This window comes from Talpa occidentalis, unplaced genomic scaffold, assembly GCF_014898055.3.
Source record: "Talpa occidentalis isolate TD23 unplaced genomic scaffold, MPIMG_talOcc4v2.1 talOcc4.13, whole genome shotgun sequence".
Taxonomy (NCBI): Eukaryota; Metazoa; Chordata; class Mammalia; order Eulipotyphla; family Talpidae; genus Talpa; species Talpa occidentalis.
Window position 1 is genome coordinate 9,141,617 of NW_023601322.1, and position 72,089 is coordinate 9,213,705.

Consider the following 72,089-nt stretch of genomic DNA (forward strand, 5'->3'; position numbering starts at 1 on the left):
GCCCAGCGAAGAAGATGTGAGTAGACACCGCCCCAAGGGCCGGCCAACAAGCCAGGTGGAAAGCGGCTCCCCAAGGTGAGTCATCAGGGCATCGCACATGCACACAACCTGAGGGCCCGCGGCACACCCCGGAAAGGCTACAACCGGAAACAGTGAGCGCCCCGAATGCTGGCGAGGGTGTGGGGCAACCACCTCCCCACATGCAAAATGGCACAGCCACTTCAGGACACAGTTTCTTACAAAACTAAACGTACTCTTACCTGACACCCCGACAACGGGCTCCTTGGAGCTCACCCAAATAAGCTGAAAACTTAGGTCCATAAAAACTATCTGAACATGGACACTTACAGCTTCAAGACTCCCCAAACCTGGAAGCCACCAAAATGCCCTTCAGCAGGGAAGGGACAAACGACTGTAGCTCAGACAGCCGAGCGCTGTCATGCAGAGCCAAGAAGCAATGAGTCACCGGCCGCAGGCAGACAGACATACACACAGACACCTCACACTGGCGCACTAAGCATAAAAGCCGTTCGGTTCCAACCCTCGGACAACCTGAAAACGGCAAAGCTGTGGAGATAATAATTAAACCCCCATGATGGGTGTTTGCTGAGGACAGGCCGGAGGGGAGGAGGTGGGGGGAGCTCGGAGGACTTTCAGGGCCATGAAGCTCCTCTGGGTGACAGGGTAACACAGGTCCCTGGCAATGAAGTATCGATACTGGCTGATGAATTATAAAAAAGATACAAAATGCACCTATAGGTTGATGGCAATTCTGAGAAATCTAGGAACACAAGCAAAACAACACAGCAGAACCCAGCACAGAGAAGCAGGCCTCCTCCTGACGGGTCCTCAGAGGAAGGCAGGTTTGGGAACCACCCTGAAAGGGGCTGGGACGCCTGGCCCCACAGGCGGGCGCAGGTCAGGGACAAGCTCCGAGGCCCTCAGAACTCAAACCAGGCCGTGCAGACAGCGCGTTGTTGCTCAGCCTCCAAGACAGCTCAGCACCCAGGTGAGGCTCACAGGCCGTCAGAAGCGCTGAGATCTCATTTATTTGTAAGTAGTAGAAACTTCTGGTGAGCCTGTGCTCCTACAGGGAGCTTGTGCTCCTACAGGGACCAGACTACCCTCTTCTCCTCGTTCCTTTCACAGTGAAAGGCAACTTTCAGCCACTCACCTCTCTGCAGTCCCCTAAATCCAAAGCTCAAGGCCCACCAGCTCTGCAGGCGCTTCTGTCCCTGGCTTCTTTGATGTGCGTTACCAGCTCTTCAGTGTCTTGTGGACGAGGTGTGGGTCTCCTGGGCAAGTCCTTTCTCCCTGAACGCAAGGCCATGCCCGGGAGCTGGCCCAGAAGCAAGAGCGCAGATGGCGAAGGCCCAAGAGCGGGAGGCCGCAGGTCAGGGGGCTGGCGCATGCGCCAAGAGGGTCAGGCTTGTGGAACAAGCCAAGAGGCTTGTTGAAGGGTGATGGACAGGGGACAGGAGCACCCCGAAGAGAGGTAAAGCCGCTCCTGGAAAGCTCCCTTTGGCCACCGCTTTTTGGGTAGGCCCACATTAGGGCCTGCTCTCAGCCAGCGCAGGAAGCCCCGAGGAAGCTGCTTCACCATGGAAGGCAGAAAGCACAAGCGCGTCCATGTAGGGGTTTGTGGCCTCTGCTTGGCCGGGAGGGAGGGAGGGTTGCCCACCAGTCTCTCCCCGGAACTGCTCCCGACAGCCTGGATTTATCACGCCTGCCTTTTCTGCCCGTGACCTTAGGTTTGATGTGCGCTTAGATGGGTGACTGGGCCAAAACCTTTTCCACGTAAATGAAGGGCTCGTGATTCACTTTGGGACTCTTGGGCTCCGGGAAGGTTCCACAGGAAGGCTCCGCGTTTGCAGAGCCGGGGCAACTTGTAGCTAAAACTAGGCAGAGCCGTGACATCAACGTCAAATCTTCACAAGGCAACCCTCAAGTCTCGCCCAGCCCCCTAACCCTGCCCTGCGCCCAGGCCGGCATCACTGGGGAAATGCTCCCAACCTGCCTTCTGGCTGCACCGCAGGGAAGCTCTCTGGCAGGCGGCAGCTCCAGACCCTCCTCCCTCTCCTCTGGCCCAGACTCCCCCTATTTCATCCAGAAAAGAGGCCCTCGGGTGCCTTGGCCCTGTGACCTCCCGAGCTGTGGCCTCGGCTCCTCCAGCTTCTTGCCTCTAGCATCTGGGTCTTCCCGTCACCAGTGACCTCCGGCAGCCACCCCGCGGTCGTTTGTTCGTGTCTTTATCTGCCCTGCACGTGGCAATAGTGACCATCTCACACTTTTAAAAGCCGAAGGCACGCTGTAGTGCCATTTCACTCTTAAGCCCTCGTCCCCGCCCTAAGACAGCCTGTCCCTCTCCCCAGGATCTCTGCATGCCATTGTCTGCCCTCTTCGCTGGCTCTTCCTCCTCGCCCTCAGCACTTTCAGCTGGCTGGGGGCGCGGAGGGAGTGGCGGAACTGTTATTTGAGCCCCCCCCCCCCACCGAGTCTGCTGCGGTAACCCAGAGGCCGCACCTCGAGCAGCTCTGCTGGCCACGTGCCACACACCTCAAACCTGGCACAAAGAACTCAGGTTCTTCCTCTTTCGTCATTTCCTTCTCCCCCCTGCTCCTGCTCCCACCCCCCGCCCCCACAGTGAAGGGTGGGCCTGCGACCACTGGGTCCATCCTGTGTCCTGCTGCCCACCCACGCCCCTGCCAGTGCCCCCCTGCTTCCTGCCCCTCCCCTTGCTCTGAAGCGCGTCTCCGAGGATGCGTTTCCCTTGCTGCCTCTCAGGGCTTCCCTACGGACAGCGCACTGTCTCCCTCTCCCGTGGTCCAGGGAAGATACCGGGTCTCTTGAGAACCCTTCCCTGTTCTGGGGCGGCAGCATTCGCCTCTCGGCTCACCCTGGTCCCAGGGCTGCTTGCCACGCGGTGCCAGTGATGTTCTGGGGTCTCCCAGCCGACAGGAGCCGGCCCTGCCCGCGCCAGGAGCTACTTCATTAGAGCACGAGCAGGGGCGAGTGCGGATCCCTACATGCAGGCACCGCGACGGCCACGGTGGGGCCCAGCTGCGGAGCCCAGCTGCGGAGCTTTTCCTGCAGCACGCGGCAGGAGTGCAGGCTCAGCGGCCCCGGGGTCTCTGCTGCACCCACGGAGCTCTGGGGCTGGGGACGAAAGCAGCCGTGACAATACATAAACGGTCGGGAGTGGTGGTTTGCCAGTAAACTTTATTTGTAGACACTGAAATTTGGATTCCATATAATTTTCATGTGTCATGAAAAGTTCTTTTGTTTTTCAGCCATTTAAAGATCTAGAAACCGCGCTCAGCCTGTGGACCATAATATCATTGGTTGGCCCTCGGTGTGTGGCCTACCCGCCAGCTGTGCCTAACCCACTGTCCCTCGGCACAAGACTATGTTTGTTTGTTTTCTTTCATTAAAATGCCCCAACAAATGAAAACTACAAATACAAGGGCAGAGGAGGGACGGCAGGGGCCGGCCGGAGCTCTGTGCTGCCACCTACTGGCAGCCCCGGGAGCCGCGAGGGTCAGGCTTGTTCTTCCCCAGGGTGGCAAAACTGCCCGGGACACCTGGGCACAGATGGGTGGCCTTGGTAATCCTGCCCGCCCCTGGGAAGGCCTTCAAACCGTAAGAACTGTGGAGACCTGATGAGCCATTTAACGTGAAAAAGCAAGCTTCTCAGTCACAGGGTCTTGACATCACTCAGTTCTATTTCAACCACCCTTCATTAACCACCAAGCACCCAGCTGTCAGGTAAGAAAATAAAGGTCCAGGGGGCAAGGTGTTCAAGGTGACAGTTTAAGGCAGACACTGCCCAAGAGTCCCCCTCCAGACCCTGCACAGGGTGGTCCGTAAAACCACTCGGCCAGGCCTGCGAGAGACCTGAAATGGGCACTAAGGAGAACTGGTAGCCTCGGGTGAGTTAGGAGCTGTGGGTGCGGGTCCCAGTCCCACTGCTTAATTGCCCTTGGACATTTAGCTTTTGCACCCAAATTCCCCAGGTGTAAGGTGGGATAGGGAGCCTACCCCATAGGGGGTTGCAGGCTGCAGAGACCTAGCCTTGCGGTGTGGCCACCACCAGGACGTTGCCACACATTGAGTGCTTTCTGCATTTTGCCAGATTTAATCCCCGTAACCAGGAAGCTGACGTGACACTCCCCCCACCTTCTGTGAACAAGCTGAGAAAGGGCATGTGTGCCGTGGGTGGTGCTGGGAACAAGACCATTTGATGAAGGTGTCAACGCACAGTTGAATGTCACAATCGCGACCTGACCCTGGCACGGTAGCAGGAATGAGCACCGGTGACTCCCAGGTAGCTGGCTTGGTCCTCAGCATTTGGGGGGCTCTTGGGGGTGGGCGTGGCGACTGCTCCTGCGTGAAGGTGACTTTGCCACCGTCATTCTTGGCCTCTGCTGTTTCGGTGGTGGCGGCTCGCAGAGGGAGTGCCTGGCACAGTCCAGACGCCAGTGTCAGAGCTTTTAAAATGCCAGCAGTATTTCCTTTCTGCCTTTCCTGCTACTTCATTTAAATCCTGAAATTTCAAAGCTGATGGAATACGTTCACCTTACGCTCAATTTATCAAGACACCGGGACAAGGAAAACCTTTGCAAAACCAAACTCTGTTCCAACGGGGGATATTCGTGTGTGTTTAAACCCTCCTATACAGAGAGCGCTGCTGCTTTCTGAGTTGAACTCAAGACAGGCAGATGCTTTAAAACCCAGATCTGAAAGTCCTGAGTTTCCCCATCCCCGGAGACTCCCTCACCCGGTGTTTTGGTCGGCAGAGACACAGGCACAGAAAGGGCATGGCGACGGCCAGGACGGGGCCAGCCCTCGCAGGAACACAGAGCCGGTGGCTGAAATGTCCTTGGGTCCCCGCGATGCCGGGCGGGAGGCGGGGTGGGAGAGCAGCATTCGCTTGAAGCTGGAGCCTGGTTGGCATCACTGGCATGTCTGGGGCACTCCAGCCCTCTAAACCCTGAGCTCCTACTCTGCAGATTACGGAGGAAGAGCCCACAGCCTTCACAGCTGTACTCACCGACGAGCAGAGGAAAGCGCAAAGGACACGGTAAAGTACTATCGATGCATCGGAGACGTTTGTAACAGACCAGGTGGCCGTGGCCGAAAGAGGAGACTTCGAATGACTCTTGTGGTCCGCTGCCTGCAAGGTCTGAGGCACAGGCTCACAGTCGCAAATGTTTTCTGTCTTACAGTCCATTTTCTCTGAATGGGGTCAGCGGGAAAGACCTCTGCTTGCGTGCATTGTCCGCATCGCCCACCAGGTGGCGCCGCTTCCCAAGTAGCAATTTCTTTTGGTGGGAGGCAGGCTGAGACCTTTTCCAGAGGATCAAGTTGGAGCTGCAAGAGCAAAGAGAACAATAAAGAACCACCCGGCCCCCACCTCGCCCTCACCCCGTCCCCCAGGTTTCAAGTAGCAAATCTCAGGATTAAGAGCTCTGGTGATCAAGGTCTGCAGTTTCTGCAGAAGACGGGTGAGTGCAGGAAGGAGGGTCTCTGCTCCCCCCACCTGTGATGTGCCCATTTTGCAGAGCAGAAGCAGCCTAAAACCCCCAGAGGTCCCCAAGACAGACAGACATCTGCGGACACAGAGTTCAGGCCGTGTATACCTTTGCTCCAATCTAGAGGGCTCATGTTTCTCATGTAAGAATCTACTTCTCGCGATATGGTGGGTATTTCTGCATACATGGGCACGAGCTGTGACTCATGAGCGGATGCACTGAGGACTCCGAACCAGCCAGCCAACGTGCCCGCCGCGAGTCTTGCCCGGGAGAGGATGGGGCTGCGCTCTGCTCGAGCTCACGCCTGCCTCTCCACCTCTGGAGCCCAGTTCCGTGCGCTCTGGTGCCTGCTGGGGGCTCCCCGCCCCCAACCCCCGCAGTGGTTTCTGGTAGGGTGGGGAGCAGTCTCTCTTCTTTAGGGCTCTGGGACTGAACTATGGCCACAGCTTGCCTCTGTTTGGTTTCACTGCCTTAACCTTAGAATGCTTTTGTAACCAGTGTGTAGAATTGAAAAAAGGTGTCTTCCAAGCTCAAATGGATGATGCTCCTAGTACTAGATGCTACCTGTTAAAGAGAGAAAAAGATTATATCACACTGTGCTTTATTTCACCTTTTTGGGAATCTTCTCAGAAAAAAACTGGTTTTTAGCGTTTACATAAAATATTAAACGTGGATTTGCTCTGAAAAGAGTTTTGGGTTTGGTACCGCCTCTTTGGGATCACACAGCCCAGCCCCAGCTCGGGCAGCCCCGGCCCCCAGCGGCTGGTAAGCTGTCCAGCTAGACCGGTCCCTGGAGCACACGGCTCTTCTACCAGGACAGAGCTGAAATAATTTCCTTTAACACAGTGAACACATTTTCTGGGTTCCTCACCCCCAAAGACCCTCTCACTCTTAGACCTTATCCTCATCCCTATTTTCCTGTCTCTTTAGAACAATGTTCATCAAAATGGAATCCGTGGGATCTTTGAGAGCCCTCTAGGTGCATCTCACCACCAACTTTCCATGGAATTCATTCCACCCCAAGAGCGGGGACTCCAGCTCCCGTTCGAGGGGAAACGCAGCTCAGGCGCCATCCCCTCTTTGGCCTGGCCTCTGCCAACCTTCGTGGGGCGTCCAGGCCGTCCCCCCGACTGGTCTCTGAACCCCAGGCTTTCCCCCTTCAACCATCTAACGGTTTCCTCCCAAACTGTTGTCGACATGTTTCCTCTATTTCAAACTCGGTGAGCTTCTAAGTTTTTCATTCAGTCAACTCCGCAATCTCCGGCCTCCTCTGTAGAGCCACACATCTCAAAAATCCTTTAGAAAATGTTCCCTGCACGAGACCTGCCCGCGTCTCCCGCACCACCGTCCTGTGCCCGGCCCTGCCCTGCGCAGGCACCTCCTCGCTGCGCCGGCCCGGCGCCAGGCCTTGCAGCACGGCTCTCTGCGGCCTGCTCCAACCCCCCAGCGGCACTGTTCTACCGCTCCCAGAGGTGACGGGATGGGGGGTAGGTACTCAGGTAACTGCTGACAGGAGTGACAGCTGCTTGGACAAGGATAGGGCCCCGCCTGCACCACGGGAGAGCAGCCCATCCTACACTGTGCTCCGCGTGCACAGGCGCGTGTCTGCTGGCTGAAAAAGGGGGGGGGGGAACGGACGTGCTGTCAACCCCCGGGGACTCTGCGATCACTTCAAGCCCACTGCCCATGTGGGGACCCACGGGCCACTTATTAGAAGGCGGCTCTCCTCACTCACTCATGGCCTGGCCTGTGACCCCGAGCCGGGAGGTGGGGGCACCCGGAAGGCCTGGGCCCAGAAACACCAGCCGTCACCGGAGGACATGGAAGGCGCGTGAGTACTTGGTGAGCACCTCCCGGTAATCTTATAAACGACTGTTTAAGAAATTAACTTGAGCCTGGATTTCAGAAGACAGAGCCAAGGCACTCAAAGATACTCGACACTGTTAGTGAGAGCTGCCTGGAAAACACAAATCCCGCTTATTGCCGGCGTGAATCAGGCCCCCGCGCTGTCGGCGAGGAGGGCCACGACCGGAGCCGGGCGCGGGTGCGAGGACGCTGTCATCCCCGGCCCGGGGCCTCGCCCAGGCGCGCCGGGGGCGCAGACACGCAGCCTCGTCCCTTAGCGGCCGTCTGGGCGCAAAGTGAAAAACGCTGATGCTAAGAAGCTTTGGGATTCACCGCCCGCATGACACGGACAAACGGGTCAATTCATAAAAACTATTTTAAAAATAATTAAAAAAAACCCCACAAGGTGTGATGTCCTGTCTATCATCTTTCAGAACTTGCAAAAAAGCACAATTCTTAAGCTGTTTTTCATTTTTTTATTGCTGTTAATTCAAGGAAAAAAGGTTGCATAAAATCCAATCTGTTCTAGAAATATAAGTGGCCTTTCCAGTACATAACATTTCAAATATCAAAGTATATGGTAAACATACAAATAAGAAGAAGGTAACACACCTCCTATGTACAGTACAGTATTTTAAATCATAAAATAAGCTCCATAAAGTACAACTGGCAAGTGATTCACAATGCGGTCCGTATGTGGCTTATCAAAACTGTCACTTGAACAACTCAATCGCAGCTTAACAATTAATTTAATAATGTGGTCCAAAAATACCCAGATCAAATAAAATATATTTAATCAAAATAATTTCCTTTACTCCAACTTTTTTTTTCTTTTTAAATTAAAGCTTTCATCTTCTACCCCTTCACGCCCACCCTTCCCGTCCCCTGAACTCCCGCCCCTGAAATAAAGTTTCAAAATGTACATCGGTGCTATAAATACAAATACTACCTAGGAAGCATTAAATGAAGCTTCTTTTTGCTCTTCAAGTTTTGCCTTTCTCCTAGCAATCTGGCAGGCTTCTGAGCCAAGACCAACTCTGTGTCGCTCTGCTGCACCCCAATGTTACCCCCCAACCACCACCTGCCCTTTCTGCTCTGCTGAGGGTGGCAAACGAAGCCAGCCCGGCCCCCCAGCCTGTGACTACCCTGTGGCAGTTGCTCGTTGCTGTTGGACGCAGCAGTCCAAAAGAATACACCTACTCTTCCAGATAACCTCAGTGCACTTTAGGAAATTAAAAATTACCTGGAAGCAATTTAGTACATAGATTGGCTTTTAAAAAACTTTTTTTTTTTTAAACAGCAGCATTAAACTTAGTGACATGACACTGACATGATTAACACCATCTTAACACACTCAGAATTCAGTCTTTCACATTATACTCAAGCATAGTGGTAAACTGTTACAAAAGTGACTTTGCTAGGAGAGACAGGTTAGGGAACAAATACCTGACTTTTCTGTAGAAACTAAGAGCTTCTGTTCAGATTGCAATAAGCCATACACATTTTAAACGCAACAGAACACTGTAACAGTTGGTGCAGGGAAGGAAGAAGCCAGCTCCAGGAGTCTCCGGGGACACAGTGGAGGACCAGAGTAATTAGAGAGATCGGCTGGGGACGGGCATCACTCACACACACACACACACACACACACACACACACACACACACGAGAACAGCACTCACACAGTTTGTTCACTTTATGTCTCTCTGAAGCAACAGGCTAAAAATGTAAAAAGTAAAAAGGTGGGGGCTTGTTTGTTTCTGAGAAAAGCTCTTTGTCCACCTTAGCTAGTGCATTTGTTCAGTTTCATATGGTTTTGCTCATCCCTCATTCATTTACCTTAACTTCTGCTTGGACAAGTGCTGCGTCTGTATTCAGGGGAGGCCGTGCACCACCCGTGCACGCGCTGCTTTGGGGATCTGTTTTCTCCCGCAAGATTCAGGTGAATCACTTTACCCTCAATTCATGTGCGGGGGCGGCTTCCACCAGGGGGACACGGGTACTGCCCCCACCCCCGCCCGCAGGAAGAGGGAGGGCAGCGGTAGAAAAGTACAGTTTAGGGTGAAAGTGAGAAAAAGCTGCAGAAGAAGCGAAGTGTCCTTTTTTCAAAACCATATGACTGTCACCAGTGTTGTAAGAAAAGGTCAAATACACAGTTTTAAAGATTCAGTAAACATTGCACACAGCGAGTATTCAGTGTAAAAAAAAGCACACATCCACATTTTCCTTTTGATAGTCTGGAGGTTTAAATTACACGTATCATACAGAGAAGCCTGTTGTTGAACCAGGAGACCAGCGGCTCAAGAGCAACGCATTCTTTTTTGTCTTAGACATCAGCACATGAGAAATGAAACATCCCGACTGCATAGAAATCTGGGAAACGTAGAGACAAAAGAAACACAAAATACCTTTCCTTGCCTCCCCCCACACCCCTCCATGACTGCCCACACTGCCGTGTGTCGAGTAGGCAGGCTTTACTCGTTTCAGTCTGCAGAATCCAACGGATCGCTAGGAGGGGGGAGGGGAGGCGCGTATCTCAGTCTGTAAGTGCCTAAAACGGGAAAGACAGAATGCTAAGTCACTGCTCACAAAGCCACGCGCCGCAGACCACTACAGACAGCACACGGGCATGCGCTCCAGAGGCCGCTTCCTCCGCGCTACTTCGATTCCGAACGGTCAGTACAATTACTTTTGAGAAGGAACACGAAGTTTGTGCTTTAAGTTCAACCTAAAGCTATCAAATTCCATCTTCCTTTAAAAATGCCAAATTGAGAGTCCCAAATCAAGACCTTCTCCCTGGGTGAGCTTTGGCAACAGGACAAAAGCCAAATGCAAGGAACGGTAGGTCTGAGGTGTCTACACTGAGGTTGGTGTCTCGCTCATACTTATTTAAGAGCATTTTCTTATTTCAACCTACTTATTTATAATATTAAACTTAGGTCAAATTCCTTTACTCCCAAACCAGTGCTTAAATATCTCGTTCCTGTAAAACGCAAGGGCATTTTTAAAAACCATCTGCTGGGAAGGAGAAGGGTTGCCGGGGCGCCCGCGGGCGGCCGGCTGCTTGTGGCGTAAGTACACTGAGGAATAACTAAAACCTCACATCAGGTGACTGGGTTGCCTCCTCGTTTTTCATTATTTCAAATTTATGCTTACTCTTATCAAACAGGGTTGTAGCTTTAAAAGAAAAAAAAAGTGCCTCAAGCCAGAAATTTGACACTAGGCAATGCAAATTCCCACTGCATCTCTTAAGAGGCGCCTTGACAGTTTATTCTGAACTGGAACTGGATTCCTCTGCACTCCCTCGTCCTGCGCGGCCTGTGTCTACCCTACACGCTTTGCCGTCTGCTCTGTACGACTTGTCCCCGCACGCACAACATCCGACACGACCACACGGCAGCGCGCTGCTCCGACAGCACCCCCGTGAGCAGCGGGGGAGGAGAAACGGACCCTCAGAAACAGGTGCGCTGGGAGCCCTCGGGATTACCTTGCTGACTGGCCTCCATGGACGACTGCTTGCACTCCTGCGCGTAGTGCCCGCTCACACCACAGTTGTAACACGACACATTCCCGTTCTTCTTGGGCCCCGAGCCGCTCGCGTTGGCAACTACGCCGGGTGCCGGGTAGACCGGGTAGAACCTGCCAAACGCTGCCACCTGCTGCACGCCATAGCTGGCCTGGCTCCCCAGGACGTGGTCGTGCACCAGCCCGTTTGCATATGGGGTCTGAGGCAGAAAAAAAGGAAGCTGGCTTCCATTGCTCTGATGTGCTTGGTTGAGGTAGCTGCCATTGCAGACGGACGGCAGAGTGAAGAAGGACGGGACTCGGTACATGGGTCCGGGCACGGGGTTAGGGTAGTAGTAGCTGTTGAGCTGAAGGCTGCTATTGGTCCCGCAGCTGCACCTTCGCCCGCAAGAACCGCAAGGACCCGAGCCCATCTGCTGCGGCGGCAGCATCGCCCCGTTAGCGTTCGTGTTCCCCACCGCGCTGATGTATGAGGTGCTGTCGCTCTGCGCTGTGCTGTGCGTCAAGGCGGGGCTGGGGCTGGGGGCCGGGCCCGGGGTGTGTGTCGGGACAGCGGGAGGCACCGGGGACTGGGCTTGACTGATGCCCGCGCCCGCCGACGGGGTGGACGTGGCCGCCGTGCTCAGCACGCTGGAGTTCTGGCTGGGCAGCACGCCGGCGGCCAGCGGAGAGCCGGGCAGGGTGTAGGAGGCTGGTGGCTGTGCGGCGGAGAGGCCGGCTGCTGGAACGACTACCTTCACACTGGTAGGCTGAGGGACGGTCCCCGCGCTTCCCTCAATTGGAGGCACCATTTGATTGAGTCCTACTACTTGGGACGCAGGTTTTGTGATGGGGTCCGTGGTGGCAACAGGAGATCCTGGAAAACTACCCGGGCTATGGACAGGAAGAAAGGCAGTGCTTGGTGACCCGACACTCAGACCCCCGGCCGGCGGCTGTGGGATGCTGACTGTACAACTCTCCGAAGGTCCCTGCGGCGGAGGCAGCTTCAGCCTCTGAATTGTGAGGTGCAAAGCAGGAGCGCTGCCATGCGGCAGGAACGTTGATGGGATAGGTAAAGGGGAAGCCAGTAATTCAAGGTGCTTTTCTGATTCTCCAGTGGAAGCTGCTGACCCCAGCATTCCCCCAGGGGCTGAACTTGTGGACTCTCTAATTGCAGAAATAGCAACAGGACTTGGAACCAGCATCCCTACTGTCTTGCCTTCGGCAGACTTGGGTGGAGGAACGACGACTTCAGACTTCTGGGCGCTGCTGTGCATGACACAGTGCAGAGTGGGCATAAAAGAAATGTGCGGGTACTTGGGTGAGTTTAAGGGGTCTTCCAAGACGCTGCCGTCATCGTCGTTTCCTAGCGAAGCGATCGGAACAGGTGGCTTGACAGTGAGCGTCTGGGTGACAGAGCTGTAACCTGTAAATCTGGTGGTTACTGGATTCCCAGAATCCTCAGAATTGCTGTCTGTGTCTAAGGAAAACAAATATAAATAGATGTTAACAAAAGTGTAGCCCTCCTCCTCTCTTGCTAGAAGTAAGTTTTAAGCACACCTAAAAGGAACTCTGACGTTTGGGGCGGGAATAAAAGTGTTCCTCTGTTGTGTTGCCTGACTGCCAAGCTGAACTTCTTTCAATTTTTTACTTTCTATGGGTCACTTATATACATTATCTTTAAAATATGGACATTCTGCAAAAGGCAAGACTATGGAGACAATCAAAAGATGAGTGGTTCCCAAGGGGTGGTGGAGAGATGAACAGGCAGCGCACAGAGGGTATTCTGGGTAGTGACAATGTTCTGTATGATGCTATAATGACAGATACATGTTCTTATAATTTGGCCAAACCCGCTGAGGTAAAACACCAAGAGTGCACCCTTAATTAGACCATGGACTTTGGGGGATTATGACATGTCATCCTTAATAAAAAAAATGTATCATACTAGTGAGGCTTTGTATGTGGAAGCAGGGGCTTTACGGGGAATGCTTTTTTTTTTTTTAACCTTCCTTTCAGTTTTATTATAAACCTAAAATGCTTTACTAAATAAAGCCTATAACAACAACAAAAATATATGGAGAGATAAGCAACAAAACAAAAGGTTAACTGGAGACTGAATGAAGCACAGTGTAAAACAGAGTTATTTAATGTCACCTTATTACCAAGGATTAAATGTTAACCTAATCAATTTTAGGCAATTCATGTGATTTTATATTGTGCACAGCCAAATCCATGGTCTTTATATATAGATCCTACATAAATGAAACAATTTAAAGGAGCTCAATCAAGACTATATTTAACCCAAATATCTAGAGGTAGGGAATAGAAGAGTTTTATTTTAGAATGGAATAAACATTTTTTCTTTCATATTTCAGTGGGGGAAGAGAAAATTCAAAGCTACTATTAACAGTCACAAAACAAATGCGCTAGAACACGTGCAGCAGGGCAAAGCAAGAGCCTGGCCGCGTCTCCAAGGGCAAACAGCAACCCGGCAGATGCACAACAGTCCCGCTTTCATACGTGGTACTGCATCACTCTGAAGCTAACCCACAGAAATAACTTCAATCTACTGAAGCTAAACCATTAAGTCATATATACTGTCATATATGAATGTACACTTTAATGAAAGGAAAGAACTTCAATCTACACTTCTCATGGACTTCCTGACTTTGGTACAGGAGACAAAGGATAAAATCTAATTCACAAGGTTACAATGCCTTAAACCCAGACACTACAATAATGTGTACACAAGACCATTCAACTAATTGCAGTGCCTCTTTTAACATCCTTCTGTTCAAAAATATAATCTAACTGGCATTATGTATTTAAAATGTCGTATTATGTTCACATGTTAATCGGTTTTGAAACAGAACACTGAAGACGAAACATACTAGTCTTCCTTGAGAAGACCAGAATGTACTTAGTGACAGAATGGCAAGCAGTATTCGTCCAACTATTCTCTATATTACAAAAAAGAGAGGGAGTATAAACTCCTTCTCATAATTGGGGTGTTTCCTGCTAAACTTTACAAAATGCAAAATATCCAAAACTTACTTACTTAAGACATTACATCTCTCTCTGTACCATCATAGGAGTGTGGCTGAACATTTAAGGCAAAAAGAAACTAACATTTCTCAGATGATGAGTTAAGTTTCTACATGAATTGGGTTTTGTTTAAATCTTCTTAAATCATGGCAACTGAATCCATAATTTTAAATTAAGGGATGCTAAAAGTTTTCTGAGCACTGTAAGGTCTCACCTAGTTAAAGGAGATAGGTCTCATCCTTCTTTTGTACTGACTTTAAAAAGTGCAGAGTCTTAACAAGAAGAACAAAGTCTCAAGCTTTTAAAGCAAGCTTTCATGCCCTCAGAATTCTAAAGCTGATCAAAGCTCTGCATCACTGTGGAACTCCCCCTGACATTTAAGGTGTCAGCCTTAAATGATTATTCATTTAGGGATGGCTCATTTAGTCATCTGATAACTGAGCTAGTTCTTCCACACAGGCCACCGACTCAGCCCATCTGATGCCAGGAGTGGGATCTTGGGCAGACAGATGTGCTCTAACAATTCTGACCATGGTCCACACAGCACTGTCAGCTAAAGAGTCACAGGACTATCTGTACACCCTACAGAACCAAGCATGTGAAATCAAACATACTGAAAGTGTGTATTCTGGGCAAGGCATAAAAACCCTCTCATCACCCAACCTTCTCAACAGCTGTGTTACTTTCACTTTTTTTCCTTTCCTGAGGAAACTGCAGATCAGAATGCAGCGTTGCCTCAGGTTAGACTTGGTGGTACAGTCACTGCAGGCTACATTTGGTGTGACTTCAGAATAACTTCAAAGAAAGGGCTGGCATCAACTGTCTCTGAAGTAGAAGCACCATGGCTCGGAGACACCACCTCAGTATCATGGAGCTGGGGCTCAGGAAGAACCACACAAATGCCACGGTCTTGGGATTTTTACAGATCTGTAGGTGGCCCTGGAGAAACCATCCGATGCTGGCCACAAGCGTGGGAACACCGCATAACCAAGACGCTGCAAATCAGACGTCGTTGTCAAGTGTAAAGAACAACATCCTCATTCAACATACTCATTTCTGAGATCTTGCTTCCAGAATGGCAGAATAACGACGTCTGATACTCTACCCCACCATAAAAGCAGTATGATTCCTGGCAAAAATTGTCAAAATCAACTTTCTGAGAATTCTGGAAATTAACTAAAGGCTTGTAGCAATCTGAGTGTGTATTCAAGACAAACAGTTTAATCTATTTTAGAATAACCAGTCCGGCAGCATTTTATTTTGTCTTTATTGCCATCTCATCTCACTTTCTCCAGCTCTGAAGTAGCCTGGTAAGGTTACAGACCTGCAACTATGACAGCTATGAAAACCGGCAGCCTAGCGGCCACTGGGACCCACACACATTTTGAGAAAGAGAAATGAAGCCCCATCCTCAGAGAAATGTCACTACCCCCAACTGACCAGCAGCTCCAGCTCAGTGTTGACAGCCTCTCCCCCACAGGCCATCTGTTACAAACAGCCAGCAGCAATTGTTGAGCTAATAAGAGGTTTACCAAAAAACTTGAAAGGAAAAACTGGAGAAAAAGAAGTCCACAGGGAGCTTTGAGAAGCTTTGCTATATTTGTGGGAATTCAGAAGGTGAGGAGCACGTCTAGGACTGTACCTATGTATACCCAGAAAAAGGCCTGTGAAGGTTCCCCACTCTCACTTACAGGCTGACGCTACTTCTCTGAGCAAGGAGGAACTGAACACATAATACATGCTGACAACAAAAGGCAAAAAGGTAGACGTCAATCCTGCCCTATTAGTAATCTCAGTCAATTTAAATGGATCACACACTAATCAAATGGCAGATAGACTGAAAGAACAAAAAAAAACCCAAACTATATGCTATCTATAAGATACACACTGAAATTCAAAGACACAAACAGATTTAAAGTAAATGGACAGAAAAAGAGGTATGTAGCAAACAATACCAAAAGAGAGTTAGAGCAGCTGTTATGTTACCAGACAAAACAGACTTTAAGATAAAAATTGTCACTAGAGACAAAGAACATTTTATGATGATAAAAGGGCCAATCCATTAGGAAGAAAAAAAATTGTAATTATATGTGCATTGGACAACATACACATTTTAAATTTTCTAGACTAATCTACATTTTATTGTGACTTGGTCCTCCATTTAATTTCATATTAAGTGAAAGAAGTTTAAAAAAAAAATCAACATTCTAGGAAATGCTAAGGTAATGGTCTGTTAAGACACCCTTTATAGTGAAATTAAATTTAGAATCAATAACGACATTTATAGGAACATAAAACTATTTATCTTTGACCTTGATTTTAAGACAACACACATTTCCCTCCACCATCCCCTATACCCACCCCCAAAGAGCAAACCTCTGTCTTTTTCTTCTTCACTTTCAAAACTTTCTCTTCCATCATGTCGTGGGCTAGACGGAGAACTATAACTCTCTGAAGATGTGTCTCCACATGTGTCAAGTCCCGATCCATTGTCCAAATGCACATCTAAAATTAACAGTTCTATTTTTTAAAATTCATGGTAAGTAGTTAAATTAATTTCTGAATCGAACCATTAGAAATTAGTTACAGCTTTTTCAGTTCTACAACCATCTAAAAAGTTGGTCTTTGATTCTAGGTGAAAAATCATCATTAAATCACAATTTTAGCTGAAAATAATTTAAAAATTCATTCTCAAAACAAAGGCAAAGGAACAAGTCAATCTAATTGACTTTAAAAAATCAGAATTAAGGTTTTTTTGTAGGATCAGTCGAATAATATCATATTGAACCACTTTCTAAGTATAAAACTCCTCAGAGCTTATTTGAAAATTTATTCTTTAAAAAGAAGAAGGGCTGCTGAAATGCCCCTTCTGTTAAAATTACTATGCCTAAGTATTTAGGAGGAAAATTCTTCCCATTTAGTAGCATGAGTAGCCCCTTTAGTTGTGCTGAGAAGCCAAGCTAGCAAATGTCACAATCACTGAGCTGTATGTGTTTTAAACACAGAGGAGAAATTATTGATAAACCAAAATAGTGGACATTCTTACAATGGTCCAAAATTAGGAAATGTCCTTTTCATTCTGCAAACCCAGTTGCCAGCATAGCTTCTGCCTTACAGCAAGGCATTTATCACATGTTCAGTGTCTAAATCCCTGTATAAGGGATTTCAGAAGAATTTTAAGAACTATGAACAAGTGAGTCATTTCTATAGCAAGCTGGTAGAACCAATAAAAGGTAATATTACTATTAATCATTTGGGAAAAGTGTGTTAGCGAAATGACATGGTTTGTATACGAGCAAGTTATCTGACTAACTTGTCTTAAGTGGAGGAGTAAATCTGTAAGTGTTACCATTGCTAAAGATGACCCAGCCTAGCTCGCCCAGCCCGGCACAGCCCTCCTACAGTGAATGAATGCTGAAGAATAAACTCATTAAGAATGCAGATGCTGCTTATTCCTTTTGGGCAATAAAACTTTAAACTGCCAAATGAAAACTGCATATAATCTCAAGACTATACGAAGAGTGGCAGAGGAGTTATGAAAGCAAGCATTAATTTTACGGACTAGAAATACTTGTAAACAACAATTATTTCTTGTTAGCAGCCATACCTTGACTAAGGAAGGATGCAGCTCGCCACGAGACAGCCTAATGAGCCACACTGGTCAAACAACTTGGTTTTAAATTGTACTTATAAAAATTAAACTGTGACCCTGTGACATACAGAAATTCTGCATGTAAATATTTTAACCAGAATATTGCAAAATGAACCACTGAAGAATTAAGTGAGGAAAGATGGGCTGAAAGGGAAGCACTGGGGCAGGGTGAGCAGACGTGTTCTCTAAAAGTTAGACAGTGAAACTACAGTGAAGTCTTGGAAATGTCAATGTAACTTTCATTATGTTAAACAAAAACAGGCAGTTACTTCTCAAAGTAGCAGAATTTGTAAAATGATTTTCTTTAGATTATATATACAGTTAATAAATATTAAAGTCACCAACTGTCATATTACTTTGCAGTTTTCAGAGAACCAAATGCTCTAAATCTAAAGCTACACCAAAGATAACTTCCTCTTTTTGAAGATCCAGAAGTTCCTTCAGAAGTGAGAGCTTTTGGGTTCTGTTATCAGAATCCATGCAATGCTCCAGAGTAAGCAGTGTGGAAGGCCAGGATGAAACAACCAGGCCAAAGGATATTCCATAAAGACCTTCTTTTAAATGTATTAAAACCTTTAAAGATATACACTATTTTGTTACCCACAAAGGGTAAAAAAGCCCATGCAAGTGATTCAGAAAACTTCTGTTAGCCACTATTCTAGCAATAAAAAAGTGGGCTATTAGTAATAATGAACAATAAGAAGTTAGTTAGACGTAAGAATCTCTTAGATACCTCTGATGACAGAACTGTGATGGGTTACTGAAGGAAGCGGAAGAAATTTAAATGACTGTAAAGAGATCGAGAGGCCAACAACCTCATGCCCCTTCACCTTCTTGGTGCCACTTCACCTTCTTGGTGCCACATCAGTCAGCAGAGGAGTGGGGTGGAAGAAACACGGGGAGGCCCTGGCACAGGCAGGGTCCTTGAGGACGTGGATGGGGCGACGCACACAGCTCTTAAGAACAGATTTAAAGCTTGATGTTTTGAAAGCAAATCCACTGCAAACAACACAGATGAGGAAAAGTCCTAGCTCCTTTTTTTTGGAGGATACAACCTGGAGGAAGGCAGGTTTTCTTTTTTTTTTTGTACCTTTGGGATTTTGAACTACATAAATAATAATTACCTAAAATAGAAGATAGAAGTGAAGTTTTAAAATGAAAAATAGATAGCATCTTCAACCAAAATGAGGAAAAGATCTCGACAACTTACACATCAGCAGGACCCAGAGTGTTTTCAATTTCAATACAGCATCTCTGTGATATGATATGCACACGGATTGTTCCATAAAGAAAAAAATCAAATATATCTTGTGTTCAGGTAATGCTTAAAGGAACTTCCCATTTGATACTTTAATATTGCAAAGGGATATTAATAAACAGGTTTTTTTCTAAGCTGGAGTCAACAAATATCTGACCTACATTTGACATCAGTGAGACAAGCTGTATGACGTGTGTTTTATTAGTTATATTCCATAAATGTAAATGTGCATGAATCAGTGACATATTGATCTGATAAGGTTTATCTTAATTTTACAACATTTCAGAATTAAGAGATCAAAGAATCAGAACTTGAGATGGTATTAAAAAGTTAATGAACTACACAGTGTATGTTTTTTCCTAACTTTAGAGAGTAAAGGAACTAAATCACTGAACACCTACATGTCTGGTACTAGCGAAATGCTTTTTGTATGTTATCACATGCAATTCATAATTCTGGCGGGGGTGGGGGTGGGGGAAGTAGCATTCCTGTTCTACAAAGGAGCACACTAAGGCGACTTGAGAGACCATACATCTAAGCAATGGGGACAGCACAAGGGTCAAACCCACATCGTCTGAGATCAAAGACCTTGGGCTGCTTCTATGAAAATATGAAAGTGAAGTCTGGTGAGCAGTAGCTCCCAAGTTATGTGAGAGAAAAGAGAGTGAGCTCGTCAGGGTGATATGTTTGACAGAATTTCAAAAGGAGAATGACCCTGATTTGGTATGTACTTTAGGAGGCAGAAGGTAGAAAATGGAGGAGAAAGGAACAAAGACAGGAGACCAGGCAAAACCTATTTTCAAGAATGTCGACCTTTTGCCTTCCTCATTTATTAGCTTTGCTGCCATTTGTTTTCAGCTGCCATTGCCACAGGAAACCTTGAGGACAGTTAAGTATTTCAATGTACTCACAAATGATACGGGCTTTTTTCCATGTCATCTTCCCCCCTCTAAAGAGAACTCAGCTGATTCAATGAGTTGGCCAGGTGATTTTGGAGTCAAAATAAAACTGTATTTCTTTTGCCAACATTCAATCTCTCTAAACCATTATCTAGTTCAAAAATACACTCCATTAAAAAATACATTCTGGTAATTTGGGTTGCGCACAATGGAATGTGTGAACATTTGAATACAATTTAAATTTAAAAAATCCTTATTTGTGGGACCAGTCTAGTCCACACAGGTGATGGGTGTACACATGGACAAATAAGCTCCAGGTGGGCTTTTGTTCTTCTGCATCTCTACTGTGCAGAGTAAAGGTTGCTATAACATGGAAAAGTTATCAATGAACCAATAGTTAACACATTTCACCTAAAAAAAAAAAAACCAAAACTGAACATAAGGTGGGTGAATGGAAAGCACTCTCTAGTACAACAAAAGCCAGAGGGTCGAAGTTCTCTTAAATCAAATCCCCGTCAAGTTCACAGAAAGTCATTAAAAATTGAAAGAGTGTGAAAAACGCCTTTACACAAGAACATGTACAGGCTTCCCATGAGGTGGGAAAGCTCTTCCACGGCCTCTGGATCAGGAAGAGGCTGGCTAAGGAAACAAGTGGGGAGAGAACTGTCCCCAGGAGAGGGGGCAGGTGTGCGAGCCCCAGGGCCTAGGACAGGCTCATCTCCTCAGAGTGCGGTCTCCCACACGACCACTAATACGCAGAAGCGTCTTGTTCAGAAACTGCTGTGCATGTCAAGCAAGCAAGCATCAGGATTGAAACAGTGGCTCAGAACCCACCCTGAGAGGTGGCACACAAGGGTACTTAGGAGAGGGGTACTTGAAAGAAAGACTTCCGTACCTTTCACAGAGCCGTCATGGATGTGCGGAGGAGTGGACAGTCTAATGCCATTTATTCTACTACTCAGTCTGTGGTCTGTTTTCTTAATTTTCTCCCTAAACCAAAAGTATACATGTCACCAATATTTTAATAAAGGTCTCTAGAAAAATACATTAAGTACAGAATTATTAAAATTCCCCTCAAAAGTTTTTTATAAATAAAAAAATCAGTTAAGTTATAATCTATTGCCAATATTCACCCCTTAGTGTATGGTTCTGAGAGTTTTGTCACTGCAAACTGAATATTTGACAGTTCAACTTCTGTCATCAATATATGTTTATTTTCAACTGAGAAAAATAAAGCCCAAGGGTAAAAAAAAAAAAAAAGAGGAAAACTATTTTCACCAAATAACCTAAACATACCCATAATCATATGTCTTTTCTGAACCATTTCTGTTCCTGGTTAACATTAACTTGCACTTACTTTTCTATTTGTGGCTTTCCTTTCTTCTTATTTATTGAAGATAAGCTTCGTTTTTCAATTGAATGCTAGTGGAAAGAATAAAAAGACATTACATAGACTAAAGCTAAACCAAATTTATATCTAGCTACTCCCTTATTCTGAAAATCAAACATTAAGACAATACATTCCCAGATGTACATTCTAATACACTTTTATTTTCAGCCTATTTTTTGAAGTAACCTACCTGAACCTTTAAAATTTACATGTTTTCTGACAAACATTTACTAGTAACCATGAGAAAAAGATCTATTTTATATTTGGCTTTATTGTTTATTTATTTTTACAATTAAATTTATTTTCTTACAGTGTTGTTAAATTTTTGGATAGTATTTGCTCTAACATGACTATCAGCTCAAGATGAGATAGGCACTGAAGTTGAAGGAAAAAGTATAATCCCTTGAATGAACAAAGAAAGTAGGTCATTATATAACTATGACTTAAGGTAACACACATTTTCTCAAAATATGCTTCAATGCTTTAGTTCATGAAAGCACCTTCCAGTAAAGGTAACACCTGAATCTGAATGTTAACTAGAAATAAAGGTCAGGTTAACAAATCTAGTTTCTCAAAGAGGCAGCTCTGCCCGCAGCTGCCAGCCTGGTGTCCACGGTGTCCCACTGGAGAGCATTCTGCTCTCTGATTACACCAGCCCCTAGAAAAGCAGGGGTTCCTTAGCCACATTGAGAAGAACCCATAAACAGGTCAAGCCACCCATGAGGGTAGGTCAGTTTCAAAAGTCACATTATCAAGAGCAAGACTGAAATGTCAGTGATACTGTTAAAGCAAAACATCTGGCATAGTAATTTTATATACCCTCAAATAGAATAAACATTTCAAGGTATCATATTCAAAGGTACTAAGTTTGCTACATGTGCAATAAAAGCAATATAAACATACTTTTCAAATGGCTCTCAGGAAAACTTAGAACATATAGACCAGTAATAGGTTTAAAGTCAAACATATAAGCATTCCTTAATTTCTAACCAAATATACCCTAATAATTTATTAGCAACATGAGACTCACAGAACTCAGTTTTATTATGTGTGACAATGTTTGAACTATGTGGCACAAAAACAAGACAAAAAGTACCCCCCGTACCTGATCGACCATGGTCGCGCAGTGCTCAGGATGCTGAGAGGCCGTGCAGCTCTGCTTCCTCCAGTCCACGACTCCGTTCTGCTCGGAATACCGCATGGGAAGCCCGTCCAGTGGAGAACAACTTGTACCAATAGTGCTGTCCAAGAGAAAGTTCACAAGCGTGAAAATCTGTCCTCACTAAGCTAACCCAGTCCTGTCTACTGTATGGAATCATCAAGTGTACTAGTTTTATCATGAAGAAAGCATCAGTACGCTCATTTTTTCCTAGAACTCAAAAGCAGTCTACGGCGAGAAGAAACCAGCGCGGAACTATCTTCTCTATTTAATAACTGACACTTGTCTCTGAGGAGATTAACAAAAAACACACGCTCTGCCTTTAAATTCCAGGCCTTCCCTGCCCCACTGGCAGTGGTGATGTGAGGACAAGGAGAAGCCTGCTCACTAGACACTGTGTCAAACAAAGATGGGAGAAGAGGACAAGGGAGCAGCAGCACCTGGAGATCGTGGTCTACACCCCCCTAAGGTCCAAAGGCATCAAAGCTTCAGACTCGAGAAGCAGAACTCATGCAAAGAAAACCATAAATATATCACAGGACAGCTTGAGAAATCCAGACGATGAGACCATCTTAAAAAGCCATCAGTCGGGAAAAGTACATTAACTTCAAAAGAGCAACAATAAGATTGAAGCAACGAATGACAGCCACCTCACATCTGAGTTCCCTCTGAAAGTGGGATCTGGGAGGCTGTGGTTCACTTGGGAGGTGATCCCAGGAAGCAGGAGCAAGTAGTGGCATGAATGAAAAAGGAAGCACCAGTGTCAGGGGCATGGCTGAGGCTGCTGCCACAGTGACAGATTCAACCCTGCTGGGACCTCCCAGGATTACTGCCCGAAGGACAGCAGCTGGAGTACCCCCATGCACTGAGGGCTAACCCCAAAGAAATGGCCTCCCTTGCATGTACTTGGAGAGTCAAGCCTCCCTGCATCTTGGAGAGTCAAGCAGATCCCCGCAGAATCAGCAAGGGCCCCCAGGCGGAGAGGAAAAGCCTGGGGCACATGCTTGCTGTGGGACAGTACCAAGGCCAGGGGGTCAGGAGTCACAGAAATGTTTTCATGTGATTTGCAACAGAAGTCAGGGCTGGGACTGGAGGCTTCTATGCAAGGGATGAAAGGACAGCAGGATTGTAATTGCCACACTGTCACAAAGCACTCACAGAGAATGCCAACCTAGACTCCCATAACAGGGAAATTATCTTCTAAAAGATGAGTGCAAAATAAATGTTTTCTTCGGATGAAGTGAATCCAGCACTGTGAACCATCCATGACTATATGAAATAATCAAATGTTCTTCAGTGAGAAGGCAAAGGGCCTGTGGATGCTTAGATACACAGGAAGGAAGGACGAGCACTGGCAGAATCTAAATAATTACTGAAAAAAAGGTGTCATGAGGTTTAAAATACACAGGACAGCTACAGTTTATAGATGGAGGAGAGATGAAGTGGCGCACGCGTATTAAGGTACAACATCAGACCTCAGAGAGTAAGGGTTGCTAAGACTACTATAAAAAGGTGTGACATAAACTCTAGGTAACCACTAGAGAATCGAAAAACGCATAGCTAGCATGTCTGATAGAAGAGAAAAAATTATAAAAGCCACCCACCCCAAAGCAAGAAAGGAGTGAAAAGGAAACACAGAACAGGTGGCATGAGCAACAGGTAAAGCAAAATGGCAGAACTGCTGTCAAACATACTGGCAGTTAGTGTCACTCTAAAAAAGCACAAAGACATTCAAGTTTTAGGAATTAGATACCTACTTCACAATGGGACTTTTCCCGGTGTGTTTCTTGTGGATGATGGTGTGCTGTAACACATCTAGAGTACAGGAAAAAAACAACTGTTATACCAAAAACGCTTCTGTGAAAATCCAAAACAATGACTGTGACCAAGACAGGGCGACAAACTTCTAAGTATTTTTCCATGAAGGAAAATTCCTTACAGAGCAACTTTTCAAAATTAAAAAAACTAAAATTTTCTTAAATCTCCTTTCAGATGTGTTCTACCTAGTAAGAAATCAATTTTGTCCATAACTATGAAAGTCTAAAATGAGCAGTCACTGCAAAACCACATCAATTTTAGACCCTTTTTAAAATTTTTAAAGTTCTACTTAAAAAACAGAATTTAAAAAATGCAATTTTTAATGAAATGGACATCTCAAATATTTAAAAATCACATAGATTAACATAGCAAACACCCATATATCCACTTCCCAGATAATCTGTTTTCATTTTTTTAGAAAGAAAATTTCATAGCAACAATGGAAGCCCTTTGTCCATTTCCCCCCTCCCGAAGCTAACTAGTTACAAAACCTAGACCATGTTTTTCTTTTAACTACCCCTAACTGTACGCACAAGCACAGACAGTGGTGCTGCATGTTTGAGTCTAATGCAAATATTCTTCTTTTTTATTACCACCTGGCATGGATATGCCACAATTTAAAGTTTTATTAACATTTAAATTATTTGGGAATACCGGGTGTTTGTATTACAGACACTGCAGCTATGGCACCTCTGTCCCTGTCCCCTAAGCACATGGACAACAGTTGTCACAGAAGCAGGACTGTTGAGCAGAAGCATAAAATTACCTCAAACTTCACTGTACAATATTAAATTTCTGTGCAAAACAGTGCATCAAATTTATATTCCCATCAGAGTTGTGATAATTTCGTATTCTTGACAACACGAGATTGGAAAATATTTTGTCCATCTGATGAGTATGACCTGACAGCCCACTGTTTTGAATTTGCAGGTTCTGGACTACATGAGAGGCAGAAACTGCTTAATGGCCTCCCAAGTTTCTTCTTCTATGAACTGCTTGTCTGTAATTTTTGCTCATACTGCCAGGCTTTCTCAGTGATTTTGAGGAGAATCTTTTTTAGTGTTTTCTGCAAATATCCTGCAAATGTTTTCTGTCTGGTTTCTTGTTTCAGATTTGAAAGATCTCCACCCTGATCATGCTTTGTCTTGTTTATAAAAGCCTCTTCCCAGATATTAACATTTAAAAGTTTAAGGTTTACATTTCATATATTACAATGTTATAATATATGTTACACACAGATTGTTATTCAATTAGAATTTTAGTGCATGTTTCAAATAGGGATCAAACATATATAATTACCGACAGTCTCCAATTCACTGACAGTCTCCAATTTCCCCACTTATTTGTAAAGGCACCTGTCACATTTTGAGTTCCCATACGTCTGTTTCTTGGCTCCTAAATCTATTCTACTTGTCTATTTGCCTACTCCTATGCCACTATGATGCAGAACGACTTATTTTAGTGAATTAACGTTTACCTTCTTCTTGACTTGAAGCTTCTGAGCTATCTTCTTTTAAGTGTTCTAGTATCTTAGAAGTCTTCAGTGATGATTGTAGGTTATCTGCAGTTAAGTATTTAATATCATTAACTTTTTAGGGAAATCATTAAGAGATAAAGGCAACAAATTCAAGATTACTCTCCCCTCAAGGGAAACAAAAGGAGGGTTACTGGTAACTGGAGTATCTCTACTAGTCGGAGCCTCTCAGAAAGCTCAAGGACTTAGCACTGGAGTTGGGATCCTGAGCCACGGCATGGCTAGTTGCTACACATCTGTCAGTCCCACGGGCTCAGGTGGAAGAAGAAGAGATGCACTAATTGGTATGGAAAGACATCAACTTTTTAAAAATTTTCAATTTGTTGTGGACCTTTACTTTTGAAATAAAAATGAGGCAGCACTAAATCGCTACAAAAGTATTTCACTATCTACTCAGTTCCTGTTCTTCTATTACCAACCAGTGACAAGCTATCTTTCGTGCTAGCACTGACCCACAGAACACATTCTGACGGCACTGGATTACCCACCCCACCCCCCCCTTTAAAATACAGACAGTGGGTTTCCAGAGTTGAACATCTTAAGTCATTTAGGGGTTCAATGCCCCTTTCTCAGTTGTCAGGACATGGAACATTGCTCTCTACCCCAGGGGAAGAAAGGTACCACTGTCATTTTGTCAAGAGTGCAAATGAACTCTGACAACATGTGTTCTTTGGTGAAACTTCTTGCACATGCACAAAAAACCACTACCTTGACCCATCCATAATCTCAACACATGCACTGTAATACAGTGCTTTAATTTCCTAACAATTAGGAATCTTAAAGTCTACCAGCCTCTTTAGCATTGTTCCTGTAATTTAAATACCACCAAGCTCTCAAGATGATGTCTATTAGTTACATTTGGACTATTTACTTGGGTGAATTTTTCTGGTCAAGCCGTTAATCTGAGTTAATTTAACTTTGTGTTTCAATGCCTGTAGAGAAGAGAAGCTATTTATAGCTATTCATCAAAAATTACTGGTTCAAGTAGAAAGCAGTGATTGATAACTCTATACAGCTCTAGGATCAGGATTCTCTTCAAAAAAAAAAAAAAAAAAGGCTGTGACTGTTAGATATGAATTTAACCATGAAGTTGCTCATCTTACCTTAGTCAACTAATCAAGAAGAACCATTAACTCTAACTGCTAATTATATGTTTAAAATATCGAAGGCAGGTATATTTACACAAATGATTAGAAAATTTCCAAAAATTAACCTATATAATATTCCACATTTTTTTTACCTTTTCCTCCCACCTCAAATTGAGGAAACATGCATTTTCCTTCTCTTTTAGGTACAGGAAAATGTAACTTTGTTGAAAGTAGAAGATACAAAAACCAAAATACCCACTTGCCACAGTGAATGTGCTTAATGTTGGGAGAAATTCTCCTAAAATGCCCATCAGTGTTACTGGCAAAATATTTGTCAAAAGGCAGCTGTGTAGACAGATGTGTATAAAACTAAACACAAGGCGGACTGTGATGAATGTTGAAATGTGAGTAATACTGAAGTACAAGAACATTCAGAAAAACTAGAAACTCTTCCTGAGGTGATATTTCAGTTGGGTCTTAAAGCAGGTGTGATTTTATAACAGGCCGTGACAAGGAAGGACACTCATGGAAGGGCACAGAAGGAATGAGTGGGAACATAAGCTGGAAACGGTCAGGGGTACCGAGCAAATGCCAGTGGAGCAGCTAAGCCTGAGAACTGAAGAAAGGAGGCCCAAGTGAGCGCATGGCAGGATTTGAATTTCACACCCAACCTTCAGATTCTGAAGAGGGACTTATCAAATTTATTCCTGAAATAATGCTGGTTAAAGTATAATGAGAAACTATAATCTGAGAAAAGAGCAGGGCTTTGCAGGTAATTAGTGAGAGACCCAACAAGAGGAGATTTAAAGGCCCGGCCTTTAAATGACTGAAGCCAGGCAGGAAAAGTGAAAGGAATAAGGCCAATGTTTCCAGTATGGGAGGTTGGGGAGGAGAGGGGAGGGTCATCATGGAGGAGGGGAAAGGCAGATTTTAAAGAAGATCCTGCAACCATCACTGTAGCATCTCTGCCACCTGTCAGCTGGCTCTGTTAAGGTCAGAGGGACTGAGTATGTCACTAGTTTCAGAGACACTTGGGCTTTTCCTTGGAATCAGCTTTTGTTTATTTTCTTCGAAACTGCAGCATGAAATTCATTTAAAAATGCAACTGTTTCTTAAATGCATGCAACTATTCCTTGTCTTTCAAACAACCACCCCATACCAGATGGCATAGTTAAGTAAAGTAAAAAAAAACCAAGCAAGACTTGGTGAATTTCTACAGGCACGCAGGATGCTTACTGAGGCTGTGTAGTGGGTCTGATGATATGGACTGAAAAAAGCTGTGCACTTTCTGACTCTGTAGAAAAGCTTGCGATGAAGTTGCAAATAGCTGCCTGCATATAAAAAGAAGAGATCTGTTAATTTCATGTAATATAAATCCACAAGTCTCAGTTTAGATTGTGAAGCAAACTTAGGTGGCAGTTAATTCAGATATTAAAAAAATACAGTTTACCTAAGTAAATGAATATTGTTTGCTAGTGAATTTCCCATAGGAGAGAGTAAATTATAATTTAACAAAACTTTCTTTGGTAAGAATCTAATAAACAAGTTTATTTTCAATTTTCTAAAATCTTGTGGTGAGGCTTGATTTCTGGTTAAAAAAAAAAAAAAAAAAAAAGCCCAAAGTGGTCCAACTGCTGTCTTTCTCAGGAAATGAAGCAGAATTTCTTTCTTCCCCTTCATCTATGTTACTTTCCATCATCTCGCTAAACCATGAAGACACCTTCCCACATGTGGAGCTTGAAGCTGGCAGACTCGGAAATGGTGAAGGGCTGGTATGGTGTGACTACATCCCACGGCATGACTGATGATTCACGCCACTGTGCGCCACTCCCCAGTTCTAAGTTGGTTATCTTACAAAAACAGTTTTCCTCATGTTGTATTAATATAATTCAAATTGTCCAATCGGAGGCCCCCTCCCTACAAGGGGGTCTCTGCAAAACGGGTCCAAGTCATAGCACATCTAACTGGATTCTACTCTAAGCTAATGATTCTACTCGGCCACTTACAAGCTAAGTCTCCAACACATTATTTTCGCCTTTCAGCATTAATTTCCTCGTAAGTTCTTTGTTCTTTGAGGTGACTAGACACGCCAGCACATACAGACTGAGCTGCTACCCGCTCGAGACACACTTCCCCTTTCACTGCTGTCAACACTGCCCATGCGTCGATTTCATTTCAGGTTTTTTATCTATAACTCGGATGAATCATAAAACCATCAAATACCGTACCAAAAGATGACGGATAGGGCCAAATAATGCCTTGGAAACGATGCAAAATTGCTGCTTGGTCCTCAAATGTGGAGACATCAAATAGGACAACAAAGGGTGGAAACAAAGTGAAATGAGGTATGGAGTTAACGGACCTAAATATCCAAGTCAAACATGACCAAAAGGCAGTGATACCAGCCATGGCCTAGTTACATTTATAAACCAATTGGTCAAAAGCACAATCACACCTTCAAGTCAAGCTCTGGGTCCCAGAAGACAGCATGGGTACCACTTATGACTCAAATGCCAGCTGCAGAGCCCTATGGGAACGCCAAGCTTATAGGTAAATCACGCCTGAGATAAAGCCATGGGCTTGAAATCAGGAGAACTAAAGTCAAGGTTCATTAACGTACAACTCCAAGAGGCAATTCCACCTAAATAAAAACATCAAAGGGGCCTCCCCGGTGGCGCAGCGGTTGAGCACTGGGTTGCGAAACTGCCCGCAGCCTCTGCAGCACCGGTTCGATCCCCGGCTGCTCCTCGGCCACTGAAGGAGGGTCCCACATGGCGCACAGACCTCTCCTGCCACCCGCTGCTCCCCTCAGCAGTGTGCTTCGGTCCTTCTGCCTGCTCTGCTCCCCGCTCTGGCTCTGGTGAATTCTCTCACCCTCCCGCGCTTCTGACTGTACCCAGTGCTTGTGTAAATAAATAAAAATAAAAATAAAAAATTGTTTAAAAAAAAAAAATCAAAGTGGCCACTTAGTAAATTAAATCAGACAAGGTTATGTGCTGACATAAGTTGGCCATCACCTCATGCACACTTCAGGGCTGTGTGTTCACTTCCTTAATTTACACTGGAATTAGAAGCAGTGTATTGTGACCACCAAGCTCTCCTTTGCTTATAAAGTCATATCCTGTTTTTCATTCCATCCCCTCCTTTATAACTGTTACATAAGTGATATGACTGATGACGATACTAATCTAAAATTCACCAACTGTGAACATACAGTATCCCATTGAAAGTGGTAATGGGACCTCCCTGGTGGCTCAAGGGGTTAAGTCTCAGCCCTCTACTGCTCCCTTCAGCAGTGTATTTCAACCAATCTGCCTGTTCTGCTCCCCACTCTGTCTCTGGTGAATCCTCTCACCCACCTACACCCCATCATAAATCAATCTTAAAAAAATAAAGTGGTATTGAGAACAAAGGCTAGTCATACATATGATACACGTATACATACTTAGATATTTAAAGTCATATTTTAAAAAACCACTCACTGAAAAATGCATATTAATAAAATGAAAAAATTTTTGAGAAGAAAAAGCCCTTCTAAACATGACACAAAATCTTGAAACTAAAGAGAAAAGGCTGGATAAATTCCATCACATAAAAATTTAAACCATCTGCATGGACAAGAAATGAGGACAAACAGGGTTCCTTTTCCAATATAATAAATCAGTGCTCATAAACCAGTAAAATGGCCATTCATGGTTAAGATAAAATGGTCACTCAAATACAGATGAAGTGCAGTCTCCCTTTTTGAGATGGGCAAAGATGAGAAATTGAATATTTGATGTCTGCTGTAGTGTAAAGACACAAACACAAGGCTCCTGAGGGTATAAAGGCTGCTGCAACCTCTTTGGAAGCAATTTGGAAGTACTTAATTTAAAATGCATCTCTTTAACCAAATAATAATCCTACAAATTTATACAACAGATAATTGTATCCAAATGTGATTTTAAAATGTAGACGTTCACTATAATAGTGTTTGAAGCAGTTTTAATACATTTAGAAACAATCAAAATGACCATAAATCATACCAATTAGTTATGGCACAACTGAAAATGGAATATCATGTAGCAAAAAGGCAGGAGGTACTTTTCACACCTGATCTTAGCCAAAAGGCCAAGAAGCGATGCAGCAGGTACTTTTCACATGTTCAGCAGGTCCTTGAAGAACATCAGCTCTTCTGACATTTTGTTAGAATGTTGGTAAGAACGGAAACTGATTCCCGGAGGCCACTGTGAGTGCAGTCTGCACGCCCGGCCCCTCCCTCCCACCACAGTCTTCATGGACTTTTCTGCAGGTCCTTTGGGCTCCTCCCACATCCTAGGATGGTCATATGAGGCTCATGGGCGTGTCTCATAATTGCCCAGCTGGAGTGTGGGTGTGTGAGATGCACCTGCCATGGAACAAGATCGTGTCTAGGCCTGGAGCCCTAAGCTGCAGGGAGAGCCTCCAGGCAGCAGAAGCCCTGAACCAAGATAAGCAGGTAGGAAAATGAGTAAGTACAAATGACCGTTTCACATTAGAAGTGTTTGGGGGTCTCTATTAATATTGATACATTGTGACCTCCAAATCCTCAGACTGTTTAGGCTTTCCCAATGGACCCTTAAGCATTCTTATCCCCGAAAGTCCCAGTTCAGGGCCTGGTCTCTCAAATTGCTTGGCACTCGCTCAGTTCTGGAGGTTTTCAGAGGACAGACCAGGCTGTTGTGGAGAGGTCGGAGTTCGGGTTTCTTTGATGTCTCCCCACCATTAGACTCACAGAAGCATCCCAGGAGTGAGGCCGTGTTCTTTCACTACAGCCTACCGAGTGGTAGGCAATCCTAACCCTTCACTCATCAAGTTCACTTTAGTGGAGATTAGGGTGGCACCTGTCAGGCTTCTCCCCTCTAGAATTACTCTCCCTCCATTTATAATTAATCAGCACTATGTTGTGGGAAAGGAATTTGATACTGTAAATATCTTGTCATTCAACCACTGAAGCCATATACACACACGACTGTATTCATTTATATAGAAATCCATGAGTTCTCACCAGTATCTTCAATTCCCACCTGCCACTACGGGGTGTGTTCTCATTTTCTCCTTTTCCTTCCTGTAACTCCCTTCAACAGAGAGAAAAGGCCCTGGCTCTCACTATTCAAATATTTATTAACAGGTCAACCCCCTGTGATAACCTCTCTGCCCCGTCACGGCTGCTGCCCTCCAAGCAGAGTGCCGGGCCACCCTCACGCACACACCCACTGAAAAGCTGTGCCTCCTTCTTCCTTTTCTCACCTGTTCTTTTCATGAAGGCTGCTCAGTAGTCCAGTGAATGACACGCTGTGACTTAACCAAGTCCCTTTCAACATCTAGTAATTTCTAATCTGTTCTAGTCAAAAAGTACAGCAGTAAACATGCTGGCACAGTCATCTTTGCATTTGAATGGGAATATACCTGTGGGATGAATTCCCATGCAAAAGCTATCTTCGTTTAAGTATGAATATCGCCAATTACCTATCTGCAAAAATTTTACCAAATTAACACCTTTCACCACCTATTTACCAAACTTTTTGATTTGCATCTTCAACAAAGATTAAATAAAAACTTAAAGTTTTAATTTATATTTCTGAGTATAAGCATCTTTTCGTGTTTAAATGATACCTAACTCCGTGCTATTTTTGTTTACACCTGCTCTCATTTTTTTCCCAGCTTTAGGCTACTGGTTTTTAATTAGTTTTTTCTTTTTTAAAAGATTTATTTATTTATGCATCCAAGAACTGGGGTACAGACCAGAGGATGCGGGGGCGGAGGGGTTGTGAGAGGATTCACCAGAGACACAGTGGGGAACAGCAGGCAGACTGACTGAAATACATTGCTGAGGGGAGCAGCGGGCAAGACAGGAGAGGTCTGTGGGTTGCTCCCTGCCTGGCCGGGATCAGCTGGGGATCGAACTGGTGCTGCGGAGGCTGTGGATTGCTCCATAGTGCGGTGCTTAACCCCTTGCGCCACAAGGGAAGCCCTGTTTGCTTGTTTTTTTTTTTAATAGAAATCACTGCAAGTATTTTTTTTTTCTGAACTTGAGATTTGTCCTCATTTTGTTTGTAATGTATTTTCTTTTATACACTGTGCAGAAATTTGAGTATTCAAATTTCCATTTCTTTAGTGGTAACTAGGTGTTAGGCAACACTTGGAAAACCTCTCATACACATATTATTAATCTCATGTTTCTTTCCTGCATTTATTTAAGCCCGTGAGCCATCTAGAGTTAATGCTGGTGTAAGGAATGATGCAGAGTTCCGACCTTTCATTCCCACATGGCCACAGAGGTGTACCTGCCTTTTGCTGATCAGGGAATGCCTTTATCCATGAAAGAGGTATTCCAGTACACAGAAACAAAGACTAACAGACCTCACGTAATTTTTTAAATAAGTATTGTGGTTTAATTCAAGTTAGAAAAGTCTGAATCCAACCCCTAGTCCTGTTGCTTAACTATTACATGAGCCTGAAATTAGTTTTCTTCTGTAAAATGAGGAATAATGTAGCCTGGGGCGGGGGGAGGATGAAACGAGACGATGTACAGTATCTCACACAAGGCTCAGAGACGGTGGCTATTAGCTTAAGCCAGTTCTTCCGTTCTTTTTTCCCCCCACCACCCCGCTGCGTGTCCCCTTGTCTCTGTTCCACTCTTCTCCACGTTTACCTCAGAGCCCTCAGGATATTTAATGTCTACTGGTTTTTTAAAGTGTTTAATGTTATCGAATTGTCTGTGATCTAATGTTGAGTATTTCCTTATTGTTTTGACTTATTTCCTTGCACAGAATTCATTCTGTTGAAATGGCTTTATTTCATCATTTCGTAGAGCTACAGAATCTCCATGGTATGGCTATACCCCATCTTCTTGATCTAATTTTTGATGGATGGAGGACAGTTAGGCTGCTTCCAGATCCCAGCTACTGTAAATAATGCTGCTAAGAATACTGTGGAACATACAATCTTTAAGGAGATGCCCAAGAGTGGGATCACTGGGACATATGGTATTTCCACTTTTAGCTTAAGAGAAATTCAGACTACTATCCACAGCGACTGCACCAGTTTATATTCTGATTAACGGTGTAATCCTTTTTCTTCACATCCTCTCTAGCACTTGTTGGAGGTCTTTTCAGTATATGGCATTCTCAAGGGTGTAAAGTAGTATCTTATTGTAGTTTTAATCTGCTTCTCTTATTAGAAGCAATGATGAACACTTTTTTATATGTCTTTTGGCCTTCTGGATATCCTCTCTGATGAACTGTCTATATAAGCTGCCCATTTATTAATTGGGTTATTTGCTTTTTACTATTTTATGAGTTTTTATACATCATGGTTATTACTCTATCAGATATCTATCATATAAATACTTTTTCCCATTAATAGGGTATCTTCTGAATCGTCTTATGTTTTCTTTCATTGTATAGAAGCATTTTAACTTGATGTAAAACCAAATTGTTTATTTTTGTTTTTATTTCCCTTGTCACTGTGGCTGAGTCCCCGAAGATATCCTATCGTTGACACCATGGAACATATCACCAGTGTTTTCCTGCTGTAGATCTTACATCTAAATCTTTTAATCTGTTTGGATTAAAGTCACAGAGTGAGTAATCCAATTTCATTCCTGTATTGATTTTCCCCATACTTTAAACTTCATTTTAAAATATCACAGCTAACGAAAAAATAACGTTACTAAAAGAAATAGTTTTCATTTAAAAATTAAAAACACTAAAAAGCACAACAATAAATTGGTAAAGGAAAGATAGTTTTACAAAATACACAAATCGCTGAAGTTACAAAAAGGCTGAATTTCACTAATAAAGGAAATAAAAAGCAGTGAGATAATCATTGATCACACTGGCAAATATCTCTTAAGTGATACTGCAGCTAGCCGACCTGTGGTACGCAGGCAAGTTCAAACACTGGGAACGTGAACTACTTTTCCGTAAGAAAAAATATGTTTCAGATTCTTAAAGAGGAGTCTGTTCTTTGAATCAGTAAATCAAAGAATCTTTCCTCAAAAATTACTCATAAATCCGGGAAATGTTTTAGACACAAGAATGTTCAAAGCTTAATATTTAGGAAAAAATAAGTAACAGAAAATTTATTCCCAACAACTGAGAAAAAGTCTAAGATTATACAGCCAGATGGGATATATTTTGCAGCTATTCAAAATGCTTCTGAAGAATTAAGATATAAGATCCTCATAATTTCAGGGGAAAAAATAGAATATAAAACTGCGTATCTAGTATTACAGGCAAAACAAAAAACTCAAAGAAAAAAACGTGGTAACAGTTATTTGGATAATTGTCATCTTTTCAGTACTCTTCTGTGTTTCCCAAAGGTTCTATATTGCGCATCTGTTGGATTTTTTCCAGTTTTATTGTGAAATGACTTACATACATCATACATGTACATACACATGTGTATGTACAACATACATGCACACATCACTGTGCATCAGGCGGACATAACCTAAGGCAGATGGCCAATGCACAACACTGCCAAGTGACAACCACAACAGGGGCAGCCGGCAGCCATCTCCTCATACAGACACCATAAATAAAAACAAAAATCTCTGTGTCATTTTGTGAGCTACCATAACCACGTTGGATTTGCCATGAAGTCCCAAACATCACGGTATCTACCTGCATGATTCTGTATCAAGCACTTTGTATTTTAAAAACAAAGCAAAAAAGCCAAATCCCAAGTAGGATTTTATGAGATTGTATCCTCTAACCTGGAGTGGTACAGCTATGGAAGTTCGAGGTGACCACTGGTCATGACCACAGCAACGTAAGGACTTTGGTACAAAGCTGACGCCAAGGTATAACCACCGCCTGGCTGGAGACAGCACACATTGAGCCAACAAGGGCAAGGGACGTCAATGAGCACATCTGGAAGATGTGCTTCTGCAGGTGGCCACCCCCCAGAGGCCGCCATCCTCACTATCTCCTCCCATGGGGAACACCAGGCTCCCCCTGTGGGACGAACCCACCCCACTATCCCAGAGCAGCAGCTCCCTTCTCAGCTGCTGCAGATGTGGGGATCTGCGTGCTCGGTCCCCTCTAAGGTCTGCTACTACAGGTCTGCTCCCTGGATGACCAACGTCTACTGGAATCCCAGACGGGGCCCACCCAGCACTTGAGAACAAAAATCTGCATGCATATGCCCACTGAAGTCCAAACAGCCTAGGGTACTCCGGAATTCAGCTATTTATTCCTCACTGCCATCACCCAACCTCTTATGCAGTCTCACCCCTGGAGGGTCTCCTGGACCTAGCCCTACCCATGTCTCCTCCTCTTTCTCTGAACTCCTCCACTGTGCCCACTGAGGTGCCCCACATATTCAAGTTCTTCAATGAACAAAGCCTGAACCCCCTTATGCTGACCAATCTTGCTAGGCCCATCCCGCCTGTTCCGGTGGGAGGGCCCATCGCCCCGGCCCTCCTGCCATACCAGGGCTGTGAGAATGCGGACACCTCGTGGGGCTGCCACTCAACCAGTCAGCACTGGCCTCCAGGCCACTGTTCCACATTCAGTTTTAGCACCGGCCTCGCGGTCTTCTCCACGCTTAGTCGTCTGTCATGCTCTGCCTGAGTGACAGAATACGCCGGACTTTTTGCTGGGCTGCCTTTTCCCCAGTGACTTCCTCCAGCTCCTGAGTTATTTCAATCATTCACGTCCACAGGCACACCCTGGATTCTGCCTTAGAATGAAATACTCTCCCCTCCCAGATTTCTGCTTCTCTACATAGAGGAGCAAACATTCCTTCGAGCGGCACCCCACCCAGAGGACACTCACGGGGCCCTCACTTAGGATGGGAGCGTCAGTACAGTGAATGACACACTCCCCCTCAGCAAGTCAGCTTCCCAAATCAGGCCGTCTCGGGCTTGGCGGGCAGCAGCCTCACGCAAGCCCTGCCTCTAAGCACACATGCTCCACCACGGCTTTGACTCGTTACTCCAAGTTTCCAGGACAACGGCAGTTTCCCCTCTGGCCATTCTTGCCAAGGGGCGGGGGGACGCAGGTACAAGCATCACCAAACCACACTCCAAACTTCCCACACTGCAAGGAGTCGCTTGTCCTCGACATTCACTAACTCAGACGTTTCCCACTCAAATCTCAACTTGCCATTTCCTTCACAAATGGATTATTCCCTTGACGCCTGTTCCCCACCAGCAGCTCATTCTACGGTAAGAGCCCCTGACTTTTACTCTTTGAATCCAACTGCACATCATTTTTTTTTTTAAAGTAACTCTCTCCCCCATGTCCTTTTGTCACACCCAAGAGAGTCTTTATCCAGGGAAATCCAACCAATGGCTTCCCTATCAGGTAGGTCTGAGCTACTGGAAGGATTTTTTTAATTCCCTCAGCAGGACAGACTGATACAGCGATATCATTTATGAAGCTCCCATTGCAACTGGACTCCAAACCTTGGGCGGCTTACAGAGGCATCCCCTGTCAGGTTGTTCTCCATATTCCCACAAGATTATTTTAAATCTCTTACACTCCCAAACATCTGACCCCGTTCTCAATCTACTCCTTCTTAGGCCAATCTCTTACCTTGGAGAAAATAAAAACCATTAGGCAAGAGATCCCTCAACTTGCTGTCATCAAGTAAGCAACTTTACCTATACCCACACCCACCCTGCTTGCTCAGGGAGTCCTATGTGGCTAACAACACCACCCCCCTTGCCTCTACCTCCTCTCTTCCCTCTCCAAGGGAGCATGGGATGTCTTGGAGCTAATCCCAGGCAGGGTTTGTGTGCCCCTGGCAGCCTATGCAACAATCATCTTGCCTATACCCATCTTTTCTAAAAGCCCATCAACCCTGTGAGGGCAAAGACCTCACCTTCTCCAGCACTGAGCCTCAACACCCCCGACCCCCCCCCCCCCCCGCACCAACCCCCATACCAAACAGCAGGCAGTCGGAAGTGCTGTTTCCTTTCATTTTCCCACCTACTAACCTAATATAACATGACAGTTTAAGATAAAACACATCTCCAAAGTTGCATTCTTAGACAGGGGTCTCCTTCAATAAACAGTTTATAGAGAGAGAGGATTCAGTGAATATTTGTGGATTTTAGAAGCAATTCCTTAAGGTATCAAGAGAGCTGAAGAGTACAATATTAAATCAGTTTAATTATCTCTTACTGTAAGCCTAGACTGTGTCCATTTTAAAAAGTACTGCAGGAAAAAAGCACCTCTGAGCCCCTCCCATATCCCCACCTAAGTCCTCTGCTCAGTCCACAGTCCGGCCTGTGATCTGCTGGGACAGCACAGGTAAACTGTTACCTTAGGATGGGCTCTAGGTCAGGCTGTCGCCGTTCTTCCCTTTTCAATGAACCCTGGTTCAGGGCTCTTAAGATGGTCTTGTCAAAAGTCTCTGAAGACAATTCCTTTGGAAGCTAGAAAAGAAAAACAGCACAGCCAATGTTAAGTTCCTCATTTGCTGGTAAACATTACAAACCAGAGGCATAAAAGGAAGATCCATGTGCCTGCTCCATAATCACCCAAAAGCAGCTCCTTCTCTAAGTCTTCACAACATCGCACTGCACGCTGAAGCAGGATCCCTTTTTCCACAAGGCAACACCACGTCTGCCCTTGGGCACACCTTGGGGGCTCCCACAGGATAGAGTGGCCAGCAGCGATCCATCTGCTTCTGGGAGCCACCTGTATCGACCTTACAGTCCACAAGCCACACAGCCAGGACACCCACACGCAGCTCTTCCCGTTGAATGCAGTACTTTGCACAGAATAGCTAGTGTTATTTTTACCCTCAAATAGTATTCTCAAAGTGTTCTCCCTGCCTCTGTAGCGGTCACTTTTGTGCCCCCGATCTGTGTCTGAATCTCAGGCAATGCCAGAACACGAACACCACATGGTAAATACAGAAGTGGGTGTGAAAGACGGGGTGAACACGCTCATCTCCTTCCATTAAAAAAACACCCTGATGGAAGGTTAGTGTCTGTTCTGTGGGGTGGAGGTGCTTTCAGAGCAGTTCACAAGTAACCACTCACACAAAAACTATTCCTTGGTCAAGGAAGTTGTACAATTACAAATAAAAATTTAGGTCATTTCAGTAACTTTTTAAAATTTATTTTTTAATTTACTTTTCTAAAAATTCCTAACAAATTTATATATTTATAAAACTAACTTTCCAAGTCTTTCAAGAATTCAAAGTTCTCCACTTGACTTTCTAAATAACTAACTGGCACTTTCACTAAAATTAGGAGCAGCAGAACAATTAACACACTAGTTAAGGAGCTACATGAATATAAGAAGCTACACAAATTGTCAGTTCACATGCTGAGCTTAATTTGAGAACCCAAAGAAAGTATTCTTTTCACAAATAAACATCTTGAGTTGTCAATTCAAAAAAAGAAATTTTAACAAAGGTAGCATACAGTATTACTAATTTTAGGCAGAGTGAGACTGTAGAATCAAGATGTTATGTCCGAATGAAGCCCTTGCTGGCACATTTATTGACCTGGCAAGATGGGAGGCCGGGCTCTACACTCACCCACATACATGCTGGAGCAGGGGAGGGATCGGGCACCCTGACTACTCATGAGAAGAAACAAGTTCTGGATCTACACTTTTTCCAGAAAAAGAAATGGCTATTCATTGTAATAGTCACTCGCTGACATCATCTTAATGGAGATTTAGGACACTCTTCATACAGTGCCTCACTCATTTTAAGCACTATTTCTACTGCATATCTGTACACAGCCAAAAACCCAGCTTCAGGGGACAAGTCTTTTACAACATCCATGTCACTGTGATTCTCCTAAACCTGGGGGCAGGTGCATGCAAATCTCACCTTATCAGTGACTGGTGACACAATGGGGCACAGGACAGGTACTAGTGTTTGCAGACTGGTTTAAGTCCCACTTATCTTTTTAATTTTCATCTTTTATCTTTAATTTCCAGATACTATTTCCAGACCGAAAGGAAGGCATATTTGCTAAAAATACAGCTTTAAATCAGGTTTTTTCTATTCTAGTCACTCTGAATTTTCTCACCTTTTGATCTTTGCTTCAACACACCCTGACTCCCAACTCTGGAGCCCAGCTCAGCCTGGCGCAAGTGCAGAGAACTGGAAAGCATTTGGACCTCACTGTCACAGGCTTGTCTTTTAAAACACTGAGGCCTAATTAATAAGCCTCTACACAACCTCATCACAATTTAGTTTTCAACATGTCTCATTCCTTTGTTCATTCATTCATCAAACACTCAAACTCTGTTCCAGGTTCTTTCTCAGGCACTGTGGGTACAACAGTGAAAGAAGAAACATAATCCCTGCCGCCCTCGAGCTTCCACTCTGGGAATGACAGCCAACAGAAAAGGTGTGAGACATAGCTGCTAAGAAGCAGGAGCAGGGCACTGGGAAGCGAAGGACAGAGGTTGTTACCTACGTGGGAAAAATGGATCTGGAAACACTGCCCTCACACTCACCCCTCCACGTGACAGCAAACTGTAAGTGCAGTTAAACAGCGTCTATGAAGGTTAATGTCATTTGTCACATATTAGAAAAATACTCTGTTCCAGTGTAGGCTAAGCAAGGGGATCCTTAATTACTGTGATTCTGAAGAGTGAATTATCTACTTGGGGTTGTAATTTTTAAAAAGGACCTAAGCTTTTGGAAAAATTGTGTGACTGAAAAACTGAAATCTGTAAAGACAAACAGCAGGAGCTTAGGGAAACCCAGTAGAAGACACTGGCCGGGGATCAGCCGTGTCTCCCTGGGTTAATGCCCGCAGGCTGGGAGGTAGCAACCGCCACACAAATGCTTTAGGTTACCAGCCTTGAGAGGGCCAGACACCCACCTACCACCGAATTTCAGAATGCAAGATATTTCAGCCTCAACTCTAAATCCCCTACCCCCTCCCCTCCAGCATTAGATTTCTGTTGTGCGCGGGCCACAGAAGAAAGAAGGGAAATGAAGGAAGCACAGTACCGTATTTCAAACAAAGCCTGTTCATGATTACCTGTCCTTACACTTTGATAAGCTTATTCTACCAAGAGACAGAAGAGACTGAAATAGAAGACATTTTAAAAGCACTTGGGGGATGGGGACTCTTAATTTACTTAAGTGCAGAACACTGGCCAGGAGCCAGCCTCTCTCCAAGGCCAGTGCTCACACCACCACGCCCCTGCTGCGCTCTTCTCACCACCCTGGTCATGTCATGTCACAGCGTCATGTCACAGGTGTGCGACCCTGGCAATCAAACGAATGACAGCCCCTCTCTTTATGTGCAGTTAGGTCACCAGCTGGAAGTGGGTGCTGGAGTTTCACCCTTCCCTGGGAGAGCCTAGATTAAAATAAGCCACAGGAGAATGAAATATTCAAGTCATCCTGGGGTGTTTTCACTCGCCTGAACTAAGATGTGATATGGTCTGAATGAGGTACTTGCTCTCAGACCAGCATCTAAGGTGCTGCTCGAAGCTCTGAAACCTGTGACAAATCGCCTCTTTCAGTTTTCAGAATAAGGGGAGACCCACATAGTCTGAGAAGAGAGCACTGATGGTGATAAGCATTGAACATCACTTTAAAAACCAGCATTGTCCTGAAAACGTCAGATGTTACAGATACCCTAACTACGTCCCATCTTCACCAAGGTAGACACTATGCTGGGAATTTTTCCTGTTTCTGGAATTTCTGCTTTATCTTCCTATTAAAAGTTCAAAAATTCCATTACTGAGAAATAATTTATTGCCTAACCATTTAAAACTATTCTCGCCTCTTAATATTTATCCCCATCCACACTTTTCAAGAAAATAATTATAAAAGAAACAGGAGAGTCTTGACCTCTGCAAGTCTGCCTAGAGCGTTTCCACCATCCCTTGCTCTCAAGAGCGTGGAGATTCTATCAAGGAGAGAAGAAGAAATGGAGGCGAGTTTAAGGCAGCCAGAGGGAGGGAGCTGAACGGCCTCCAGGAGCCACTACCAAAGGCAAACCAGCCTCATGCCCCACTTCCTGAGATGCACCTTTCCCGGGGACCCCCCCCCCCCAGCAACCACCACAGGAAATATCTTGCCCAGGAACTTGGAGCAGGGCTACAGGTTCTGAAAATATGGAAAACCTTTATCATTTCCTCATATTGGCAATGTAAGAAAACTCAGGTCGAGAATAACATGACATTTCCTACAGCTCATGGAGAGTTCCAAACCACCTTTATATATATGTTTTAATTTTCCTGATGTTCGTTTTGATAGAGATTTCTGGATTATGTATATTATGTAAACATCATTTTAACAACAAAATCTATACTTTTACCTTCAGTAGAAATTCCTGTAGTTCTTGGTGGGTTTTTGTTACTGTTGTGACTGAAAGATCAGACCAATTTACCTGATTTAAAAAAAACACATATTATATGGTTATTTCTTAGGCGGGAACCGGCTAGAAAAAAGCCATGTGTAAAACAAAGGGCCTTACTTAAATTTTACTAACCACTAAAAATATGAAGTTAATCTGACATTGTCACATAATCTCTTCAAAATTTATTCTACATTGACAGTCCACTCAAAATTCTTTTTAATAATTTCTATTAGATTGCATGGTCTTTATAAAAAGTTGTCTTAAAATAATGTGACTATGTTTTAGTAATTTTTCAGCAAGGGAAATGTCTTACATTCCTTTTTTGTGAAGTTGCCAGATTCTAAAATGAAGCTCTGACAGTAAGTTCCATGCCCCAAGAAAGATAAAAATCCTATCTCCTGGGACTTATGAAATATGCATTCTCACAAGAAATAAGCAGAGTTTACTGCCTCTCCTCTATCACACCAAACTGTACTTTCATGGGAAATTATGGTTTATGAAAACATTTCAAAAATTTCAACTTTATTCTTTAAAATCCTATTAAAGTGGATGGGGCAGGTATGATAATCTCCACTTTCAGATGGAGAAACTACATCTCAAAAAGGTAAAGTTACTTAGTTCAACCCTAAGTAAACAGAAGAGCCAGAACTGAAATCTATTATGCCTCCTTACCTCTGGATAATTTTAGTTCAGAGGACTCACTGGTGGCCCAGTAATAATTTCTACTTTGCAATTAATATCAAACCCTTATCAACTAATCGTAATTATCAGATGCTTTAAAATACATTCAAAATTTTATTTAGCAATCCTCAAAACAAGTATCCCTATTAACTGGCATATCTCTTGGGTGATTTTTTTAGTTATTAAATTGTTTGTACGGTAACTACTTGTGTGAGACAGTTTCCAGTGAAGGGGATATAGAAGTGGGCAAGACAGCGCAAGTGTCCACTGGCTGAGTCTGATGCAGGAGACAGGTGAAAGCAACAGAAGACGTAAGGATTACTACCAGTGACCAGGGCTCTGAAGACAATGATGAGGAGGGCATGGCGCAGGAGGGGGTAATAGCACATTAGCCTGGTGCCTAGAAAGACCTCAGAGGTGGGAGTGACTGACAGAGTCTGTTTGCTGAGGGGTCATCAGCTGTGCCACAGCCTAGGGCAAGATCATTTCAGAGCAAGGGGACAGCGAAGGCCTCACGGAAGGAACAAGCTATGCGTTCCCACTACAGAAGGAGACCCACGTGACTGAATGAAAAGAGCAGAGAGGGGCTTGCGCCACGTGTTACAAAACTCAAGTCAAACATATGCAGATAGGGACTAAAAATGTGCAGACTGAGGATATTTCTCCCACAAAAGCAGAAGAAGAAGTCTGAAATTCAATCAACGTAAGTACTAATAGCAAGACAGATAGGGTAGGGATGATAAAGAATGAAGAGCCCTGCTCTCCATGAGATGATAACCTACTGTTAAGAAAAAACATGCAGCCCAAATAGAAGATTCTCTGTGAGAAACACGACGGTCATATAACTTGAGTGAATGATAAAACATTCCACTGGAGGATCCAGAAATGATTTCATGAGAGAAGGACACTGAAATTTGGCAAGCAACTTTTGGGGAAGAACTGAAGTGAGGAAGCTCTGAAATGTGGTACCATCCCAGGGCGTCAAGACGCAGGCAGCCCAGCAAAGGGCTGGAGAGTGAAGCCCAATTGGAGAGAATAAGGAAGACAAGGCCGGGAATCCACTCGATGGTCAATGGGCAGAGAGGAGATGCTGGGAGCAAGGGAGCTGGGCTCTGAGGCTGATGAGACAGCTGCCTGGAGGACAGGAGAGCAAGTGCAGACAAGAAAACCAGGCAACGAAGGCCAGAAAATAAAACCACCACCCGACACGGAGAAAGAGGAGGAGAGAAACGGGGGGAAAACAATGCCAGGGAGAGACAATGCCTGCGATTTTGACTTCAAAAATACTGAAGGAAATGTTTACTGCACCTTTTAAGATATATCTTACACCTTAAATGTAAAGCTCTTATTTCTTTTTAACAAAATTGTAATTTTAATGTGATATAATTTTAAAAACCTGGCAAACCATGAAGTATAAACTAGACACAGTACATTCCTTTAATTAAAACACATACATATCTAACCTTTCTTAAATTAGCAAACCTGCCAGAAATTTTTCCAAAAATAAGCTTTCATTCTTTTAAAAAAGATCATTTAACATGGGATATGGGGTATCTTTTGTGGATGAGAGTAGCTTACTTTGAAGGTGTACTCCCAATATTTGTCAGCCCTTTTTCTCTGGACTCCTTTCAACATTATCTTCTCAATGTGTACAGCTGAAAGACAGAAAACACGCTGACTCGTTCTACAGCGACTAGATACACATTCCAGTTACCCAATTTGACAAGTGCTTAACGATTGAGCAATTTATTTTCATCTTTACTACTAGTCTTAAATCATAAAACGAAAAACCCAGAAGCAAAGCAGTGTGCCATCCATGCATGAACTCATTTTTCCTCTACCAATTAATCCAATGTGCCGAGAGCCTGAGTTGCATCAAGCACTCTGCTGACCCCCAAGATGAAAAGGATAAGTAGTAAAAGGTGCCTGCCTTGAAAGACTGCTGTTCTAGATGATGATCTCTAAAACTGTTTGTTATTCAGAATACCACCAGCAACTGAGTTTCATTCGATGATAATGCGTAATACACGTAAACTCGCAAACAGTTATATTTTTAACTGGGAAAACCCCCTTCAGAGGCAATATATAAAACTAATAAAAATGTCTTTCCATTTGGGAATTTGAAAGTTATTTTTCTCAAATGTGACCCTTAATATCATAAACACAAACAGCATTATAATGAACTATGACGTTTCACTGTAGCAAGAAACGGTGGTCATAACTTAAGTGACTTAAGAACAATTACTCTGAATTGAAATAGAAAATCTGAGCTTATTCATGAAGCAAACACACAAATCCCAGAGCTACTCACTTTATACATCCTTTAATAAAAATAGCAACTTAGGAAGTAAATTCCTTTACAAATTGAAAAGAACCAGTCTACTAAGCATAATGTAAGGACTTAAGGGAAAAAAAAAGTTGTTGCTCAGGGTATGAATAGAAGAAATACTACTTAAAAAATGAGGGAGGTACTATCAGAGGCTGGCAGTAATGAAGATGATAAAAGTCGCAGGAAATAGTGAGGAGAGTGACTCAGCAGACCAGCGTCACTGCTGGATTCAGGGGACAGGAGATGGAAGAAGAGGGAAGGAGTCCCTTCGCTTTAGAGGAAGAAGTTAAAACAGATGAAGTAGAATACACAAAGGAACAAAAGTACACAGGAAGGAAAAAGGCTGTTATAGATCACGGGAGGTGTGCAATGCGAAGGTACCAAGCGTAAGACACAGAATTTGCAGGTAAACAGACATTCATAAACTAAAAATAAAGTGACACCTTTACCGGCATTTTGTACCAACTTCCCAAATGCAGAGTATCTAGTGACCTACTTCTAGGCCAATTTTCCCTTAGTGGGTGAAGAATGTTGAGAGAGACCGAAGTCAGGCGAGGAGACAGCAACCCCTCAGGACTGCTGAGTGTGATAAAGGACAACCTGGAGGAGGAAGGGTCTGCTATTTCCAAAAGCTTATCTATTAAATTAGTTAAAGGATGATGCTATCAAATAACCATCTGAACTAATCTACGTTCAGAAATACAAAGCAGTTTTACTTCCGCAAATCATGGGGCTAAGGGCAGGGGACCCTAGGGCACTGGAGGGTGTGGGAATAGGGCTCTGTTTGCAGCCTTGATTTCAAGCTTTACCTGCCGTGATCTATCAGAATCAAGATGAGTATGACAAAGAGTATGCGGTGGGGAATGGCTGATAATGGAGATCCTCCAGTCCTTTATAAGTTCAAATGGAAAAGCAGGTACCACATGCATTATTTTTAAGTCAGGACAGTAAGAAGTCATCTATCCTGCCACTACTTGTAACTACTTGTTAGCATTTCAGTGATGTCTTTTACACCTTTCTAAATTTTTATTTTTTTTAAAAAAAAAGAACCTTCATGGTAAAATCAAACTCTGCTTTAGTTTACTGGCAAGTCTGGTGAACTTGGCTGAAGCAGTCTCTGTTTTGAGTAGTTTAGCGGGACTGAGAGGACTACCATGACATCCTGAATATAAGTGGTCTTTTTAAACATTAAATATTCATATTTATTTTTCTTCTGTGAGGAAAACTATTTTTTTTCCAAAGATTTATTTATTTATACAAGAACTGGGGTACAGTCAAAGGCACGGGAGGGTGAGAGAATTCACCAGAGACAAAGCAGGGAGCAGAACAGGCAGATGGACTGAAACACTGCTGAGGGGAGCAGCAGGCGAGACAGGAGATGTCTGCCGCGCCAGGTGGGTTTCTCCCTGGCCGGCCAGGAATCGAACTCGCGCTGCAGAGGCTGGGGACAGCTTCCAGCGCGGCGCTCAACCCACTGCGCCACCGGGGAGACCCTGTGAGGTAAACTATTACACAAAAAGAATTATCACTGGATTAAAGGAGACATCTGCTGCCCATTCAAAGCTGACATAACTGAATGTGTGCTGGTTAATATGTGCCCTTCGCTCTTCCCAGCTGCCCAGGCAGGGGTCCACCTTTTCCATCTCAATTTTTCTCTCAGCACAGGTTAATGGACTCTCCAAAAGCCAAGAGAAGAGAGTATCTGAATTCACTTCTTTTCTGGTGGCAGTACCTTTCATTCCTCCAACCCAGGCCCTGCGAAGTACTACAGGAAGCATGGACTTGTAAGAAAATGCTTCACTTTCTTGCAGTGAACTTCTCTGTAAAATCTGTTTTTTTCAGGCAATGTTGTGCACATTCTACAGTGAAGCACTTCACTAAATACTTGGGAATATGTTAAGGTCTTTGCCCTCCAGAAGTATGCAAGCAGATCTATGACAACCAACTACAAGGAAGAACTGAGTGAGCATGAGCTAGGATAGACCATGAGCAAGGAATAGGGGTCCAGACTTAGACCCAAGAGAGTAAACCAGCATGAGCCCAACCTAGGACCAGTAGGATTTTGCTACTCCAACAAGAAGAAAGAAGCGTTAGAGTTAACTAATGCAGACACACTCCACAATCTTTCTGCACGCAGATGCCCTGAGTTTACAGAAAAGAGAGCGTACCTTCTCGCTGAGCTCTATGAGGCGCCATAGTAAGTTCGTCATGCAGTACTGGGGCTTGTTCTATTAAACTGGTTTCATTTCTTTGCATGTAATCACCATGAGCGGAGTCATTCTGGAGGAGAAAAGAGGGGCAGGTGTTAATCTACACCATGGGCTAAGTATAGTAAATTCCATAAAAAGAAACCAGATTGAAATCTTACACATTTAATAACAACCATTTTAATAGTAATGACTAGAGATGAGATAGATGGTTACATATTTAGGACAGAAGATGCAAATACCAGAGCAATAAGAAAAAGGAAACATCAATATTTATGTTCATTTAATGGTAATATTTTCAGTTATTTATGTCCCAGTTTTCTTGAAACAGTAAATTTCATAATTAATTAAAGGCAATTTAAGAATTACCTATTGCTATTCAGAATTTGCTAATGATGTCCAAAGTGAGCCAGAATCAAAGGAACACATACATGATAGACGGTAGCTTTACACTAATTTCCCTTATGTAAGGGTATTTGTATATTTTACATTATTGTTCAATTTTTATTCATTGCAGCAGTCCTCCCTCTCTGAACATTCGCTTTTTGCAGTTTGTTATCCGAGGTCAATCGTGGTCCAGAAACATTACAGACCACAGTCACATAGCTTTTATTACACAGCGGTTACAAGTCTTCCATTTTAGTATTTGTTGTTGTTAAGCTCTCACTGTGTGTACATGAAACTGTATAGGCATGCATGCATGTATGTATGCACGTACACAGGTATGCATGCATGCATGTATGTTTGCATGCATGCATCACAGGGAGAACCTAGTACACAGAGGGTTTGGTACTATGTGTGGGCTCAGGCTCCAACCTCCTGCAGGTGATGACGACTGTGCTGCGTGGAGGGACAAGACTCTGCACAAGGGGAAAGGTTTCTGGAGGCACCATAATACGTGTCAAATCTTTCTCAACAAGCATGTGTATGGAAATGACTTTATTCAAGTGAAGCATCCCAACAGCAACGCGGCCCTCCAAATCTAACGAAGCTGGCTCAGCCAGCGGCCAGTGAACGGGTGCAAGTGCAAGCATTCCTCGCAGGAGGACTTCTGCTTGGAACGAAGAGCACGCTGATTTTAAAAACAGCCCTACACAATTCAAGCACTTGTCACATAAAAATTGTTACTATCACACTGGTTAAGCCAAAAAATAAAGTGCCCTATGCAGTTGTCCATCACAACTCACACCGTAGCCCCTTCTCATGCGCAGAGCCCCCAAGAATCTACTCAGATAAAATTCATCTCAGTTTCAAGACCCAGTCACAACTTTACAACATGTATAAATAGTTTTCCTTAACGAATACAGAAGTTCAGTTTGGGATGAAAGAAAAGCTCTGGCGATGGATGGTGGCGATGGCTGCACAATAATGTGAATGTGCTTAACGCCGCCAAATCCTGACAGTCAAAAGGGAGTAAACTGGCAAATTTTATGACATCAAAATTTTACATTAAAACTTTTTAAAAATTTTATATTGTCTCCACAAATAGTACATTGAAGCAACTGGAGAGAGTAGTTCACTCTACAGACTAAATCACATCTCTAAGTGTGAATTCATCTTAAGAATACAATTTAACCACCATGAAAACGCTTCCTCATTAATAACCGAGAGAATATGGAATCTGAGTTTCTGCTCCAGGAGTTATGTTCACCCACACGTGAAATATCTGCGAGGCTGTCCCCCATTTCCCAGCCCAAAGTCTCTGCATGTACTGATGTTATAAAGTTAGCCTGAGCTTGTCATCTGTAAATTGAATCACACGCAAGACCTCAAGTGCCACCGAGATCGGCTTGTGAGTTGCTAGTCCCAGCAGGAAGGGCTGGCCATGCCCCTTAATACACCTCCTGTATGTTTTCCTTTGCCCTTGATACAGGACGGGTGTCACAAAATCGAAAACTACTGGTTTAATGGACCGTTGCAGACAGGAATTACCCCACTTTCTCTATTTAAAGTTCAGGTTCAGGCGAAACACGATACAGATCACATGCTGGGATTGGTATTTTACAAAGGCTAGTTACAAGAAAAAGTCAGCACCCAATGACAAGCAGAAACTTTCTCTGCTTAGATTAAGAAGACATTTTTTAACTCTAAGCCTTCAAAAATATGCACAGAATGCAAGGAACATTCGTGCCCTCTTCCACTTTCTCCAGCTCCTGGAAGGCTGCTCTGAGTCTCCTGAGAGCCCCCGCCAGCGCAAATCCCTGGTCAAGTCAGGCAGGGAAGCGGGATTTCTCCTTTACACCACTGATTACTCAGGTCTAGCTTTTTATACACGTACTTCCGTCACAACTTCATACTTGAGATTTCTCAAATGTGGAGAAATGCGAAAAAGTCAAGTGGCTGGACAGTCCTAGGCAGACTCTCCTCTGAGAACAAAGGTCACACTGGCCTCATTTTACTTTAACAAAGGTCAAGATGTAGAGGGAGGGGTTTTCTTAGCTCATCTAACAAAGTTCTACGTGTTTCCTCTGTCATTTGATGCAGACTATAAATTTTAAAATACCAAGGCAATCACTATTAAAAAGAGCAGAAAGTGTGAGTTTCAATTTTTTTTTTTAAAATCAGAAGTCATTAACTTCCTCAGAAGTTTTTAATCCCCCCTATAAGACTTAGAATATTGACATTGGTACCTAACAACGTTCAATTAAGTCTTTGCGGTAGACTCAAGACAGCCCAAAATACTCTGCCTTTCCTCCCACTGAAAGACAGATGTAAATCTACAAGCAGTGGGTCTGGGCTGGCCTGCGCCTCACTCGCCTGCCAACAGAATGAGAGGGAGAGGTGCCCTGGCATTGCTGAGTTCAGTCCCACATGGGCTGCGGGGGACAATCGCTCTGGGAGTCTTGACCCCCACCTCAGAAGTGCAATCCCCAAGGCTGCTGTGCCAGAGAGATGGTGAGGAGAGGGGAGAGAGGCACCCAGCGCTTCTCCGGGCCCTGCTGCAGAGTCGTCCATGCTGCTGGTTACCTGTCTAAATGCCTGGTTGAAAGAATTGTGAAAAATAATAAAACGGTTGTTGGCAGGTCACTAAGTGTTGAGGCAATCTGTTATACGGTTATTTATTTATTTTTAATTCTCTTCTTTAAACCACCAGGGTTGCAACTATAGCATAGGCTATTATTTGAGCAAGATTCATCCAAAGTCTTGCTCTGAATGTTAGAAAATGACTCATAATTGGAAAAGTTACTAAGATGTCAAATTTCTTCCATTTTGGTGGAAGAGGAGGGAAGCAGCTGGAGAGAATTTCAGGATTACTTACTGTCTGTCTCTTTCATTGAGAGGAGGTGCTAGAATCGGCAGATGTTTCTCTCATCTCTAGCTAGTGAAACAGCACAACCCAACCCAAAATAAGGCCTTGGATCACCCCAGTCTCTGATAAAGGAAAGTTGTAGCACGAGAACAAGGCTGCCCAGGTGTCCTGAGGCTGCGCAGCACACACACACCTGAGGGCAGCTCAGAGGCGGGAGACCAGTGAGTCAGCAGCACAGAGAGCGCGGGGGTTTCTGCTGTGATTGTAGTCTGCCTTCCCGTGCACCATCAACATTTCGTTTCAGTAGAAGCGCAAGTTACGGCGATTCAGCCAGACAGGAGAAACAGAATTCACTATTCAGGGATGGTAAATACACGCTACCTGTTAGATGTGCGGGAAGGTCCGATAATACACCTCGCCATCAGGCCACAGACCAGACCCGCCACTTCAAGTGTGGCTCTGCCGCTACGACACAGCCCTTGGGAACAAGCAGGCATCATCCACGCAGAGCAGGGATGGGCTGGAGCTGGGAGGGTGGAACACGATGAGGGGGGAACCACTCATCATCACAGCTGTCTTACATAGTTTAGGGAACTCTCACAAACAAAAACAGATTCAAATTGTTGATGTCTTCCTATTTTCTACAGAAGGAATTTGTAAGATGCACAATCAGGGAAGATCTGGCCAAAGATGCTGGAGGGGAAGCCTGCTGGTCGGCAGAGGAGCAGAGGAGGAAAGAGTAGGGAGGGCAGCAGTTTCTGCCCCAGAACAGGTCTTGATGTTTGCTTTGTAAGGCTCCACATTTCGGCTATTTCAACTAGAACAGAGACAACTGTTGATAGGGGACTGGTGAAAAATAAGATTAATGGACCACAAAACTGGAGGTACAGAATGAAGAGGAGTACTGACAGAGCTCCATGGCCTAGAACAAAGCTGGGGTAGCACCAGAGGCTTTACCATCCTTCTACTTTTCTAGCACAGAAGGGAAAAGATCTTCTCCTTAACCATAGAAGTTTTTGGATGAGGTAAAAAGAACACACCCACTAACACGCATGCGAGAGGTTCCAGAGAGGGTGTGCTTCCCCTCCTAGCCGTATATGACTTTTTAAACGCCCTCCCCTGCACTGCACCGCCCCAGAGATGAGTGAGGCCACGCAAAAGGGCCCTGGGTAGGAGTGAGCTTGCGCTCAGAGGCCTGACGGCAGCAAGGCACTGCCCTGCTGAACACAGCCACAACCTCCACCCAGGGGAGAAACGCCAGGAGAGCCATGTGGAATTTGAAACTGACAGAGCTGAAGAAGAATCCCCAACAGTAAGTCATGTATAGGTTGTTAGCTGCCAGTGTTAGGAAACACTGCATTTAGAATTAGTGTTTAATGCCACCTATTATAACAGAAACCACCCCAAACTAACAAAACCACTCACCACCTCCCTTCTGGCATACTCTCCAAGAGTTCTTTACAAACACGGAAGCTCGTTGGTTGGTTGACATGGGAGGTGGCAATCCTTCTAGGACCACTAGCGAATTTCAGTCACTTGATAGAAAAAAAAAATTATATTGCAGGAAAGTTACTTTCCTCCACCATCCCAATTTAGACATGCCTAACAATATAAATTCCACAACTCTTAGCTTACTCACTTCAGAGACCACAGTGTAAGTTGTTAACATTCCGATCATAAGCAACTCAACTTTACACCTGATTCCCACCACCCCGCAAGCAAATCATAAATCAGAGAGCAACACTCAGGGTTCTCTGGAGACATCTACCTCAAAATATGATCTGATTTTGAGAGAATAAACAGTGTACTCTTAAGGGGTCACCCACTGAGGACTCACTTCATAACTATACCTTTCCACATGCTTTACCTGAAGCAACAATTCCTTTTATTATTTCCAAAGCAACTGTGCCTACACAGTAAAGCTGAAAGTATTATTATAAAGTAGCTGAAAAGTATAAACCAATACAAGAAAAAAAATATCACGGCCTGATGTACTTTGTCTTAAAGCAATTTATCATGCTGGCGTTTCTCAGAGCTCTATCTGAAAAGCCTAAGCAAGCACATGATGACCGAGCACTTCTGATCAATGCAACGCTAGCAAAAAATAGGCTGTGATGCCTGAGCTTATGGGGAACTTAAAATCTAGCAGGAAAGGTCAATTTTACATGCTAAAAACATTCAAAGAATTACAGAAGTACTGAAACTGTAATACAGCGCAAGCATGCTAATGAAAACCAGAGACAGCAAAGACTCTTGAGAAGACCACCAGAGATCACTGCCCAGCGTCACCAAAGAGGCACCAGTTAGCCTGAATGAAAGGCAGGGAGTAAGAAGAGTGAGGGAAAGGGACTTTCGTCCAAAGGCCTGCGAGAGGCCAGCCTCCACCAGCTACTGCAAGGAAATGTGATGGCTAAATGCTGCTACGGGAAAAGGTACCTACCAGGCGTTTCCAACATGTAAGCCGTGGGAAGGCCTAGGCAGACAGTCCCCACAGAGAGTAGTGTCAGCACGGATGGGAAGGGTGGATCCAGGATACCAGGGAGAGGACTCAGGAGTGACTGAGGACAACGGAGTGACTGGAAATACAATGGTGCCACCGAGAGAACTGCATGAGTCTGGAAGTTTTGCTTTGTTTTTTAATTAATGCTGCATTCTTTTCATACATACTAAGTTTAAAGTAACAGTGAGCATTTCAGGGAGACAAACCACAGACGCGCACACAAATTTTCACTGGCTCCACAACCTGCTGACAACCTATTCCTTTTACCTGACCTCCAAGGCCCTCTGCAACTCAACCCCTATTGTCTCTTCAGACTGCTGTATTTGTCTTTATCCACTGCCACCAAATTGTGCTATTCACTCTGAACTGAACAATCAATAGAGCTCAGTCTTGTTTACCAATCAGTTTAATATAAAACAGCCTGTTCCTCTTCACAAGTTACATACAAAGACACTGGACCTACTTTGTACTAAGCAGTGGGGAACTTGGAAAATCTAGTTTGTCAAAGTAACCTTTTCAAAACCTGAAGTTGACCTAAAGTGAATTATTTCTGGAATGAACGTGAAAAGTTTCCAGTGAGCTTAAGACACTTAGACAGGAGCCAAAGGCCAAATGTTGCCTGGAGCATAGGAAGAAGAGAAGGAAATGGATGCCCAAGAGCCCAGCAGCTCTGCCACCTGTAACATAAACACCCGAGGTGCGCTTCCCTTCCAGAGTCACTGTTTACTCAGACTGGATGAAGGAGGCTTTTGTGACAAAGCACTCTGTGAGCACAGGGACTGCTGTCACACACAGTCCTCCATAATGAAAGAGTCCATGAAGTGAAAAAGCCTGTTCAGTTTTGAGGGGCATGTAAGGAGGCCTTCTGCATCTCGCCCTCTTTTTTTTTTTAATTAGTTTAATATTTCTCAAGAAAAGACAAAAATATCAAATGAAAATATCAATTTAATAGCTTCTATTAAAAAAAAGTCTAAAAGTGTTCCTTAATTATCTATGGCTTCCAATCTGTGCTCTGATAAAACAAACAACTGTGTGATTTAAAACTCAAAACAACCTTAAATAATTTCTAGTGTGAATCGTTTTCTAATGTGAAAATCAAAGATTTAAGTAGATTATGGCCATACAACAGTTTATGGTAACACAAACTCGAAATAATGTTTGCTCTATGCCCATCCCCAAATCCAATATGGGGAGAATATGTATTTTAGTGACCCCTGACCCAGAGCTGAACAGAAGCCGCCCGCCCGCTACTCGAGACACAAGGAGACCCACTCTCCAAGGCCCTCCACGGCCTCTCCAGCGGGCTTCCCACCACCACCCCTCCAAGTAACAAAACGCAGTTAAAAACTATGTGCGCGTCTACTTTCAGTGAACCTGAAGGACAGGCTTCCTCTGCCTCGCCAGCGTTCTCGCCTTCTCTGAGGTGAGAGACTTACCCTGAACTTTCCCACCTGAGAAAGTCGCTGCACAGGAAAATGAAAGAGGGGAGGAGGCCCAAAAGTTAGTTTGCCACTAAAATAATCACTAGTACAACTCTGATATTCTAAAAACTTCTTTCAGAGGCATTTAAAATTGAACAGTTTTTATGCTTTGCTGCAGCTGAACCAAGCCAAAATTTTCCATCTAAGACTACTTCTACTCCCCGCTCCTTCACCACCGCCTTCCCAACGAGGTTTAACTTTTGCCTATAACCACCAGCATTTACTGAAGACTACCAGCATTACTCTGCAAGCGCCTGTGCGCTGCATATCCTGACAACAACGTTAAGTTCTGTGTTACCCTTCCCTGAGGAGGAACGCCTTAGTCACTTAAAAAGTCTCCCAGCAGTGGGTAACAAATGAAGAAAAGGAATTTATTACCTGTGAGCAGTAGAAGTGTTCTTAAAAATCATTTTTAGAAAGCATCTTTTTATGCCTAATACAACAGCTGACATCCTACCAACCAACCCTCCCCTCTCGTTGCAGTCGGTGCTCTGGGGTTCAGGTGACCACAGGGACAGCTGTGTTCCTCAAAGGAGTATCTGTGCTGAAATTCTGAAGCGTTTTCTTTTTCAGGCCCCAACACCACCAATACATTATTTGTATTGCTAACACAACAGGAGGCATTTGCTCTACCACATGTAATAGTTAATTAACAGATGCTACGAGAAAGTTACAATTTTGCAAAGCTTCCTTTTTTAGTTACTTCATTTACACTAAACAGTTTCATAAATGCCTATTTAGAAGAGACTTGGAATATCAGAGTTAAGATCACACCCTTGGTTTATCCATGTTTCTCTGGAAATTGCTAGGCAAATAGTACTGATGCTTGAATTAAAATGCTTGAAACTAAAACTTATAATAGTAAAATCAAGATCACCCTACATCTGAATGTTAAACTAAAAAATGAAGTGGCCATGGGTCTGTTACTTGCAAACATCAACAAAATTGTTATTTTAACACATGTAATGTAAATGGTTCTGCATTGACTTAAAGGAAAGAGGTCATCAGAGATAACCACCAACCACTACTAAGCTTGTCTGTCTTTTCACTTTGCATTGCGAATGAAGGGTTAAATCTCCTAATTAGAATATTTGTTTTCAGATGGTTAAGACTGAAGAGAGAGGAAGCTAGACTCTCTTTCATCTTTTCAACGAAACAGCAACAAAAAGACCATGTTTTAAAATACTCAGCAGTTTCTGCTGCCAGAGCTAACACACCACTTACAGTTTGGGTCCCGGCTAAGAGATCCATTTTTAACACCTGGTCTACTCTGCTATATATGCAGCCTGTAATAACACAGAACTACAACAATCACGCAAATTTCTCAAGACGCTGCTCAGTGTTTTCACTACTGCCCACTGGCCTATTTGCTGAATATCATGCAAGAGACCGGGAGTCCATGCAGCTGCGAAGAACGGGGGTTTTATGCACAACTCCCCTAAAAGTGTGCAACATTCAAGTTGTAATCCAGTGTAACATTTATTCTGAAATCACCCAAATCCCTAAAAAACTCTCCAAATGCTACTTTAAAGAATAAAAATATACTTGCCAAATCCATGAATCAAAAGTGAGCTAGTAAGTTTTTTAACATTGAATTTGTCATCACCTCAAACGCAGCCATCAGAACCACGGTTCTGTCACTAAAGAGCTGCTGGGTCTGCTCAACTTCAAAGCACAGAATGTGAAATTTACATGAAAGCACAAGTTCTATGTAAACATTTAAGTTTTTTTTCTAAAGAGAAGCTACTGCATAGTAGGCGCATACTGGACACAAGTCTAGGATGGGTCTGGAGCGGATTCTGCACGACTACACTCCACAGAAAATTAGAAGGACCTTAGTTCTTTATTCATTTACCAGGGACGGTGCTGGGGATAAAACGGTCTCTAACCCGCCGACACCGCCAGCCTGTGATCCGCAGGGTGACTCGCGGTGCAATAACCGGCCCCCCCAGCGCCCCGGGGCCCTGGAGCGCTCCTCACCCACGGGGGCTCCGCCCCCGGGCCGGGCCCGCCCCGCCCCGCCCCGCCCCGCCCCGCCCCCGGGAGGCCGCGCAGTCACGTGGGCCGCGCGCGGCCGCCATCTTGCGGGGGCGGGGCGGGCCCCGCGGGGTGGACCCGGCTCGCCCGGCCGCTCCAGCGCAGCGGGGCCCGCGGGGCCCTCCGGCCGGCCAGGCAGGGACAAGCCCGGGTTCGGGCGCTCCCGGCGGACCAGGGGCGGGCCCGCGGGGTCGGGCGGCGACCCCCTGGGCCGGGGAGGGGACGGTCTTCCAGGCCCGCGGAAAACGCGAGGCCGTTAGAATTTAATGAGACGCCGGTGACGTCAGGGCGACCCCCCACCGCTCCCGCGGGAGAGCCCGCCCCGCAGGGCCCAGCGGCCGCCCCGCGCCCCACGCCCCACGGGGCCCCGCCTCGGCGCGCCCGCGGGGCCACACTGCGCCCCCAGCCCGCGGGCGCCGGAAGAGGCCACGGCGCGGCGGAGGCTCCTCCCCCGGGCGGGCCCGCGCCCCAGCACGCCCCGCAGGGCCGGGCTTTTAAAGGGGGGAGCGGGCGGGGACGGGCCCCGACAGCGAGGGGCCGAGGGGCGCGCGCCACCCGCCGCCCCAGCCGCCGGGCCGCCCCCGCGCGGGCGCTACCGCGAGGGCTGCTAGGAGCAGGCGCCGCGCCGGCCCCGCTCCGGGGCTCAAGTGTCCGGCCTGTTGAGCGGCGGCGGCATGTCAGGCTTTTGGACGTGGAAAGCCTGAACTTTAAACAGAAAGCGGGGAAGACGCATCGGCAGCTCCTCCCGGCCCTCGGCCCCGATTCTCCGGGTGGCGAAGCCGCAGGAACACGCGCCGCAGACGCGAGCGCCGGCCCAGAGTGAAAGTGCACAAGCGGGGGGGGGGCCCTTCCACGACACCCTCCTGGGGAAGCCCCGAAGCTGGGAGCCTGACACCGCATCAGTAGCTTTTAAATAATGGCGAGGATCCAAGAAAACACCCTTGTTGGACCTAGTTTCTACCCCGAGCCCTCCCGTGCCCCCCTTAGTGACCGGCTCGAGGGCCTCCCGCTGGGCTGCGGCTCCTGTCAAACTAATGCCATGACTCTCAGCATTTCGTCCGTACTGTTTGCGACGAGCGGCTCATCTGACCCTCATCCGCTCCGCTTCGGAGTTTAACAGCGTCGAGAGAACCATCCCTGCAGCGCGGGCCCAACAGACCCCGCGGGCCCAACGACTCAAACCCGGGAGCGCGCGCAGCCGGGGGCGCCCGCACTGCCCAGCCCAGCCGCGGGGTCCCGCCCGCCCCCCACCCCCCCCCGCGCGTCCAGGCGCGGGGCGCGCCGAGACCTGGGCACGAGCCCAAAGCCCCTCGCGCCCGCCGTGCGCAGGCGGAGCTCCAAGCAGACCCCCCTCTGCAGCCCCGTCGCGGGCAGCAGGCCAGGGCGCACCTCGAGGACCCGCGCCCGGGGGCAGGCGGAGCTTTCAAGCGCGCGGCCCCCGCGGCAGGACCCCGAGAGCCGCGGCCGGGCCGGGCTGCGGCTCCCGCCCGACTCCCCGGCGCCGCCAGGCCGCGGGGTGCTCGGCCCACCGCGTCCCGAGAACCTCCACCCCCGGCGCGCCCGGGCGGGGAGCTCCACGCCGTCCGCGGCCACTCCGGCTCGGAGGACTTCTAGAGCATTCTGTGATGGCGGTGCCCGCGTGGATGGGGGCGGGGGCGGGCACGGAGCGTGGCGACGCCGGGGTGGGGGGCCGAGCGCGCCGCGGGGGGGGGATTCCGGCCGGCGAGGGGGCGCCTCGGCGGCCGCGCGCGCCCTACCTGGGCCCCGGAGAAGTTGCAGGGCTCCGCCTCCGCGTCCTTGGGGCCGCCGCGCAGCGCGGCGCGGAGCCTCTCCAGATGCTCCCGCAGGGTGACCCGCTGGTGGAAGGAGAAGGCCGGGTGCAGCGAGGCCATGGTGAAGAGCAGCAGCAGTTCCTCCTGGGCCCGGGAGCCCAGCCCGCCGCCCGCCGGGGGCTCGGCGCCGCCGCCTTCGGGGCCGGAGCCCTCCCCGGGGTCGCCGTCCGCGCCGCCGTCCTCGTCCTCCGCGCCGGCCCGCGGGCCCTCGGCGCGGGCCGCGCGCAGGCTCCGCAGCACCGCGTCCACCTGGGGCAGCCGGCGGTGCAGGCGGCCGGCGGCCTCGCGGTTCTCCGAGCCCAGCAGCGCCAGGCAGACGATGAGGCGCGCGCGCACGGCGGGCTCGCGGAAGTCGGCGAGCGGCCCGGGGTCCGAGAGGCCGTTGGCCTTGGCCTCCGAGTCGCGCAGGCAGTGGTAGTCCTTGCGCGCCAGGTCCTCGAGGCACGAGCCGAGGAAGCGCAGCTCCAGCGGGTTGCACAGGTCCAGCAGCCCGCACATGAACTCCAGGCGCTGCGCCGAGCCCAGCACCAGCCCGAACCACTCGTACACGCGCTCCTGCTCGCGCAGCGCCGCCGCGGGCCCGCCGCCGCCCGCGCCGCCCGCCCCCGCCGCCCCGCCGGCCGCGGGCGGCCCGAGCCCCCGGGGCGGCGGCGGCGGGGGGGGCCCCCGCGGCGGGCCCGCGGGCGGCGGCGGCGGCGGGGCCCGGCAGTCCCGGCGGCGGCGCGGCGGCGCCTTCGCGCCCGGCCGCGCGTCCGCCTCGGGCTCCTCCGCCTCGGGCGGCGGCTCCGCGGGGTGCGTCGGCTTCGGCGGCAGCTTCATCCTCAGCATCCTCGGCTAGGGCGGCGCGGACATGCGAGCGGGCGCGGGCGGGCGCGGCCGGGGGCGGGCGGCGGCGCGGCCGTCAGGAGCGCGGCCCCTCCATGCCGCGGGGGCGGGCCGGGGCCGCGGCGGCGGCGGCCGGGGGCGGGTCGCGGGGGGCGGCGGCCGGCCGGCGGGGTCGCCCGCGGCGGCGGCTCGGGCCGGGGGCGGGGCGAGCCGGCGGCTCCTCCCCCTGGGCCGCGCCGCGCCGGCCGGGGTCCGGGTGGCAGCGAGCGAGCGAGCGAGCGAGTCCTGCTTCCGCCTCCCGCTCTCCCGTCGTCCGCACTGGGCTGGGCGGCGGCGCCGGAGCGGCTCCCTCGCGAGCCGGCGCGGGCTGAGGGCCGGGCGGGGGGCGGGGCGGCGGGCCGGGCGGGGCCGCTGGCGGGCTCCGCGCAGGCGCCGCGGCCAATCAGCGGCCGCCGCCGACGGTTGCGCGGCGCCCCGCCCCCAGGGCCCGCCTCCTCCGGGAGGCCACGCCCCGCGGCGCCCCGGCCGCCCCCCTGGCGGCTGCGCCCGCGCGGTCCTAGGGCCCGGGCGCGGCGGCGGCGGCGGCCGCGGGGGAGCGGCCCGGGGCGGCGGGGCGCGGCGGGGGCAGCGGGGCGCGCGCCCGCGTGGGAGGCGCGTCCGCGGGGAGCCTCGCGGCCCGGGCGAGCGCCTGGGGGCCGGCGTCCCGCTCCCTCCGCCTCCCGCGGGCCGCGCCCCACCTCCGCGGCCGCCGGGGCGCGTCGTGGAAATGGGGGCTCCCCTGAAGTGCGCGCTCGCCCCGGGGGGCTCCGCCGCGCCCCGGCCGGCTCTCCAGAAGTGCGCCGCGGGCCGGGTCCCGCCGCAACTTCAGAGCCGGGCGCGGACGGCGCGGGCTCGGCGCTGGGGCGCGGGCGGCCTGCGCGGGGGGGGCCCAGACCCGGCCGGGGAGCCCCTGCCGAGGGCGGGCGCGGGGGGCGCGCGCCGGCCCCGGGCTACGGGGGGCCTCGCGGGGGGGGGGAGGCCAAGGCCGCGGGGCCGGGGTCGGGGCACGCGCCCGGCCTAACGGCCGCGTCGGGTCTCTAACGCTCTGGAAACGGGTTCCACGGCCGTTTGGCCAAAGCGCCCCGCCCCGCCCCGGCGTCTCTGGGGGCGAACCCCCTCCAGCTCGCGTCTGGACCCCGACCCTGACGGCGGGACCCCTCTGCGCTGTCAGTTCCCCGGGACGCGAACTTCAGCCGCCACCGGGACAGGCTGCCCGGCAGCGTTTCCCGTTCTGATACAAATCTTTAAAACCCGTTAGGATCTTTTGAGGGTTCATTTAAATCTTCGCTGTTTTCAGTTACACCCACTGCCGCGACGGCCGTGACAGGAGGGTGTTTTCCAAAATCTCGTTGAAACTCCCCGGAGACGGCGGGACACTTGCTGGACCGGCACGTGCCTCCCGAGCGCGCCCCCTCAGCCCTGCGCGCCCCCAGACGCTGATTTATCATCCCGCAGAAGGCGGAAGCCCAAATCAGTTTTGCTGACAAAACGGAGAAACAGTTCTTTCCGACACATTTGATTTGGCAAATTACATGAAAGGCGTTCGTTCTTACATGTAATTTGCTACTTGCTTGCGTTCTTGGGTGTAAGGTCGAAATCACTGCATCCGGAGAAAATTGGGTAGGGCTCTTTGTTAACAACCCTTACCTCTTCCTGCTGCAAACCTCCACTGTGCTGGAATCTTCGCGTTTCATCTCCTCTTCCCACCTTTCTAAAATTTATAATGAAATCCTATAGGCAGCTGATACTATTCATCTTGCTAGCTCTTGCCCGGTGCTGCGTAGGTCAGGATATGGCCTGCAGTGAGCTAACACTTAACTCCCACTTGAGATTTACGTGTGACCCAGGTCTGAATTCTCTGCATTAGGTAGGAACTCTCCACTTGATCCATAAATTTTCACATCAGATTTAAAATTTGTTAGCCGTGATGATGTCCGGTCTGACTGGTACTAGAAAATGCAGAAATCAAAGCTTTTACACAGAATGCCATGTACTTATGGCCCATCGGTTGGACAATTTGCTATTTATCCTCCACTAGCTGTATTTCAGGGCCCACTCTCCATACTGCAGCTTTCCAGACTAGGCCTCAAAGTTGTTCCCACCCCGTCATAAGTGAGACAGGGAGAACATTCAGTAAAAGTGGTGTGCTCCTGCAGTACTTTTGAAGGAGGGGCCTAGATAGATATTCCAGGATGAGGTGCAGGTGTGTTTCGTTGGGGACTCACCCAGATAATTCTAATAAGACATCCTGGGACGGTGTTCCTCTCCCCAGTTCCTTGGCCTGCCACCGAGAACACCTGCACTGGATTCTCTGCTGTTATGTACCGCCTGGGTGGTCCTTAGGGAGGCCAGCTAGTATAACTATGGTAATAGTGGGTGTGAGTTTGTATCCAAATCTTTCCTAAAGGGTTCAAAAAAATCTCTAGGGACACGAAGTGCTCTTATCTCTTGTCCCTGGATGATACTGAAGTCATATTAAAGGCACTATTTTATTTGCCTGCTTAGTAATGATAGATGATATTGTTGACATTACTTTCCAAATATTTATATGTAACCAGAAGGACTGGTTTCAAGTTTAGGTTTTACTTCGGATTAATGCACTAACCAGTGATTAAGGATTGAGGAGACTGCAATCCTTTCTGCAGTTGAGTTATGGCAAGAAATTCAACTAAAACCACAGTTCATTAGGTGATTCAAAGCAGAATAATGATGATCAGTTCTATAAAAAGGATACCAAGCGGGACCTCGGTGGCGCAGCAGTTGAGTGCTGGGTTGCGAAGCTGCCCGCAGCCTCTACAGAGCTGGTTCGATCCCCGGCTGCTCCCCGGCCACCGGAGGAGGTTCCCACATGGTGCGCAGACCTCTCCTGCCGCCCGCTGCTCCCCTCAGCAGTGTGCTTCGGTCTTTCTGCCTGCTCTGCTCCCCGCTCTGGCTCTGGTGAATTCTCTCACCCTCCCGGGCTTCTGACTGTACCCAGTGCTTGTATAAATAAATAAATCTTTAAAAAAAAAAAAAAAAAAAAAAAAAAAAAAAAAAAGAAAGAAAGAAAGAAAAGAAAAGAAAGAAGAGAGCTGGGCTTGAGTCCAGATCTTTAAAAAAAAAAAAAAGAAAAGAAAGAAATGGATACCAAGCATTTCCACCTATGATGTCCCAAAGACCTAAATTGGTTCTCAATCTTTGAATGTTGATGTCTTTGCTCCCTCTTCCATTACATCTCACTGTCTGTTTCCTGCATCAGAATATAATATAATGTCAGCAACCATGTCTTATTCAATTTAATATTTTCACATTTGGAACACAGTAGAGATTAATAATGGTTGTTGAATAAACAAATGAATATATTATGCTCCAGGAACCAAAAGTTACTACCAACATCTCTTGGGGGGTGGTGGGGTGGTCGGCACTTGGAGCCTTGATTACGGTTGGCAGGGAGGAGAAAGTATCTGCACCCCATCACTGAGACTCACTCTCACTGAAGTGGCTTAGGTTACAAGCCCATTCCTGCTCAATCACAGGAACCAGAGAAGTGGAGTCAGCTTCCCGGGGGCCAATGCGGATCTTTCCCCTCAAATCTGGGCTGTTAGAAAAGAGGAATGGAGACATGGATGCTGGGGAAGCAACGACATGTGTCCAATGTCATACAAGAATCTGACCTTTTCATCACTTAAATTGTCATGGGCATTGTTTTTTTTCCTTAGAGCATATATTTTTGTTCAATTATGCATTTATTTTAAGAGATTTAATACTGAATTTTTCTTAAAGATGACAAAGAGCTGATTTAAAGATCTTGTAAATAACACAAGCAAATTATTCATTGATGTACAACTTTGGGGGGAAATGCACATGTAAAGTAAAAAAGATAAGTTTTTGTAAGGTTTACAAAAACACCTATTAAGAGAGCTAGAAATTGTCAGTGTGAATACGGTGACAGTATTCTCATTGGTAAGCTGGGAATCCATGCCCAACAGGTGGTATGAGGCACCTTTCCTAGAAGACTAGCATTAGGTTAAATTCGGTCTCCCTGGAGAGGTTGTTCCATTTGTTGTAAAGGTTTTTAGGGACTGGGCCTCCCCGGTGGCACAACGGGTTGAGCACAGCACTGTGAAGCTGTCTGCAGCCTCTGCAATGCGGGTTCGATTCCCGGCCAGTCAGGGAGATACCCACATGGTACAGCAGACCTCGCCTGTCTTGCCCGCTGCTCCCCTCAGCAGTGCTTTCGGTCTGTCTGCCTGTTCTGCTCCCCACTCTGGTGAATCCTCTCACCCTCCCGCGCCCCTGGCCTGTACCCCAGCTCTTGTATAAATAAAAAAATAAATCTTTTTAAAAAAAGTTCGTAGGGGCTTAGACCAGCCTGTCCAAGTCCCCCTACTTATATGTTGAACTTCTGGAGAGCTCCTGAAGTCCACCAGTCTTCTAAGTCTGTGCAGAACTAAAGTGGTTTGATCTGGCAGCTCCTCCGGCTACTTGCCTGTGTAAGGAAGAGGATTAAGGAACTGGATAACACTAAGCACTTGCCCAAGCGGAGGGCTTTTCTTAAGCCCCATGGTTCTATGGGACTGCCACACACAGAACCTTTGCCCAACTGTTCAAAAAGGCAAGATGATTGGGCCTCCCTGGTGGCGCAGCAGTTGAGCGCTGGGTTGCGAAGCTACCTGCAGCTTCTGCAGTGCCAGTTCGATCCCAGCCGCCAGGTGAGGGTCCCACATGGCGCGCAGACCTCTCCTGCCGCCCGCTGCTCCCCTCAGCAGTGTACTTCGGTCCTTCTGCCTGCTCTGCTCCCCGCTCTAGCTCTGGTGAATTCTCTCACACTCCTGTGCTTCTGACTGTACCCACCCAGTGCATGTATAAATAAATAAATAAATCTTAAAAAAAAAAAGAAAAAAAGGCAAGATGATCATCCCCCTCCCCCCAAACACTGATCTTTTTGGAACCCGTGGAAAGGAGGAAGTGTCCCAGAAGGCTAGCTTACTATATAGGAGAATAACCATGATTCCAGCCATCTTGGGATGGAATGGAATTTGCTGAATTCATGTATTTTTCTAAATCTACACTTATGTCAAATTATTGCTAAGTTGCTTTCAACCCAACTTCATCCCACCCTCTCTTCCCCTTTTGTTTTCATAAAAGAAGCCTGATTTTTTTTTCATGTACCCTATATGGCATTGGACATACCTTTGTCAGCTCCAAGAATGACTCTTGATCCCTATCAGGAAATCCCAAAATTCTCATCACATGGTTCAGAAATCTGGAATGACTGAAATGTGTAAAAAAGGACACACAAACTGATAAACTCTATTAAATTGCTAACCGAAGAGACTTCCATTGGCCAAATGTGCCAGAAATTGAGTAGCAAAAAGAATAAGACAGTACCAGTAAATAAAAGAATCCTAGCCCATAGGGATTTGCAAAAAAAGAAAAAGAAAGGGTGGGGGAAGGTGCAGGGAACTCTCTTCTCTATATAAGAATTCCTGTTGCTAAATTTAAAAGGAAAGTATTTTGCAACCACAAAATATAATAATTGGTTCTGGCATTTTCACCACCAAGCGCAAAGTTGTTGGGAGCAAAGCATTCACATGTCCTTAAAATAAAACCTTGCTAAATTGAAAGAGGGGAAGGTACTTTTACATGAAAAAATCTAACATATCACTTAACAACCATGGGATTACAATTATCACCAATAACAGATAATTTAATGTTAAATTCCTCCTCATGTCAAGTAAAAGTACACACTATTTGAAGTATTCTTGCCAAAATGTTTAAAGCTAATCATGAGGAAATAAGACCAATGTAGTCTGTGGGACATTCTATGAGATAATTGACCTAAATCTTTAAAAATATCAGTCATATCAGCAAACACAAGGAAGGGGGATGATTATAAATAAAAGAGGGCCATGGCAACGAAATGACATAGTTACATGACCTAGGATTGTATTCTGGATTGCTAAAAAGACCTTTAAAAGGCATTTTGGGGATAAATTTAAATATGGTCTTCTGATTAGACACTATCAATACTCACTTTCTCGGGTGCAATGACATTGTGATTATCTAGACAAAAACCCTTGTTTTCAATTGGTACATGCTGAAGGTTAAAATGCCATGCTATCTACAAGTTATTTATTTATTTATTTATTTATTTATTTATTTATTTATTTATAGATTTATAGATTTATTTATGCATATAAGAACTGGGGTACAGACCAGAGATGCAGGGGAGGGTGAGAGGATTCACCAGAGACAGAGCGGGGAACAGAACAGGCAGACTGACTGAAACACACTGCTGAGAGGAGCAGCGGGTGAGGCAGGAGAGGTCTGCTGCACCATGTGGGTTGCTCCCTGGCCAGCTGGGGATCAAACTCGTGCTGCAGAGGCTGTGGATTGCTTAATAGTGCAGTGCTTAACCCCTTGCGCCACCAGGAAGGCCTTACAATTTATTTTTTGATTCAAGATTATATAGAGAAAATTACAGAAATAAAGCAAATGTGGCAAAATATTAACGATTGTAAAATCTAGGTGAAGGATATATAGGCAAACACTGTACTATTTCATCTTTCTGTCAGTATGATACTTTTTCCAAAAGAAAGTAGAAAAATGGAGATTACAAATGCACATCCACAGATGAATAAAAAATAAAAATGTATTCAATTTGTGAATGCAGTGATATGTGGTTGAAGTTATGAACCGGTTTTAGAAAATGGACCAGATGTTAAAGTTCCTTTAAAGCCATATCTAAACTAGAATAAGATTTGTAAAAGGAACATGGAAGCTTAATGAAGAACTGATTTTCTCAAGCTTTTACCTTTCAGATAGTAAAGCGTGATCCTGGTTAGAATCAACTTGTACTGGCTTGCGAAGTCAGAAGTTGTCCCAACAGTCAGTTTGTCATGTGTTTTGAAGGAAACCTGGGATATAGCCAAATGCAAGCAAGGTCAACACACACACACCCCACACACATGTTTCTAAAGCAGGGGGCAAAATATCACATTGGAACCCAACTCCATAAAATCACAGGCAAGCATCAGGAGGATGGTGTTCTGTGTGAAGCTCATTTTAATTATTTTAAAGAATTAAAAAAGCGTCTGTCTTCTTTCCAAAGCGACTAAGGAGACTGCCTGAATCTAAAGTAGGGGATATGAACAGTGTATGCATTTGCTCAACTTGACCCAGCTCTTTTTGTGATAAAGAGCCTTTGCATCTTGTGAACATAATTTTTTCCATCACTAGAAAGACTTCCTTTATCCTGGAGAAGACTTCGTTCTTTGGGCTTTTTTCCCCCTCACCTTATGAAACATCTCCCGGATCTTCCAAATTTCACAGCCTCATTTTGATACAGTATCCAACAACCTTTTGATTAGCATGTAAGCTCCTGATGGACTTAATACTGGAACATAAGATACATGGGAGAATAGAGATAGAGAATCCACTCTTAAGAAAGGGACATCCCACATTGTAAGTAATGACATCAGCATTCTGGTTTACTAGTCCCTTGTAAGTTTCATGAGAAGGGTCACCCTACCCACAATCTTATCAGTTCTGGCTATCTCACTAACCCGTTTTGATTCTGGGCCATTCTTTTTGATATGGGCCATTCTCACAGGTGGGAGATGGTATCTCACTGTGGTTTGATTTGTTGATAAATGATTTCCCTGCTGATAAGTGAGCATTCTTCCTGTGTCTGGTGGCTGTCTGTATGCAGCGTGACTTTTTTTCTTTTCTGATTGTACTGACTTAACTTTCGAGTATCATGTCGAATACAGTTGAGAGAGTGGGTATCCTTTACCTTTTCCCCATTCTTACTGGGGAAGAAAATGCCATCTTTTTCCTTTGATTATGATATTAGCTTTACAATTTTTCATAAATGCCCTTTTTTTAGATGGCTGAAGATCATTTCTCTTCCTAGTCTGCTGAGAGTTTTTATCAAGTACTTGGAGGTGATCATGTGGTTTATGTACTTTATTCTATTATATGGTATATTGAATGTATTTAGATATTAACCAACTTTACATTCCTTGAATAAATCTCACTTAGTCATAATGTATAATCCCTTTTTATATGTTGCTGGATTCAGTTTGTAATATTTTGCTGATGATTTTTACATCCATACTCATGAAGGACATTGGCTTACATTTTTCTCCTGATGCCTTTGGTGTTGGCATCAGATTAATACTGGTCTCATAGAATGAGTTGAAATGTGTTTCCTTCACCTCTATTTTCTGGTATTATTTCTTTGAAGTAGCCACAGCGATCTCAATGGCAAACAACCAGGGCAAGCCAGCATTGCTTATGTAAACACTGTGCCCACTTCTTATCATTTACCCCATGTTTTCAGATATCTGCATACACCAGCACACAATGTTCAGGATTTAGATTAAATAAGTATAAAGTCCTTTTCTTTAAGAAAAAATGACTTCAGGGGCCTCCCTGGTGGCGCAAGGGGTTAAGCACCACACTATGAAGCAATCCAAAGCCTCTGTAGCACAAGTTCAATTCCCGGCCGGCCAGGGAGCAACCCACATGGCAAAACAGACCTCTCCTGTCTCGCCTGCTGCTCCCCTCAGCAATGTGTTTCAGACAGTCTGCCTGTTCTGTTCCCCACTCTGTCTCTCGTGAATCCTCTCACCCCCCCGCCATGTCTCTGGCCTGTACCCCAGCTCTTGTATGCATAAATAAATCTTTTAAAAAAATGACTTCAATGGAGAAAGAAAATTATAACCAAAAAATATACATCTGTTCTGTATCTGTGAATAGCAAGCACATGTCTTTTTGTATAGTTAAAACTTCTTGAATGAAGAAAGAACACCTTTATGTTATAGGGACCAGAGCTTAAAACAATGGGTCTAACTCTTTCACCATGAAAAAGGCACAGAGGGCTATTTGGAGCAAAGGTATTGTATGACAGTGAGTGATTTGTGTATACTTGCATCACCTTTGTCCTGTGCAGTCACACAGAACTAAACTGACATATCTTTTATATGAGGAGAGAATCAGCATCCACTTGTGTTTTGCAACTATGTGATCACTCATCCTTAATATGAGTAATTTCAAGAAATGGGATACTTTCTGTTCCTAGCTGTTCTTGTTGATAGCAATATAATTAGGGTTAAGGTTAGGGGATAGTTTCTGTTGTGCTTATTTTTTTGTGGAGGACAAATCCTTTATTTACTTTGCAATGCTATGTTTTAGAATATATATTTTTTCACTTTCCCTAAAATTACTTCTTAGTGAGATGTACTGTTAATTGCATGCTATGTATGTTATATGCCTGGCTATGCCACAGTTAATCTATTTCAGAATGTTCAGTTTTAGTGATCAGAGGACATCTTTGTCTAACTGGCCAAAGATATACACTTAAGGCTCATGCGTCATTCCTTTATCTGAAATGTTTCTCATCTCATTTGAGAACCCAGCTCAAAATTTCATTCTTTAAGGAATTGTCCCACATGGGCATCATCTATTTCTTTTTCATTCATTCATCCATTTAGCAAATATGCTCCAAGTACCCACTCTTTTTCTAAGAGACTGAGTAGGTAATAAAAATTATGTAAAAGTTGTCTGTATCAAATGATTTTGTATTTTGGGTATATTTTCTTGATCTTATTTCCTCATTTAAATTGTATGTTGTTCGGGGACACATCTTCCACCTTATAAATTATTGCATTCTTTATAAAATGTAGTGGAGGGACTTCTATGTAATAAGGGTTAAGGAAAAGTTTAATTAATATGATGATTATATTAGTAGACTTTCCTTACATATACTTATGTAGACAAAACACAAATAATTCCAATAGTTATTTATACCATTTACTCCTTCCCCCCAAAATATCCTAATACAAGTCTTGAACAAAACTTTGCACTTGATCTTAGCCAAAAGGTAGAGAAGCAATTGGAACAAAACTTTGAACTAAATTGAGTTCAAAATGTACATATAGGGCCTCCCCAGTGGCGCAGCGGTTGAGCACTGGGTTGCGAAGCTGCCCACAGCCTCTGCAGCGCTGGTTCGATCCCCGGCTGCTTACTGGCCACCGGAAGAGGGTCCCGCATGGCTCGCAGTCCTCTCCTGCTGCCCGCTGCTCCCCTCAGCAGTGTACTTCGGTCCTTCTGCCTGCTCTGCTCCCCGTTCTGGCTCTGGTGAATTCTCTCTCCCTCCCGCACCTCTGACTGTACCCGGTGCTTGTATAAATAATAAATAAATAAATCTTTAAAAAAAAATGTACATATACCTAATCACTCCTTCTTGGCATTTCCCTCCCATTATTTTCCTAGATTTTGTAAGAATACCGTGAGTGTTTGTATGTGTGTGTGCGTGTGTGTGTGTGTGTGTGTGTGTGTGTGTGTAAGCATATAAATATAAAGCACTAAATAATCCTGGCATCTGTCAGAATCCCATGTGGTATACCTGAGTATACAGGGCCCCAGTAGATAGAGCATTGCCTTAGGAATTAGGACATAAAACTTCTAATCCTTCATTAATGTCCACTACTTCCTTTGCAAAATGTTGGGCATGGGCGGTATTGGGGTGAGTGATTGCTAATGTCTCTTCCAGTCTAAAATTATATAAGCTTATGTGGACTGATTTTTTTTTTGGAATACAAATTGGAAAATGGAATGTCAGAATTTAGTGCACCAAGATAGCCTACATTGTTTACAAATTTTAGCCTACTGTCTCCTCATGTTCCAATCTTTATATATTTTGTTTCCCCAGTCGAGAAGATCATTCTGACTTCACTTGTATTTACCTGAGGCTGACCAGGCTTTGGGGTCATATTCCACTGCTTTTGGAGGACAATAATCACCTGTCTTCTCAAACCATACAGTCCTCTGTGTCTCATCTCCTTGTTAGCTTCCATAGCATTGCCACCTAGTCCAGCAACTCTGCTTTTCCTCCAATTATTTCGGTGTATAATTTTTGTCCTGCAGACAAGGGACCACATTTTATGCTTCTCATTATGTCTCTGTGTCAAATAAACAAACTGATTAAAAATTGGTTTTTAAATTCAAATGTGGTCATGTTAGTGAACTGCCAAAAACCATCCGAGGGCTAGGTGAGATAAAGAATATTTTCATATAAATTAGACTGTGGAATACTGCTTTGAATGAAATATTTGCTTCAGGCAATTTAAGTAACTGATTTTGTGAGGAACATTAACATTAAATAGGCTACTGTAGAGTATAAACTGCTACAACATTTTGTAAAGCAACTTGAAAATATCTATTAAGAATCTCAAAATAACTTCTTTTTGTGCCTTTAGTATAAATATTTTTAAACATATATCCTAAGGAAATAGCCCTAAGTCAGAAAAAAGAAAAGTTTTTTTATGCAAATATGTTCATATTAGGATAATCTGTGCTATTAATGTCCAAAAATAAGGAAATAAGTGCATGGGCAAATACATTACATGCACAGGAGAGAATATTATATAATCATTTAAAATGTAGTTGGTTCCCATGGCATTATTTTAATAAATGATATAATAATACCAACATTTAAAAATTCAGTTGGTAAATTTTGTTGCAACATAGGGAAATGCTATAATAAAAGTTTAAGTGAAAAAAAATCAAGACATAAAATTGTACAAATTGCCTGGTCAAAACAATATGCAAAAATATAAAAGAGATGGATAGGACTATGTCAAAATGCTAACCAGAGTAATCTTGAATGGCAAAATCACACTATGAACGTTTTTCCTTTCTCTTTCTATTTTTTTTTTCTCTTTTCCAGGTCATCAAAATCGAGCCCACATGAATTTGGGAGTGTAGAACATTATAATTTCAAGTATGGGGACACCAAGGATGTAGTTTTAATCAGCAGTCTTTTCCAGTTTAAATGTCTTAGTGATTGTCTCCAGTCTCTGTGATTGTCTAAATAGAAGAGTTCAATCTTTTTTTCTTTTAAGTGCTGGCAAGCCTGAAGAGCCATCTGATCACGTGGTTACTATCTTGAGTCCTTTCCGGAGACTTTCCAGTTCATGCTGGGCTGTTTGGGTCTGGTGGAGTTAAAAACAAGCTGTGAATGGGGAGGAAGAAAAGGAAGCTGCTCACATCCTGTGCTCTCTGACCAGAATACCCAGTTAGTTCAGGAAGTTTTCAACCAGTCAGTGTCCGAGACACCTCAGTGGGCTTTTCACTTGAGGTTGTACAGACAGGACAAGGGAAGCCTTTGAAGCACAGATTCTGGAGGCAGATATCCATAGGTGAGTTTGAGATACTAATAAAGTACATGCATTTTGCTTTTTGCTAGAATACATGGAACTTAGCTTTAAGTCTGATTAGATTCCTTGTTTACAAAAATCTGCTTTAGAATAACTGGTGTGTTTTAATCAGGGGGAAGAGCACAAAGGAACAATTATAGCACTTGGGATCAGATAAAAAAGGAAAGAGAATATCCTGAGAAACAGAACTGAAACTTAAGTGATAGAAAGAAAATGAAACGAAACTGAAACCTTGCCAGCAAAGCTATTTAAAAAAATAACAGTCAGAGTCCTAGTAGGTAGCTATAGATGAGTCAATGTTACCCAAAGTGAATGAAATAAATGCCTTAAATTTTTCCAAGGGATAGTTGTGCCCAAATGGAAACACTTAAGCAGCTATGTGACCTTGCTGAAGTCACTTAACTCCTCTGAGTCTCACTTTAGCAACGGAGGTAACAGTCCACAGCAGCCTGGATTAAATAGAGAATCTCAGGACTTGAAATGGCTTTAGAAATCCTTAGGCTCACCTGCCTGCACCGGTACAAGGTGTCATTATGCTTCCCCCACTTTGCCTCACAGCCAGGGTCAGATCTCTCCTGTCTGTGGAGTGAATGCTTAAGGTGCAGGTGGACTGAGGGCTCAGGCACGCTGAGTCCCAAGTAGCATGGGGGA

At 45.5% G+C, this 72,089-nt stretch overlaps 1 protein-coding gene and 1 long non-coding RNA gene across 3 annotated transcripts in view; one reads left to right on the forward strand and one right to left on the reverse strand.

The window, feature by feature from the left end:
* Positions 1-7,666: 7,666 nt before the first annotated feature.
* On the reverse strand, positions 7,667-59,577 carry ZCCHC2 (zinc finger CCHC-type containing 2). Its single transcript, XM_037508441.2, has 14 exons — positions 58,294-59,577; positions 47,230-47,341; positions 44,311-44,387; positions 42,010-42,081; positions 38,024-38,136; positions 27,963-28,057; positions 25,582-25,665; positions 24,044-24,101; positions 22,233-22,368; positions 21,095-21,159; positions 20,633-20,727; positions 16,305-16,433; positions 10,864-12,360; positions 7,667-9,927 (listed from the first exon to the last, which is right to left on the reverse strand). Exons 1-14 carry the CDS (start codon positions 59,194-59,196, stop codon positions 9,860-9,862), a joined length of 3,504 nt encoding a protein of 1,167 aa, XP_037364338.1. The 5' UTR covers positions 59,197-59,577; the 3' UTR covers positions 7,667-9,859.
* Positions 59,578-71,200: 11,623 nt separating this feature from the next.
* LOC119242997 (uncharacterized) overlaps positions 71,201-72,089 on the forward strand; it is a 9,037-nt gene continuing 8,148 nt past the window's right edge. For both annotated transcript variants that reach the window (XR_008551341.1, XR_005124605.2), the window contains exon 1: positions 71,201-71,420. This is a non-coding gene — a long non-coding RNA (uncharacterized LOC119242997). The remainder of the gene's footprint in view (positions 71,421-72,089) is intronic.

Bases quoted from the DNA above. Each gene is read 5' to 3' on its own strand.
- ZCCHC2 (XM_037508441.2), bottom strand. From the start codon at position 59,196: ATGCTGAGGATGAAGCTGCCGCCGAAGCCGACGCACCCCGCGGAGCCG. The intron at 25,666-27,962 runs GTAAGCATCCTG...ACTTAACTGCAG, and splicing joins AGACCCACTACACAGCCTCA to ATAACCTACAATCATCACTG. The intron at 22,369-24,043 runs GTAGGTATCTAA...TCTCTTGGACAG, and splicing joins GGGAAAAGTCCCATTGTGAA to CACTATTGGTACAAGTTGTT.